General features: G+C 40.5%; 1 protein-coding gene across 2 annotated transcripts; it reads left to right on the top strand.

Moving 5' to 3' along the window:
- Window positions 1-20174: 20174 nt before the first annotated feature.
- On the top strand, window positions 20175-60581 carry PIWIL4 (piwi like RNA-mediated gene silencing 4; the record flags this gene model as incomplete). 2 transcript variants are annotated; one of them, XM_082845211.1, is made up of 20 exons in its annotated part: window positions 20175-20234; window positions 21468-21546; window positions 23816-23947; window positions 26936-27150; window positions 31596-31717; window positions 34093-34173; window positions 36236-36433; window positions 38422-38533; window positions 42785-42908; window positions 43986-44103; window positions 44630-44741; window positions 47206-47390; window positions 49202-49274; window positions 52840-53040; window positions 54081-54184; window positions 55901-55971; window positions 57337-57490; window positions 59373-59498; window positions 59605-59752; window positions 60465-60581. In XM_082845211.1, 20 exons carry the CDS (start codon window positions 20175-20177, stop codon window positions 60579-60581), a joined length of 2532 nt encoding a protein of 843 aa, XP_082701337.1. The 2 variants fall into 2 exon arrangements, with proteins under 2 accessions (XP_082701337.1, XP_082701336.1); XM_082845210.1 differs by having other exon boundaries at window positions 20175-20261.
- Between the last annotated feature and the right edge of the window lie 11508 nt (window positions 60582-72089).

The following is a 72089-nucleotide window of genomic DNA, read 5'->3' as shown; positions in this document are numbered from 1 at the left end:
AGACAAATAGCTGGTTCCAATTAGTCATGGTTTTTATCACCCCTTCCAGGGCGGCTAGGCCAATCTAGGATCTCAATTGGTGCCTGGGACTTATTTTTCAATACTGCGAATGATATAACCTTGTCTAATTCATACTTATCTTTAACAGAGATACCTGTTTGGTTGTTAAAACCCTATTAAAGCATAGGGAGGGGAGTGACATCAGCATCACAGGGTTTGACTATTTCCCTTCTTCTCTCCCTTTTGATTTACAACTAATGGGGCATCTATAACTGAACAAAAGTGTGTCTGCACGGTAAAGCAGGACACCACCTGCACATCCAAAAGTGGGTAGATAGGACCTCAGAGGGGGCTGCGAATCCAAGAGAGTCGGTAAGCCTGCCCCACCCCACTTACCACGATTAGGAAAATGGGAGCCTGGAGAGTGCAAAGCTGGGCAGACACCACAGGAGACAGAGAATTTGTGGAGGTCCAGCCTGCCTGATGGGAGAAACTAGCATGCTATCAGAGTGGGAAAGGGATGAGTTTGGAGGCAGAGGAGAGGGAGGACATGGCCAAGGCAGCCCCCTTCCTGAGGGTGACACTGCAACACACTGGACAACTGAGCAGTTGCAGCGGCTACCTCTCCAGCAGAGGAGATGGAAAGCAAAAGTGGTGAGTGACAGACTGCTCTGCTACCCTGGTTGCAGCTGGAGGGACCCATTTCTCTCCAGCAGCACCCAGATTTCTGAGGAGGGACCTCTGTGACTTGGGGGAGGGAGAGGAAAGAGGAAGGAGGCAGACAAGAATACCAAAGGGCATTGAAGGAACACATTTCCTGTTGTATGCTTGGGACCTTCAGCTGGTTGTCAACTATGGAGCTCTGGGAGTCCTCCACTCAAGGATCCCCCTGTGAGGGCTATGGACACCCCCAAAGCCCCAGATGCTAAGCCCACACCTCTCCCCAGTCTGCTGCCAGCTCCTTGTGTGTGCCCTTGACTGCAGCCCTGAGAAACAGCTCCAGTAGGAGAAATCAAAAACTTCAGCAACTTCGCCACCTTCTGGAATACAAAAGAAAGGTTTCTAATTGTCAGCCTATTGAACTGTAAAAACCAAAGTAAATAAATACTTAACTAAGGACGGAGTCCGCTACTTCAAGTGTGAAAGCAGAAGTGCATATTATCAAACACTATGAAAAATAAAGGAAATATGATTTCACAAAAAGAAAATGATAATTCTCCAGCAACCAAATTCAAAGGCACAGAACATTGCTTTCTAAATGATAAAGAAATTATGAATAAATTCATAATTTATGAAGAAATTCAACCAGCTACAAGAAAACTCAGGCAATTCAATGAACCCAGGAATAAAATCATTGATCAGGAGTTCTTTATCTAAGATATTGAAATTATAAAAAAGAACCAAACAGGGATCTTGGAGCTGAAGAATTCAATGCATGAGATAAAGGATGCATTAGAGACCATAGGCAACAGGGCAGATCAGATGGAAGAAAGAATAAGTGCCTTGGAGGATAGGAATTTAGAAATAATTCAGTCACAAGAGGCTAAGACTTTTAAAAGGTGAAGAAGATCTACAAGTTATAAAATTTAATTGGAAAGACAAATATAAGAATAGTTAGTATACCAGAAGGAGAAGAGAGGAAGAAGGGTGCAGAAAGTTTATTTAGAGATGAGAATTTTCCAAACCTGGGGAAGGAAATGGAAATACAAGTCCATGAAGTTCATAGAACACCCTATTATCGCAATGTAAAAAGACCTTTTCCAAGACACGTTATAATGAAACTGTCAAAAATTAATTATAGAGAATGAATCTTAAAGGCAGCCTTGGAAGAAAAGAAAGCAACCTACAAAGGATCCCCTATTAGACTATCAGTGGATTTCTCAGAAGAAACTCTCCTGAGGCCAGGAGAGAGTGGAATGACATGTTCATAGTGTTGAAAGAGAAAAGTTGCCAACTAAGAATACTTTATCTGGCAAAGTTGTCCTTCATATATGAAGAAGAAGAAAGGTTTTCCCAGACAAACAAAAGCTGAGGGAGCTCACCACCACTAGACCTGCCTCACAAGAAATGCTGAAATGTGTCCTTCTGGCTGAAATGAAAAGATGATAATTAGTGACATAAAAACCTAGGAAAGTACCCAATACTCTGGTAAAGGTGAAAAATAAAAAGTCAAAATTAGAAAATTGTAACTATATTAGAATGGTGTTTTCATCACTTTATTATAGTAAAAGGTTAAAGGAGCAGAGCATTAAAAATAACTATAGTTACCATAATTTGTTAATTAAATCACAGTATAAAAGGAGGTAAATTGTGGCATAAAAATATAAAGGGAGAGGAATAAAAGGGTGGAATTTTATAGGAGAATGAAGATAAGTTACTGTCAGCATAAAATGGACTACTTTATCTATGAGGTTTTTTTTTGTAATCCTCATGGTGACCACAAAGCTAAAATCTAGAATAAAGTCACAAAACATAAAAAGAGGGAAGTCTGAGCACATAACCATAGAAAAGCACCAATTTACACAGGTAGATAGAAACAGAGGGAAGAAAGGAACAATAGAGATACAAAATAACCAGAAGGCAAATGATAAGATGGCAGTAGTAAGGCCTTATATATCAATAATCACTCTGAAGGTGAATGGGTTGAATTCACCAATCAAAAGGCACAGAGTGGCTGGATGGATTAAAAACAAAACAAAACAACCCCCCCCCCAAAAAAAACAAGACCCAACTATATGCTGCTTACAGGAGACTCATTTCAGCTCTAAAAACACATATAGGCCCAAAGTGAAGAGATGGAAGATATTCCATGTAAGTGGAAACCAAAAGAAAGCAGGGGTAGCCATATTTATGTCAGACAAAGTAGAGTTTAAGCCTAAAATGACAACAAGAGACAAAGAAGATCATTATAATATGATAAAGGGTCAAACTTCAAGAAGATATAACAATCGTAAATATTATATATGCACCCAATATAAAAGCACCAAAATATATTAAGCAAATACTAACAGATCTAAAGGGATAAATAGACAACAATACAATAAGAGTAGGACATTTCAATACCCCACTGTCAGCAATAGATAGATCATCCAGACAGAAAATCAACAAGGAAATGTTGGAATTGAAACATACTTTGGAGCAAATGGACTTAGATATATAGAGAACAACTTTATATTGTTGTTCTATTTATAATATAGTGTGTATTCTGAATACACATTCTTCTCAAGAGCACATGGAACATTCTACAAGATAGATCATATGATAGGACACAAAGCAAATCTGGGCAAATTTAAGATTGAAATCATACCAACTATCTTTTTTGACAACAATGGTATGAAACCAGACATCATCAACAAAAGGAAGGCTGGAAAATCTACAAATACGTGGAAACTAAACAACACACTTGAATAACCAATGGGTCAAAGAAGAAATCAAAAAGGAAATAAAAATTATCTCAAAAGAAATGAAAATAGAAATACAACATAGCAAAACTTATGGGATGCAGCAAATGCAGTTCTGAGAGGAAAGTTAATAGCAATAAATGCATATATTAAGACATTAGAAATACCTCAAATAAACAACCTAACTTTACACCTGAAGGAACTAGAAAAAAACACAAATTAAGCTCAAATTTAGCAGAAGGAAGGAAATAATAAATATCAGAGTGAAGATAAATGAAGTAAAGGTCAGAAAAGCAGTAGAAAGGACCAACAAAAGTAAGAGCTGGTTTTTCAAAAAGATAAACAAAATTGACCAACCTTTAGCTAGACTGACTAAAAAAAGAGAGAAAACTCAAATAAAATTAGAAATGAAAAAGGAGACATTACAACTGATACTACAGAAATACATAGGATCAAAAGAGACTACTAAGAACAATTATAAGTCAACAAATTAGATAACCTGGAAGAAATGGATAAATTTCTAGAAATACACAGCTTACCAAGACTGAATCAGGAAGAAAAAGAAAATCTGAACATATTCTATAACTAGTAACAAGATTCAATCAATAATGAAAATCTCCCAACAGAGAAAACCAGGGCCAGAGGGCTTCCCTGGAAAATTCTACCAAATATTTAAAGAAGAATTAATACCAATCCTTCTCAAACTCTTCTATAAAATTGAGAAGAAGGGAACATTTCCAAACTCATTCTATGAGGCCAGCATTACCCTGATTCCAAAGCCAGATAAGGAAACCACAAGAAAAAAAATCTGTAGACCAAAATCCCTGACCAATATAAATGCAAAATTTTTCAAAACAATATTAGCAAACTAAATTCAAGACACATTAAAAGGATTATGCACCATGACCAAGAGGAATTTATCCCTGGGATGGTTCAACATATGCAAATCGATAAATGTAACACATCACATTAATAAAAGGAAAGATAAAAATCACATGAGCATCTCAATAGATGCAGAAAAAACATTTGATAAAATATTTACAACATCCTTTCATGACAAAAAACCTTAACAAATTGGGTATAGAAGGAACATACCTCAATATAATAAAGGCCATATATGACAAATCCACAGCTAACACTACACTCAATGAAAAAAATTGAAAGCCTTTCCTCTAAGATCAGGAGCAAGACAAGGATGCCCATTCTCACCATTCTTATTCAATATAGTACTGGAAGTCCTAGCTAGAGCTATTAGGTAAGACAAAGAAATAAAATACAGCTAAATCAGAAAATAAGAAATAAAATTATCACTATTTGCAGATGATATGATTTTTACATAGAAAATTCCAAAGACAACAAAAAAATGGTTGGAACTGAAATCAACAATTTCGGTAAAGTTGAAGAATACAAAATCAACATACAGAAATCAGTTGCATTTCCATACACAAATGATGAAACATCTGAAAAAGAAATCAAATTATCCCATTTATAATTACAATCAAAAATAATAAAATACTTAGGAATAAGTTTAACCAAGGAAGGGAAAGACGTATACAACAAAATCTACAAGACTTTGCTGAAAGAAATTGAAGAAGCCACAAATGGAAAAACATCCTCTGTTCATGGATCAGAAGAATTAATATTGTTAAAATGTTTATACTGCCCAAAGCCATTTATAGATCCAACACAATCCCTATCAAAATACCAATGGCATTTATCACAGAAATAGAAAAAGTAACCCTAAAATTGGTATGGAACCACAAAAGACCTCAAATAGCAAGAGCACTCCAGAGGAAAAGAACAAAGCCAGAGGTATCACACTTCCTGATTTCAAACAATACTATGTGTGAAGCCATAGTAATAAAAACTGTGTGGTACTGGTACAAAAACATATGTGACTACATCAAGCTTAAGATCTCTGCACAGCAAAAGAAACAATTAACAAAATGAAAACGCACCCATGGGAGAAGATTTTTGCAAATCGTATTTGGATAAGGGGTTAACATCCAAAATATATAAAGAAACCATACAACTCAATAACAAAAAAGCAAACAATCTGATTGAAAAATGGGCAGAAGAACTAAATAGACATTTTTCCAAAGAAGACAAGCAAATAGCCAATGAGTACATGAGAAGAGGCTCAACACCACAAATCATGAGGGAAATGCAAATCAAAACCACAGTGAGATATCACTTCACACTTGTTAGAATGGCTATCATCAAGAAGACAAGAGATAACAGTTGGTGAAGATGTGGAGAAAAGGGAATGCTTGTATGCTGTTGGTGGAAATGTAAATTGGTTCAACCACTATGAAAAACAATATGGAGGTTACTCAAAAAATTAAAAATAGATCTGCCATATAATCAAGCAATCCCATTTCTGAGTATATACTCAAAGGAGATGAAAACAGGATATCAAGGAGATACATGCATTCCCATGTTTCTTGCAAAATTATTTACAGTAGCTAAGATATGGAAACAACCTAACTGCCCATCAATGGATGGATAGATAAAGAAGATGTGGCATATGTATACAATGGAATATTATTCAGCCTTGAGAAAGGAGGACATCCTGCCATTTGCAAAAACATGGATGGGCCTTGAGCACATTATGCTAAGCAAGATAAGTCAGACAGAGAAAGACAAGTACCATATGACATCACATACATAGAATCCATAAAAGGTCAGACCCATAAAAACAAAGATGAAAATGGTGGTTATCATGGTAAGGGGATTGAAGAATAGGATAGATGGTGTTTAAGGGTACAAACTTATAACAAGTAGTAAATAGCCAGAGAGATATAATGTACAGTATAGTGAATATAGACAATAATATTGCATTATAATCATCAAACTTGCTAAAAGACTAGAACTTAAGCATTCCAACTAGTAAAAAGAAACAATAATTGTGTAATGTGATAGAAGTGCTAATTATCATTACAATGACAATCATATTACAATATACAAGTGTATCAAATTAACATGTTGTACACCTTAAATATGCACAATGTTACATATCAAATATATTTCAATAAAAATATATTAAAACCACAAAAGCAAAGAAAGAATGGAAGACAAAAGTAGGAACAAAGAATAAGTACAATGAAAACAGTAATGAATATGGTAGATATTAATCCAACTATGTTAATAATCACTTTGAACATCAATGGGCTAAAGCATCAACTAAAAACAGAGATGGTCAGAGAAGATCAAAAAATGAGATCCAACTATATATATATATATATATATATATATATATATACTGTCTACAAGAAACCCATTTTAAATATAAAGACACATATAGATTAAAAGTTAATTGGGTGGAGAAAATTATACCATGCTAACATTAATTAAAAGAAAGCAAGAGTAACTGTACTAATTTAAGACAAAGCAGACTTTAAAGCAAGGAAAGTTATCAGGGAGAAAGCAGGGCGTTATGTAACAATAAAAGGTTCAGTTCTCCAAGAAGACACAGCAAGCCTTAATGTGTATGCACCTAATAACAGACCATTAAATTACATAAGGCAAAAACTGATAGAACTGCAGGGAGAAATAAAGGAATCCACTTTCATAGTTAGAGACTTCAACATCCATCTCTCAAAAATGGACAGATAGCAGGTTGAAAATCATAAGGACATAGTTGAACTCAATAACACTATCAATCAACTGTATATAATCGACATCTATGGACTACTTCATACAATAACAGGAAAATGAAAATACAACTTATCAAGATTGCAGGATACAGTGAAAGCAGTGCTGGAGGGAAATCTATAGCATTGAATGCATATATTAGAAAAGGAGTAAGATGTAAAATCAATCATTTAAATTTCCACCTAAGGAAACTAGAAAAAGAATAGCAAATTATATCCAAAATAAGCAGAAGAAAAGAAATTAGAGCAGAAATCAATGAAATTGAAAGCAGGAAATCAATAGAGAAAATCAACAAAACCAAAAAGTTTCCATAATTAAATAAAATAAGCGGACATACCTGCATTCACACAGAGGGGACTACTGCAAAGGAAATCTGACCCGGAAGACCTGCGTCTACCCTTGGCTGTTGATCTTGGTTATGGGATCCACCTTCATCCACCTTCTGCACACTTCTGGTGGGGATTGGGAGCCAGGGGCCATCCATAACCCTCCTGATGTAGTGCCTGAGTAGGCCTCCACATCAAATCACTCAACTTGGCAAATGCATATGGACGTGACAGCAGGGCTGCCTTATGCATTAGATGCAGTAGGCACAGTGTCTAAGGCCCACAGTACTTTGTGGGGGGGGGGGGCACAAGAAAATGTTTGATTTCTTTTAAATTAGAAAAGGAAACAATTTTTTTGTTCCAAGAAAATGTTCTAATATATAATATTAATATATTCATCTTTATATCATCTAACTTATAAGATATAATTTTTAATATTTTTAACTGAAAAAGGAGCCCACCAAGTGAAGGTGCTTATGACCAAGGAAAGTCAAGATGGCAGCCTGCAGTCATTGGGGTGAGTTTTCTTGCTGAAGATGGATGGATTTTCCCATGGAATGAGTGCTTGGATGAGGAAGGTGTAAAGGTAATGGCTAGAGAACTAGGGGAGAAACTAGGAAAGAGAGAAGCTCTCCACTGTAAACATTTTTCTTTTGTTTTATCTTGTACATGTGTGTAAATAATCGTAAATCCTTCCTGGAGCACAATGGGACCACACACAGATAAACAGAAACACCTCTGCAGCATGGAATATTTAGTGCTTGTAAGTTCATGTCTCCAGAAGGAGTTAATTGACCTTTAGAGCATTTACTATAGAGCAGGAGGCAGATAAAATGTTTTGGGATGATTTCCTTCACAATGGCTAAGCAGTTAACATGGATAATGGGAATTTTTCTTTCTCTCGATATTTTAATAACGTATTTCTTACAATTTGTTGAGAGAGAGAAAAAGAGAGACTGTTCACGTCACAGATAAAAGAAGACTGAGGCATAACAACAAAATGCAATGTATTATCCTGTCCTAACTGTATTTTGGACATGAAAAAATGTTTTAAAGGACATTTGGGGACAGTTGTCAAAAGTAACTATTGACTGTAGGTTAGACAACAGTGTTTTATCCACGTTAAATTTTGTAACTGGATTGAGCTTATATGAGAAATGGAAGATATTCTTTTTCTTTTGCTCCAAAAGACATTTATTTTTCTATCACATTTCAATAATAGCTTGGTTGTGAAAGTACAAAAATGAAGTTCTTTTCTTTCAAAACAATATCTATTGTTTTCTTGCATTCAAGTTACTGTTACAAAATCTGATGTTACTTTTACACTTACTTTTTTTTTAAAAAAATAGGGGTATGGTTGCTTTAAAATGTTGTGCTAGTTTCTTCTGTACTACGAAGTGAATCAGCTATATGTATACATATATCCCCTCCTTCTTGGATCTCCCTTCCATCCCCTCATCCCACCCATCTAGGTCACCACAGAGCACCGAGCTGAGCTCCCTGTACTATACAGCAGGTTCCCGCTAGTTATCTGTTTTACACATGGATGTGTATATATGTCAATCCCAATCTCCCAATTAATCCCACTCCCCCTCTTCTCCCCACCTGTCTATTCTCTACGTCTGCGTCTCTATTCCTACCCTGCAAATAGGTTCATCTGTACCATTTTTCTAGATTCCACATATATGTGTTAATATATGATATTTGTTTTTTTCTTTCTGACTTAACTTCACTCTGTATGACAGGCCCATCCATGTCTCTATGATCCAGTTTCATTCCCTTTTATGTCTGAGTAATATTCCATTGTATATATGTACCACCTCTTCCTTATATATTCATCTGTCGATGGACATTTATGTTGCTTCCGTGTCCTGGCTATGTAAACAGTGCTACAATGAACATTGGGGGTGCACGTGTCTTTTTGAATTATGGTTTTCTCTGAGTATGTGCCCAGTAGTGGGATTGCTGGATCATATGGTAGTTCTACTTTTAGATTTTTAAGGAACCTCCATACTGTTCTCCATAGCGACTGTATCTATTTACATTCCCACCAACAGTGCAAGAGGGTTCCCTTTTCTCCACACCCTCTCCAGAATTTATTGTTTGTAGATATTTTGATGATGGCCATTCTGACCAGTGTGAGGTGATACCTCATTGTAGTTTTGATTTGCATTTCTCTAAGGATTAGTGATGTTGAGCATCCTTTCATGTATTTGTTGGCAATCTGTATATCTTCTTTGGAGAAATGTCTATTTAGGTCTTCTGCCCATTTTTGGATTGGGTTGTTTGTTTTTTTGATATTGAGCTGCATGAGCTGTTTGTATATTTTGGAGATTAATCCCTTGTCAGTTGCTTCATTTGCAAATATTTTCTCTTCATTTGCAAGTATTTCTGGTGGCATCTTTAGGATTCTCTATGTATAGTATCATGTCATCTGCAAACAATGACAGTTTTCCTTCTTCTTTTCCAATTTGTATTCCTTTTATTTCTTTTTGTTCTCTGCCGTGGCTAGGACTTCCAAAACTATGTTGACTAATAGTGGTGAGAGTGGGCATCCTTGTCTTGTTTCTGATCTTAGAGGAAATGCTTTCAGTTTTTCATCACTGAGAATGATGTTTGCTGTGGGTTTGTCGTATATGGCCTTAATTATGTTGAGGTAGGTTCCCTCTATGCCCACTTTCTGGAGAGTTTTTTTTCATAAATGGGTGTTGAATTTTGTCAAAAGCTTTATCTGAATCTATTGAGATGATTGTATGGTTTCTATTCTTTAATTTGTTAATATGGTGTATCACATTGATAGATTTGCATATATTGAAGAATTTTTGCATCTCTGGGATAAATCCCACTTGATCATGGTGTATGATCCTTTTAATGTGCTGTTGGATTCTCTTTGCTAGTATTTTGTTGAGGATTTTTGCATCTATGTTCTTCAGTGATATTGGTCTGTAATTTTCTTTTTTGTGTGCTATCTTTGTCTGGTTTTGGTATCAGGGTGATGGTGGCCTAGTAGAATGAGCTTGGGAGTGTTCCTTCCTCTGCAATTTTTTGGAAGAGTTTAAGAAGGATAGGTGTTAGCTGTTCTCTAAATGTTTGACAGAATTCACCTGCAAAGCCATCTGGTCCTGGACTTTTGTTTGTTGGAAGATTTTTAATCACAGTTTCAATTCCATTACTTGTGATTGGTCTGTTTATATTTTCTATTTCTTCCTGGTTCAGTCTTGGAAGGTTGTACCTTTCTAAGAAGTTTTCCATATCTTCCAGGTTATCCACTTTATTGGCATATAATTGCTTGTAGTAGTCTCTTATGATCCTTTGTATTTCTGTGGTATACACTGTAATTTCTTTTTCATTTCTAATATTATTGATTTGAATCCTCTCCCTTTTTTTCTTGATGAGTCTGGCTAAAGGCTTATCAATTTTGTTTATCTTCTCAAAGAACCAGCTTTTAGTTTCATTGATTTTTGCTATTGTTTTCTTCATTTCTATTTCATTTATTTCTGCTCTGATTTTTATGATTTCTTTCCCTCTACTAACTTTGGGTTTTGTTTGTTCTTCTTTCTCTAGTTGCTTTAGGTGTAAGGTTTGGCTGTTTGAGATTTTTCTTATTTCTGGAGGTAGAATTGAACTGCTATAAACTTCCCTCTTAGGACTGCTTTTGCTGCATCCCATAGGTTTTCAGTTGTTGTGTTTTAATTGGCATTAGTTTCTATGTATTCTTTTATTTCTTCTTTGATTTCCTCAGTGATCTCTTGGTTATTTATTAGAATAGTATTTAGCCTCAATGTGTTTGTGTTTTTTACAGTTCTTTTCCTGTAATTTATTTCTAATCTTACAGTGTTGTGGTCAGAAAAGATGTTTGATATGATTTCAATTTTCTTAAATTTACCAAGGCTTGATTTGTGACCCAAGATGTGATCTATCCTGGAGAATGTTCTGTATGCACTTGAGAAGAAAGTGTATTCTGCTGCTTTTCAATGGACTGTCCTGTAAATATCAGTTAAGACTCTGTGGTCTATTGTGTCATTTCAGGCTTGTGTTTCCTTATTTATTCTCTGTCTGGATTATCTGTCCATTGGTATAAGTGGTGTGTTAAAGTCCCACACTATTATTGTGTTCCTGTCAATTTCCCCTTTTATGGCTGGTAGCATTTGCCTTATATATTGAGGTGCTCCTATGTTGGATACATAAATATTTATTATTGTTATGTCTTCTTCTTGTATCAATCCCTTGATCATTATGTAGTGTCCTTCCTTGTCTCTTATAACAGTTTTTTTTTTTTTTTTTTTTTTTTTTTTTGCGGTACGCGGGTCTCTCACTGTTGTGGCCTCTCCCGTTGCGGAGCACAGGATCCGGATGTGCAGGATCAGCGGCCATGGCTCAGGGGCCCAGCCACCCCGCGGCATGTGGGATCTTCCCGGACCAGGGCATGAACCCGTGTCCCCTGCATCGGCAGGTGGACTCCCAACCACTGCACCACCAGGGAAGCCCTATAACAGTCTTTATTTTAAAGTCTATTTTGTCTGATATGAGTATTGTTCCTCCAGCTTCCTTTTGATTTCCATTTTCATGGAATATCTTTTTCCATCCCCTCACTTTCAGTCTGTATGTGTCTCTAGGTCTGAAGTGGACAGCATATATATGGGTCTTGTTTTTGTATCCATTCAGCCAGTCTGTGTCTTTTGATTGGAGCATTTAATCCATTTACATTTAAGGTAATTATTGATATGTATGTTTCTATTACCATTTTCTTTATTTTTTTGGGTTTGTTTTTGTAGGTCTTTTTCTTCTCTTGTGTTTCCCACCTAGAGAAGTTTCTTCAGCATTTGTGGTAAAGCTGGTTTGGTGGTGCTGAATTCTCTTAGCTTTTGCTTGTCTGTAAAGCTTTTGATTTCTCTGTCAAATGTGAAAGAGATCCTTTCTGGGTTGAGTAATCTTGATTGCAGGTATTTCCCTTTCATTACTTTAAATATATCCTGCCACTCCCTTGTGGCCTGCAGAGTTTCTGCTAAAAAATCAGCTGATAACCTTATAGGGATTCCCTTGTATGTTATTTTTTGCTTTTCCCTTGCTGCTTTTAATATTTTTTTCTTTGAGTTTAATTTTTGTTAGTTTGATTAGTATGTGTCTTGGCGTGTTTCTCCTTGGGCTTATCCTGTATCAGACTCTCTGTGCTTCCTGGACTTGGGTGACTATTTCCTTTCCCATGTTAGGGAAGTTTTCAACTATAATCTCTTCAAATATTTTCTTAGACTAGACTGTTCCCCTGTCTCTTCTTCTTCTGGGATCTCCATAATTTGAATGTCAGTGTATTTAATGTTGTCTTGGAGGTCTCTGAGACTGTCCTCACTTCTTTTCATTCTTTCTTCTTTATTCTGCTCCTCGGCAGTTATTTCCACCATTCTATCTTCCAGCTTATTTATTCATTCTTCTGTCTCAGTTATTTGCTATTGATTCCTTCTATTGTATTTTTCATTGCAGTTACTGTGCTGTTCATCCCTGTTTCTTTAGTGCTTCTAGGTCCTTGTTAAACATTTCTTGTATTTTCTCAATCCGTGCCTCCATTCTGTTTCTGAAATTTTGGATCATCTTTTCTATCATTACTCTGAATTCTTTGTCAGGTAGGTTGCCTATTTCCTCTTCATTTATTTGGTCTTGTAAGTTTTTACCTTGCTCCTTTGTCTGTAGCATAATTTTGGTCATCTCATTTTTTTTTTTTTTGATGGGTGGGGCTGTGTTCCTGTCTTGCTGGTTGTTTGGCCTGAGGCGTCCAGCACTGGAGTTTGTAGGCAGTTGCGTGGAGCCAGGTCTTGGTGCTGAGATGAGGACCTCCAGGAGACCTCACCCAATTAATATTCCCTGGGACCTGAAGTTCTCTGTTAGTCCAGAGGTTTGGGACTTGCTGCGCCCACCACAGGTGCTCAATCTCGACCCCTGGCCTGGAAACCAAGACTCTTCAAGCCATGCAGCATGGCAGAAAAAAACAAAAACAAAAAAAGCAACAGGGGTTTCCCTGGTGGTGCAGTGTTTAAGAATCCACCTGCTAATGCAGGGACACGGGTTCAAGCCCTGGTCCAGCAAGATCCCACATGCCACAGAGCAACTAAGTCCATGTGCCACAACTACTGAGTCTGTGCTCTAGAGCTCGTGAGCCACAACTACTGAGTCCACGTGCCACAACTACTGAAGCCTGCTCACCTTGAGCCCGTGCTCTGCACCAAGAAGCCACTGCAATGAGAAGCCCATGCACCGCAATGAAGAGTAGCCCCTGCTCGACGCAACTAAAGAAAGCCCATGTGCAGCAACGAAGACCCAGTGCAGCCAAAACATAAATAAATAAATACATAAATAAATAATTAGAAATAGTGCCATTAATTTAAAAAAAGCGATAAACAGAAAAGATCAGAACAATAATGAAGAATAAAAAATAAAATAAAATTAGAAAAATAAATATTAGAAAAAATAACAATAAAAATGAAACAGCAGGGTGGGATAGGGAGGGAGACGCAAGAGGGAAGAGATATGGGAACATATGTATATATATATAACTGATTCATTTTGTTGTAAAGCAGAAACTAACACACCATTGCAAAGCAATTATACTCCAATAAAGATGTTAAAAAAAATGAAACAGCAACAACAAAACAAAACCAAAAAATAAATAAGGAAAATAAAATAAAGAAAATTTTAAAATAAAAATAAATAAATAAAATTTAAAAATAAAAGAAAAAAAATTTTTTATTAAAAAAATAAAAAATTCCCTGGTGCTCGTCTATCTGTGTCCTTGACCCCATGGTGAGCTACAGCTTACCCCCGCCTCCCCAGTAGTCCTCCAAGACCTCTAGGTAGGTCTCTGGACCCGCTTGTCAGCCCCACCTCTGCCTGTGTTCCTCTTGCCAGTGCCTGTCCCTTGAGCTGGCCCAGAGCACACATGTCTGAGTAGGCCAGCTGGGGTGCAGGCTTCCACAGGTGCACCCACAGGGGCCGGCACAGCCAGAGGAGGCCTTGGAGGGGGGTGGAACTCAGAGGCTTTGGCAGAGGTGGGTCTCAGGCCTGGGACCACACAGCTGGAAGAGGCTTTGATGCGGGTGGGGGTGGGGCTCAGGCCCGGGACCTGCTTGGCTGGAAGAGGCTTTGTCGGGGTGGCACTCAGGCTGTTGGGAACCCTGCCGCCCATGGAGGCCTTGTGAGGGGCGGTACTCAGTTCCACTGGGATCCATGTGGCTGGAAGAGACCCCGGCTGGGGCAGGGTTCAGGCCTGGGAGCTGTGTGGCTGGAGGGGGCCCTGGGGGTGGGGTTTCAGGCCCAAGACAGCAGCTGGCTTGCCAGGGCCAAAGCGGGTGGCTGAGATGCTGGCTGCATGTCCCTCAGATCCCCTGAAAGTCCCTCTCCATCCCGGCTGATCCCCTCGCTGTGGGATTCCCTCCAAGCGTGGGAACCTCTGCCCTCCTCCAGCCCCCCTCAAGGGTGCTGGTCCCACTCTGCCTACACTTTTCTTCCTCCCCACGTACTATCTGGTCGTGTGGGGATCCCTCCTGTCCCCTTAGGTGTCCAAGGTCTCCCGCCACTGCCTAGTAGGTGCCCTAGTTGTGAGGAGATGCAAACTCTGCGTCCTCCTACCCTGCCATCTTTCGGAAGATATTGTTATTCTTAACAAATGCACACTAAAATATTAGGGGGTCAAAGGGTATTATGTGTACACCTTTTCTGTAAATGGGTCATGTGTATATATGTGTGTGTGTGTGTGTGTGTGTGTGTGTACACGAAGAGAAAATAATAAAGCATATATGTCAGAATATTAACCTGTGAATCTTGGTGAAAGGTTCTTTATGCTGGTCTTGCAAATTTCTTGCAAATTAAATGTGATATATTTCAAAATAAAAAGTTAAAAAATGAGACTGTTCAAAATTAATCCAGTAAGTATTGCTGAAATAAGGTCCAAAGAAGACAACACACTGATGCACTAATTTCACAGGTTCAACCATCTACACCTGTGCCTGGGAAATTAGTTTTGTACTAGCAGGAGCCACAGATAAACCACTGAACCAATAAATTAGCTGATCTGAACATGTCTGCACTTATAAGTTGTCATTATTTAGTGTTTTCCTAATAAAAATCATTAAAAAAAATTAAGGTACAACCACAGGACTGAATAACTGAAAAACTGATTTTACAGCTGACTTGGAGGATGAGTTTAGGTAAATATTTTAATTTATTTTTCATCATTGATAAAATTCAAATACCCATGCTTAGGTCCACAGTGGGCATGAAATATGTTTTAAGTGAGTGAATACTATATTCTCTTACTGAACTAGACTAGCCTAGCTTCCCTCCAAACAGAACCTGAGATAGGGGCTTGCATGCTGGTAGTTTATTTTGGGAAGTGATTGCAAGAAATAGTAGAGAGGGAGTGGGAAGAGTGAAAGAGAGAAGGATGATGTCAACTCAAGAATGCATTACCGGGGCTTCCCTGGTGGTGCAGTGGTTGAGAGTTCGCCTGCCGATGCAGGGGACACGGGTTCGTGCCCCGGTCCGGGAAGATCCCACATGCCACGGAGCGGCTGGGCCCGTGAGCCATGGCCGCTGAGCCTGCACGTCCGGAGCCTGTGCTCCGCATCGGGAGAGGCCACAACAGTGAGAGGCCCGCGTATCACAAAAAAAAAAAAAAAAAAAAAAAAAAATGCATTACCGAGGTGATCACCACTGAGACATCTGATACTTGATCCCACTCAGACCCTCTGTGAAGCCATAGAATGCACCACAAAACAGTTTGCCCAATGAATGGAGGAGGGAGTATTTATCCACCATCTTCCACGCCACATTGGCTAAGCATTGCCCCATGATATGTCAACTCCTTCGCACTTCTAGGTTTGCTCATGTGTCGGAATGGCTAAGTGGGTTCCTCTGGGCATGTATCCTGCAGCAGCAGAGATGCCTCAGGACAGAAGCGAGAGAGGTATGGTGCAGCTGAGGTTACGCTGTGTGCAGATGATCGCCACAGAAACAGCTGGAGTTAAAAGGTGGGCAGAGGAGAATGTGAAGGATGGCACAAGACAAGAGTTGTCTGTGCCTAGAACATCATGGCCAGTATGTGTACGTGAAGGGATCTGACACAAATACGAAACATGGCAAAAACTGTAGTAAGTGAATTTTTGTAAAATGTGTCCATCACACATTCTTAAGATAAAAATGTCAAAGCAGGCAGTTAGCTAGATATGAGCAGAGAAAGGGGATATGAGCCAAATGTCAGGAACCCACACATCTTGTAAACAACGGGGGTCCTTGGGGAGGCAAAGAAGAGCAGGAATCTCCGGACTGACAGGGAACCACACATTTTGGGGTGATAAATGTCCGGGAGGCAGACGAAGGAAGGTGAGAAAAGGTGGGAAAATCTCTGGCTTCCAAATGTAACCTTTTGCTCATTATGCTCTCATTACAATAAAATCAGCCTTGCAGATAAGAAGTACCCATTGAGCACCTCCACCATGATGCTTCCGATCAAGACTAAATAAGGACAAAAATCCCTTCCCATCTCAGGAAGGTGGAGCTGAGATAAAAATCAGGGAATATGACTCCCAAAACCTTCCCTCCCCAATGAATATTTCACCTCTTCTCTTCTACACCCCACATAACCAGCTTGCCAAAGAAACTCAGGTCAGCTACTCACCTGAGTTTGCCTGCTCTCCCCTTGAGAGTATACTATCACCTAAATAAATCCTCACTTTGCTTTCTTGACCTCCCTGTATCATCTCTGAATTCTTTCTGCCATGAGACAAGAATGTACCCTCTGGTATTGCTAATAACTAATTATCCAATTTTTATTACATGCCAAACACTACACTAAGTGTCATTATTATTATTTCATTTAACCCTTGAAACAAGCCTGAGAGGTAGCCATATCAAAGTGGTTCTTAATCTGGGGTAATTTGCCCTCCAGGAGACATTTGGCAGTATCTACAGACATTTTTGGTTCTCACAAGGAGAAGAGATACTGGTGTCTAGTGAGTAGAGGTCAAGATTACTGCTAAACATCCTATAATGTATAGGACAGACCCCCTCAAATAGCAAATTATCAGGCCCAAAATGTGAATAGTGCCAACGTTGAGAAATCCTGGCATAACTTTATCCCCATTTTACAGTTGAAGAAACTGAGGCTAAATGAAATTAAGTACATTTTCTTGAGTCAGAAAGCTAGTAGGTGATGGAGTTGGGATGTAAATTCTAGTCTGTCTGACCCTAAAGCCCATGTATGCTTGTAACCATGCCATACATTCCCTATTACAGGCAATACATAAGTGCCTTTAAAAATCATATGTGCAGGGCACAGTGTGAATGATTTTTATGTCACATATAGTAATTATAACAGGGAGTTGAAAATGCAGTTAACGATTGGAAATAACTGATATTTCTGATTTCATAATGAGTTAGTATTTGGAAAATTGAAAGGATTTGACTGTTTGAAGTTGCCTACATGTGTTCTCAGCATTTCTCATCACTCTTAGTGTTCTCACATCAGTACAAGTCAAATTTACCAGGAGGTGGTCAATTTGGAAAACATGAGGTAAAGATTATTTTTATATTCAGAAACAAAGCACAGATTTTCAAAAGTAGATTCCTTGTCCAGATTCTGTTTTCCACCTGCCCTACTTTTTAGCATGCAGTTTATGATCATTCAGAACTGTCAGACTCATTCGTTTTCAAAGAAATGTGTTATTCATTAGAGTGGCTTCACTGAGCCAAGTCCAAGACTGGCCATCTCTGTCCAAGGCCATCATACCTCTTACACTTGACAGCCCTCAGGGATAATGATTTCCCAAGACAACTGAATAAAAGAGTATTCTGATGGGAAATAAATAGAAAGAAGAGCATGGCATTTTATACAGCACTGGGGCTTTTTTCTATAGTACAGGCTGTATCTAAAGTCAGGCAGATCACCTTTTTGGAGGGAGATGAATAAGAGATGAGGGGATATGATGTGGGCTTTAAGGTAGATAGACCAGAGTTGGAATCCCAGCTCTGCCACACAAACTGTAGTACCTTGGGTGAGTCACTTAAGTGACTCAAGAATTTCAGCTATCACAGTCACTTTCAACATTGTACAGGAAAACTTGATCAACATGATAAGACAAGAAAAAGAAATAAGAATAAAAGGGATGAGATAAAATTACTATTATTTGTAGATGATATAATCATCTACATGCAAACTCAATGAAATCAAAGGACAAGCTATATGAACTAAGGAGTTCAGCAAATTTGATAAACAGTATCAACTTACAAAAATCAATATCATGTATCTATATTAATAATAACCAATTAGAAAATATGATGAAAACAAGATATACTTCAAAATACTAATAAAACTATAAATTTCTATCAATTAAACAATACACAAGACTTTTATGAAAAAATTAAACTCTATTAAAGGACATAAAGAGAAACTTGAATAAATGAAGAACTATAACACTGTAAGAGAGGCAGTTCTTTCCAAACTAATTTATATATTCCATACAATGCCAATTAGAAATTAAGGAGTTTTAAAGAAACTTGACAAACTTATTTTAAAAATTTATATGGAAGAATACAGTTGGCAAAAAATAAATGAATTGAAAAAATCAAAGAATAAAGACTTGCCCCACCAGATTTTAGGAGTAATATAAAGAAATAGCAATTACAAGTGGTAAAGTACTGGTGCAGAGCAGATACAGATACATAGAATAGAACTAGAAAGCACAAAATTAGATCTAGGTATATATGAGAATTTGTGATTTGCTGGTCGTGGCTGCACAAACCATTACATAAATTTTAATAGATGACATTCGGGGAAAACGGCTCACTATAGGGAGATAAAGTTAGATCCCTACCTCACATTCTACATATCATATAAATATATATATATATAAATATAAATAAACTCGAAGGATACAAGATAGCTAATGTGAATAGTAAACTTATAAAGTTAATAAAAGCAAATGTCATATAACATCCTTGTAAATTTAGGGCAGGGAAAATTTTCTTTCAAGAAAACCCCAAAAAGCACAAACCATAAAATTAAAAATTAGTAGATTTGACTCCATCAAAATTGACTTTTGATTAGATAAAGAACTTCAAAGTTAAAATTAATAATTCATAAATAGGGAGTAGATATTTTCTATGTTAAGAAAAAAAATTCTTCCAAATCACAAGAAAAACATGAGAAATCCAATTTAAAACAGCAACGGATATAAACAGACAATTCACAGAACAACAACAACAAAAACGCCACAGCTATCACATATATGAAGAGGTGGTTACCCTTTTGTGTTTTCTTTGGCATTCATGCACATTTTAAAATAAATGCTCCCCATCCCCCAGTAGGTGAGTCAGATATTTCCCAGAAACAACATTTACATGACATATTCAAAGACATCTAGAAGCCAGGAGTAGAAGTGAGCAGATAATACAGACAAACGGTAACAGTGTGATGCAACCTTATATACACATATGATGGGCAAAAACTGGAAAGCTGGATAATTCCAAATATGTTGGGGGCTGTGGATGAAAAGAGAAGTCTGGCCGCAGCCCTCACACCGCCTCCCGCCCACGTGCTCCCCCCCCCCCCCCCGCCCCTACCACGGGACCTGGTGGGCTGTGCGCTTGGCTCCACCCACTCGTGCGCCTCGGCTGCCATTCCAGCCCAGGACCCAGAGAGCCACTACTTCCACCGCTTCTGTCGCAGCCTTGTCATCTGGGTACCGGTGACAAAATACCCTCGTTGAGACTTGGCTTCCTTTGAAGTCACTCTGGGCGCATCTGGAACATGAGCGGCCGGGCCCGAGCGAGGGCGCGAGGCATGGCCTTCAGCCCCAGCGCCGCGGAGGTGGGGCGCATCCAGGCCTCACCGTTGGTGGGTAGAAAGCTTAGCAGCTGGCATTGTCTCGCTCACTCCTACCTCTATTTCCTTCGTGGACACCGCCTTCCTCGGCAGATATCTCTTCCTCGCTGCTACGAAGTAGTGGCTTATCTTCTCTTTCAACTTTGAGTCCTTCCAGGGTTTCTCACATTTTTTTTTTCCCTGTTGGGGAGCTTATCTGAGTAAGATATTAATATAGATATTTCGGTCAGTGAAAAGGGTTGAAAATGGGAGGCAAGTATATCATTAAGTTTTAATTACTTCATTCGTTTGTAAGTCTCCTCGTGAAAATGGCTGTCCCTTCAAAGGTACCATTAGGTGGTATATAATCTAATATGATCTGTCTCGCTAATGTATATATAAAAAGAAATAATCTCAGACACAAATGAAGTTTAGAATCAACCACTGTTTCTTGAGCAACCACTGCGCATAGGGCTCCTTATTAGACTTAGACAACTGGGTTGAATTGAGTGGCAAACCAGCAATTTTTGAGTGATGTTACATTTAGTATTTGGAGCAATACTTAGCAAAAACTCAGTATTTGGAGCAATATCTTAGACCGGAAGTGTTCAAGTGAGTAGTCTATGCCTTTACTCTCATAGAGAGGTCTTCTCTTGGTATCATCCATTTTTTTTTAGCAGGCTGATTGATACCTTCTTGAACAGAGAAGTAATTACCCTGAAGAGAAAATATTAATGGTTCCCTTCACCTGTTTTGTGAACTTTTGGAGCAGTTTATTCAGGAGAGTCATCATCTGAGCTGGTGGCCCAGATCCTCTGGGCTCAGTTTATTTTCTTGCTACAAATATGTTCACACCAGAGGCCCCATGTCTGAAGGCTACAGGAGCATGAGGTCTGCGATCACCTGTACCACCTTCCAGAGGAGCTCTGATGAGCTCCTCGGGTGCAAGGATCACACCTCTGCCTCTTTCCACCTCCAGGGGCTAAGGGCTGTATCTGGCTCACAGTTGGCACTGAAATCAAAGATTGATAAATGGGGAAGACCGTAGCTTGTCCTTATCTTTTTTCTGAAATGGGCAATCTTTTCTCCTCTCTCAAGCGTCTTACCTGCCAACATTTTGTTTTCCTAGCTCACGGTAATCCAATGACATAGGACGTGATACCATTCTCATCTTGTGATAAAGTTTTGATTTATGACTTAACATCTTAAATCTGACCAAATATTTTTTCCCCATTTTAGCCTGTGTCTGTTGCTCTTAGTGACAGTGAAGCATCTTCTAGCAGTGACCACGTGGGAACCAGCAGGATTTCACAGAAATGTAAGTGCAGCTCTGTCTGTTCCATGCAGTTCCGTCCCATCTGAATGGAATAGGAGTGACTCTACTAAGCCTTTCAGCAGCAGACTCACTTCTTGAGCATCTTATCTTCCTTTTTTGAAGGATCCCCCTGTGTTTGTTGTGTTTCTTTGGGACTTCCAAACACAGAATCTGCCACTGAATTTCCTGATGGTGCTTAGCAGTTGGGAACCCCCAGATATTAGAAAACCAGTTTTTCTGCTTCTGTCTGTTTACTGAATAATTTTGAAAACGTATTTTTAAATTCTTTGTGACACATAAATGCCAATACCATTGCCTTGCAGGGATGGTAGTAACCTCACATGCCTGTTGCCCCTTCTCTCTTCTTCCTTCCCCGCCCACGGTAGACCTCACCGTTCGGTGGTGGCTCTCTTACCTGCAAATCCAGGTTTGGCCTCAAGATACTTGTCAACGTGCTAGTCCAAGTAGCCCCTACCACACAGTATAATTTGGCATGCCCGATGCACTAATTTGCTAGGGCTGCCATGACAAAATACCACAGACTGGGTGGCTTAAACAGTAGAAATGTCCTATAATTCCAGCCCTACTGCCACCATTCAAGTGTTATTCCAACTTTTCTTTGGGAATTTCCTTCGCATCTGCTGTGCCTTCTTGTGACTAGCAAGTGATGGAAACTCTTTATCCTTTGAAGGTAGACTGATTTTTTTTTTATTTTTAAAAATTGTGGTAAAATAGGTATAATATAAAGTTGACCATTTTAACAGTGTTTAAGTGTACAGTCCAGTGGCCTTGAGGACATTCACATTGCTGTGCAGCCATCACCACCATCCGTCTCTAGAACAGTTTTTCATCTTACAAAATTGAAACTCTGTACCCATTCAACAAGAATCCTCATGTGCCCCTCCCACCCCCAGACTCTGGGAACTACCGTTCTATGGTAGATTGAATTTTTAGAAACCATCAAACATCTTTTGAAACCAAGAGCAGTAAATGATATGGATAATCTAGTGAGAATAATCAAATTTTTAAAAAATTAAATAAATTTTGTGATTTTCCTGGGAGACTCCAACTCCACTGAGAAGGGTATGGACAGCAGTTTTGGGCAAGTGGGTAGTGCCATTTGGGGTAGTTGCATACAGTGACTGTATCAAAGGACAGTGGTCAAGTCAGTGTCCTAGAGGTTTGTCATACTATTAGCCACATTACTTTGTAGTAATAATTCTGTAATATAAAATTTATATTGTCACATTTCAAAGTGCCAAAGTTGTATCCGAAAAATTAGCATCTTTTTGTACTCATTTAAAAAAGAAAATAGTCATCAGGAAACAGATTTTAATTTCCCATTTTCTAGAACCTAACAGTAAGTGACACGTCCCAAGGTGACGTGCTGACTTTCATTCTCAGGGGAATGATCTAGCATAAACACTGATGGCAGTGTATGGGCATTTCTCTTCTTGTGATTGAGAAGGGGGAAAGGTTCAGCCCCAATCTGTACAGAAGTTGATGTGGCCAGTCTTAGTCTGTAATTCTTTGGGTGTTACACAAGAGCTACAGGAGGGAGACCAGCCCTCCGTAAATGGGTGTGGAGTGGGATATAGGGAGGTAGAGCTTTCTCCTTAGCCAAGAGGAGAATCAGGTAAGCCCCAAATGTTATGAGGTAGGACTAACTCAGAGTCTGTTATTTCTAACAAAACACGCCATGCTTCCTTCACAGTTTTCAATTTTCAGGCTGCAGACTTCTGTATAGTCATGACTGTTTTCAGCGATGTGGGCCAGTTTTATTAAAAGCTACAAAAATCTGAGCTTTGGTTCTAGATGCATCTTTTTTCCTGGCTGTGCCAAGCGGCATGCGGGATCTTAGTTCCCTGACCAGGCATTGAACCTGGTGCCCTTGACAGTGAGAGCTCAGAGTCCTAACCACTGGACTGCCAGGGAATTCCCTCTAGATGCTTTTTTTTTTTTTTTTTTTTGCGGTACGCGGGCCTCTCACTGTTGTGGCCTCTCCCGTTGCGGAGCACAGGCTCCAGACGCGCAGGCTCAGCGGCCATGGCTCACGGGCCCAGCTGCTCCGCGGCATGTGGGATCTTCCCAGACCGGGGCACGAACCCATGTGCCCTGCATCGGCAGGCGGACTCTCAACCACTGCACCACCAGGGAAGCCCTAGATGCAGTTTTGATATGATAGTTGTAAATGATATCACTAGCATGAAATGTTATTGATGTATATAACATTAATAATATATAACATTTTGGTGTTCTCTTCATATTTTAGGTGAAGGTGGTCTATCTTCTGGTGATGCTGGATGTACCTTCAAGGAAAGAGTTGGGAAAATCAGACGAGAGATGATGGATTTGAGTGTCTGTACCAGAGAGAAATTGGCCCATGTGAGAGACTGCAAAAGAGGTACCCAGTCTTCATGTTACTTATTTTTAAATTTTTATTTATTTATTTTTTTGGCCATGCCATGCTGCTTGTGGGATCTTAGTTCCCCGACCAGGGATTGAACCCAGACCCCCTGCAGTGGAAGCAGAGAGTCCTAAGCACTGGACTGCCAGAGAATTTCTTACTTTTTTTTAGTGTTACCAAATTTTGCTTAAGAAATTTTAATTTAATAAAATAAACAAGTTCATATATTGACTTAAAAGATATGTATTGAACATCTGCTATATTCAAGCATTATCTAGGCACTAGTTGTTTTAGCCTTAATTCTCTCTTTCATTAATAGGAAGAGTAACATTTTCTCCAGAACTACATTTCACTTGTTGAAAACCTTTTCTCCTTACACCTGAGGTAGGGGTCAGCAAAGATGCTTTGTCTCTTTCCCAACCTTTTTCCTATATGGGGAATAACCTTTCTGGACTTCAGGTCTAAAAAGAAAAATGTAGCCTCTTTGGGGAATTCTTTAGGCAGATTCTGGGCTCACCCCTGAAATTTAACCTAGGATTGCATGTGTATTTTCAGGAAAAGTAGGCCTATTGTTTTCATAGGATTCTCAAAAGGCTTTGTAACTCCCTCTAAACGTTAAGACTCACTGATGCAGATCAGTCTTTTTCAAACTCTTTCAAACCATGCAGCAAAAATAAGTACATAAATTGTTCTCCAGTATACACACACTACACAAACGCAACTGAAACAAAGTTTCATGAAACAATGCTTGCCCTTCCTATGGGCAGCACACTCCGATCCATTCTATTGTATTCTAGTCTTTCTATGAAACATGACGGTTCACCTCACTTACTTTCATAACTGCAGCACTAATTAATGGGTCATGATTACAGTTGGAACACACTGTTGTAAGTGGTCTTAAAGGGTATTGCCAGCTCTGATATTCTAGATGACTTCTCTTTGTCCATTAATATGAGCAGCTAAAATATGTTGCCATGTCCTCTGGGAGAACAAAAAAAAAAACCCTTTTCTTTAATTAAAATAGCACAAAGATTCCTTGTTCCTACTGGATATTTGCACGTCAATGAAAAAAATATTGCCTACCTTATCAGTACACAAAAGATGTTGCAGCCATGAAGCCGCTGCAGCCGCTCCCACGGTGAGCCCTGAGGGAACTCAGGATGGAGACAAACGGGGCGCCGGCTGCCAAGTCTTCAGTCACTGCAGCCACCCTCCAATGATGCCCCCTAAGGAGACTCAGGGTGGGAAAGAACAGGATACTGGCCCCAGATAGCTGAGGTGCAGATCAAAGGAATGATTTCAGTGAGCCCTGACTTTTGCATCTTCCCAAACATAGAAAAGCGCTAAATTCATTAACTCGAGACATATGGTTTTCCTTAATTAAAAGTAATCTTATGATGTTCCGGTCTTTGTTGCAAAAACTCCTATATATCCTGGCTCTTCCCTTACCTCTTGGGAGCAGTCCCTCAGAACTGAGCTGCTGCGTCCTGGGCTTAAGCCCTCAGTTTTGTCCGCTGAATAAAACGTAACTCTTACCTTTTAGGTTGTGCATTATTTCTCAGTAGATACACAGGTCAAAACTGAGGGAATACTACGTAAGGTATACATGATACTTTTTCTTCCTCACCACCTCAGGGCTCATGTTTCCACCTCCTCCACCAGAGAGGCAAATAGTGGCTATTTGATAATTCTTTCCTATAAGACCAACACTGGATGATTCCCTCCAAGGAGAGGTGAGAAGTACTTCCTTTGTGCCCTCCTAGAGTCTGTCCTGGATGGAGTTTATGCCATCCTGGGCACTGACCAGCGACATCGTGGCCATCTCTGAATTTGTCCTGTAGATTTCGAAGAGGTGAATAAAAATTCTGTAGGGGATGGAATTCCTGGAAGCCCACATGGCCTCCCTGTGCCTGCAAAAAAACAGAAGCCCAGAGCCCTGTCTGTTCTCACACAGGGAAGATGTAAAATTTCTTCTTCCATCCCCAGTTGCCCCCTTATCTCTGGGGGGCCTTCGCTGGGACCTACAGAGCCATCTAATCACTGAATGAAGTGATTTCAGAATTTTCCGAAGTATGGTGAACTTTTGATTATCTGGATTTCCGAGAGGATGGGGGTTGTATTCATGATAAAAACTGGAGAGTTTCTTTATAATCTGAGAGCACCATAATTCCAGAGTAGCATCTGAAACTGTTACTGAACTAAACTTGGGTCCCTTCCCCCTTCCTCAATGCTGACATTGGGCTGTGGTGAAGGAAAGTGCAGCGTTTATTGTGCGGCGCTGTACGAGGAGTCTAGGACGGCTAGTGCTCAAAAAGCCCAAACTTCCCGAAGGGTTTCAGCAAAGCATGTTTAAAGGCAAAGTGAAAGAGGGGCGCCCCAGGGTCTGTGATCAGCTCCTGCACAATTCTCTGGTTGGTTGATGGTGAGGTAACGGGTTAATATTATCAATCCTTTGCTGCCAGTAGCTCTGGAGGGAGCTAATGGTCATCAAGTAGTTAATTTCTTCCATTTGGTAGGGGTTTTAGCATCTGTAAAACAATTCAGGAAATGTACACTAGATACTATTACCTACATACTTCAGCAAGGAGCTAAAGCAGAGAATACGGGGGAGGCCCCATGGGGTCCTGCTTGGTTACAAAATGCTTACTTGATCGATTTGAGAATCAGCTGGAAGGCGAGCTTTGGAAGGAGTCCTAGGGTAGTTGAATTCAGATGTTTCTTTTCTCCCCAAAACAAGAATGTCAGTGTCTGCTCTCAGGTTCTTATGAGGCCTGCCTTACACAGGATCCTTTTGCTTGCAGGGCTCCAAAGGTTATCAGGCAGCTGGTTACTAGAGCTTACCTTGTGTCACTGAACAAGAATCCTTGCTTTCTAGCAACGATTATGCATATGCAAATAAATTTTTTGAATGCTGTGATTAATATGAACACGATGGGTTTTTTTTGTTTTTTTGGTTAAAACATGTTTTTTCTTTGTTTTCTTCAGGTTCCAGTGGAATACCTGTGAAGCTGGTCACAAATCTTTTTAATTTAGACCTGCCCGAGGACTGGCAGCTATACCAGTATCATGTGACATACAGTCCAGATATAGAATCTAGAAGGCTGAGAATTGCTCTGCTTTATAGTCACACGGAACTTTCCAACAAAGCAAAAGCATTTGATGGTGTCATCCTTTTTCTCTCCCAAAAACTAGAAGAAAAGGTATGGTATTTTTAATTTTTCAATACACACATGTGTGCATATATTTATACTCCTTCATGTAGATTTTAGAGGTTAGCCGATTTTCATGACAGTTGGAATGAGTATGTCACTCACTCCTTTTCTCTTTCCTATTCCCATGCCTGAGAGCGAAAGACTTCTTAATTAAGACCTCATCAGGATTGATTTCTTAATTAAGAAGCTGATGGTCTGGCATTTAAAAAAGAAGAGCTGTAATACAAACACTGCTTTTTCAACTACTTTTTTAAAGGCAAAGTGTCCTTGAAATAGGAATCCTTTTCAACTTTTCCCAAATAGGCAAGAGTTTAAGTAACAGGGACTTCCCTGGTGGTCCAGTGGTTAAGACTCCGAGCCCCCAACGCAGGGGGCATGGGTTTGATCCCTGGTTGGAGAATCCCACATGCTGCAGGGTGTGGCCAAAAAAAAAAAGTTTAAAAAACACCATTTAGCCTATGGCCTAAGAGCTTTAAATTTACTCTACATTTTTTTTGCTCCTGCACATTGTGTCCACGTGTCCAAAGAACTTTACATCAATCCTGATTCTAAAAGTGTCATTTCTTTCATGATTTGTTCCATCATATGAAATAGGAGTTATTTATGTCAATCTTAAGGATATTTTTAATGGTTATGACCATTGGATATGGCAATTGCAAGATTCATAGCCCTTTATTTTATTTTATTTTTTACGCCTTCCACATTTTTAGCCCTAAAATCAAGGTATTGTTATTGAGGTTTTTATCATATGCTTTGTTCTAAAGCAGTATGAAAATTGTGAGAAAGAACTGGTTTCTGTATGAAAAATTAAAACAGAGTATTGGATTAAAACTTGACGCTTCTATCCCTTGGAAAGCTTAATCTTTTTTTTTTTTTAAGTTCAGCATTTTGAACACCGAGAGCATAAATGTAAATTTATAGATTCCATGTGTATCTTTGTTAATTTCCTCAAGAAGTATGTTTCTGAGCACTCTTGGAACCTTTTTCCTTTTATGAGACTGTGAGGTTTATAGGAGCTCCTTGAGTGTTTATTTCATCTGAATATGGAGTTTAAAAACTCTACCATATGATTAAATTTAAGGACTTGGAAAATCTGGATCTGTAAATTTAGAAACATTTTTATTCGTCATGAGTCCTTATTGATCCCTCAATATTTTGTTCTATGACTAGATGTTGATAGCATGCTAATATGGCCTCTCATACTTAAATGATATATTTCAAGGGCATTCCTATCATTAAAGGTCTTGTTCTTCTAAATGCATTTGTAGTAACAGTTTGGAAGTTTGGATATATTAAAATCATATGGCCCCCTTGAATAGTCCAGCTTTCTTCAATTTTACCTAAGGAAAATGGAGGAATTTTACTCTACAGATGCTAGGAATAAGTTAATATTACTCATTTCTTATTCAAAGTGAGCATGTAGTATACGCCACACATCTTCTTATTGTTGGGCATGGAGTCTAATGAGGATGCAGGGAGTAAATAGATGGTGAAAACGTGGTGTGACAGATCAGACCTGTTGCTTCTGTCTTCCAGACACAGGGGATACTAGATTTAGACAGAAGAGTGTCGTCTTAATTTCATCAACATATGACCTGCCACCTAATGACAGTAAAAATGAGATAGTAAAAAGAAACTGTCCTAATAAAGGTTGCTAGTCTCATCTTTTTCTTCTGGTCTTAACACTGACTCAGGCTTAATCCTGTGCTCCCATCCATCCCCTACACACTTTATAGGATGCTTATTTTCATGGAAAGAGCCCCTCCACTGATTCACTCATTGCACCCCCAAATAGTGCAGTTCTAGAAGTCCTGTTCTGCTGCCTCCTGGCCTTCCACTGTCTTTCAGACCCCATCTGTGCATCTGTGGCCACGACCCAGGTTGCTGTCACCTGTCACATCTATTTGCCACTCTCATGCATTCCTTCTGCACTTATAAAGAGCCTACTGTGTGCCAGGCAGGGTGCTGGCACCTTGGAGGAAACCAGGATAAATAGAACAAGGTTCTTGTTGTCAGAAACATTTCAATTTAGTACTGAAGTTATTTACAAATAAATTCAGTGCAAGATAGAATGACATAAGCGGCATAATAATAATTAGTGGTTTTGTTATGCTAGCATTTATCGAGCATTTACGAGGCGTTAGGTGCTCTGCTTGGTTGTTCTCTGGATTAGCCCCAGCACAGCTCTCTTGAGATGAGCAGATCTGTGTTTTATGTCCCACCTACCACTGGATTACATTTGATGAGCACTTACTCTGCCAGGCTGCTGTATGCATGAACTCATTTAATCCTCTCATCACCCCTGGAGCCTTAGAGAGGTTAAGTGTCTTACCCAAGGTCTTCAGAAAGAGGTGATGAAAGGAAAGGTTATTCCCAGCAGGACACTTCAGTGGGAATGGTCATTAATTTATCTCCTGGGCAGGATTTGAATTAATGAAGGGGGAGATGGGGAGGACCAGAGGAGCAAAGGCACAAAGATGGGAAGTGAAGGGCATAGTTTAGAAACTTCTGGTTGTTCAGGCTTAGCTGGGAAGGCTTGCAAGTTGTGGCTCCAAAGGTAGGGAGAACGTTGAATGTCCTGCTGAGGAACAAGAACTGTCCTCCGTGGACCACTGAAGCCTTTGAGAGAGAGTTTCCATAGAGCTGTGTTACATTTCAGTGACTCTGATCACATCCTATTGAATGGCTGACAGAACAAAGTGGGACGATTAATAAAGTGCCGCTGGAATAATCTGGGCAGGCTGTCGAAAGAACTCGAACAAGGTACAAAGCACTGCTACGGATAGGGATAAGATCCATGAATTATCCCATTTAATCTTCGTTATCCTGGTCTCACTCCCACGTTAGAGATGGGAAAAGGTCTTAAAGAGTTGCAGTAACTTGCTCCGCATCATACAGGCTGCAAGAGGCAGAGAACCAGGGTCTGTGCAACTCCACGTCACGTGCTCTTGGGCTCGGTGGTAAATATTGGTATTGGAACAGCTGAAATGGAGTAGAGAAACTGCTGGTGTAGAAGGGCGAAGACTTGCCAACCCGTTAGATAAGTGGATGGAGAGGAGGAAGTGAAAGCGCACTCTGAGAGTGAGGGTGTGTGATGCAGAACAGGCGGGAAGCGAGGAGGAGTGGTGTTTGGTGGGGGAAGTGCAGGGGGTGCTGCCGATTTTGCTCTTTCCTGGCTGTTACGAATGGGATTCCTGAATAACGCTCTGAGTGGGGACCGTCTGCTGCCAGCCACTCATCCCTGCATACTTTGTTGGCTTACGCCTTTGTTCTGAGATCCTGGCAGCAGTCTGAGGGCCGCTCCCCCATCTCCTGCGCATTAGACTTCTGGACGTTGATAAGCTCTTCCTGCAACTCGCCACCTCTGACTTCTCTACAGTTTTATCTGAAGCAAGAAACGCCTCAGTGAAATATTTCATCCCCTGTGAAAGGACACATTTCTCTTTGTTTCCCTGAAGTGAACTATCCCTGCCCTACATTCTTGGTTCAACCTAAAAGCCATTAAAACGACACTTTCACCATGGAAAGTAGGGGTAAAATACATAAATGCCTGCTAATAAACTGACCTCTTGTAATTCCTTACCCTTCTGAAAAACCCTTGATCATAGATTTTTACTGACTGACTGGTCGTTTTTTATTCCAGAAATCTATCCTGAGCCCTCCCTGATCTGAAGAGCTTTAAATTTAGTTAGGCATCTGGTATAAAGACCTATTCATGCGTTCATTCTAATTGTTAGAACGTTGTTGCAGATTATAGGAACCCTAGGGATTTCTCTAGACCTTACAAAAGTTAATAAAATCAGATTTCGTATCTGTTTAAACTTCCACCATTTTCTCCTCTCTCTTTCCACATTTATGTTTCACTCTCGTCTGTTCCCTATCCTTTGCTTTTTTCTTCTCTGTTCCTCTGTTTTTTTGAATGAACTTTTGAGAGGCTTCCCTCTGAAATCCATGAACCCAGGATGGGCAGGAAAGCTCATTAGTAGGCTTCTGGGCATCCGTGAACGTCTGAAAATGGATACATTATATACATTGCTGCTATATATACCTGTGTGACATTTTCTTTGGAGAATGTCTGTAACTTTGATCAGACTCTCAAAGTAGGTTGTGACCTGTCTTCCCACCCCCACTCCCCAAAAAGGTCAAGAACCGCTGCTCTGGATTCTCTTTGGATTGAATGTTTGAACCCCGAGGCCGGTTTTGATTCTCTATTAAGAAGTTCGAGAGGAAAGAGATGTGTTGCTTTTCTGGTATTAGCAAACTACAGCGAAAAAAACCTTCCGAACGTAACGTAATCGTTAGATTATTACATTACTGACACCTGCAGTTTTGTTTTTGTTAATGCCTATTAAGTTGGGACGGCTTTAGCATATCCACATTCTGTGCACTTGCGGATAATCCGTAGAGTGCATTTTAAGTACTTCTTTTTTCAGGTCATGGAATTGTCAAGTGAAACTCGAAGAGGCGAGACTGTAAAGATGACTATCACTCTGACGAGGGAGCTGCCGGCAAGTTCTCCCGTGTGCATGCAGGTCTTCAGTATCATCTTCAAGAAGTAAAGTGCCTTAAATGTGAATCTAATGTAGGCTCATGATGCCTGTCATGGTAGAGCCTGGGTATTAAAAGTATTAACCATTTTGTAGGCAGTGTGCCAGTAGCAGTGTCATCTTTAGGGAAATTTTCCACATCCTTTCATGTACTTGTGCAATAATACACACCACAGTCCATCACGGCCTCAGACTGGCACCTCTGTTACTATCCAGTATCATCTGTGTCGAGACAAAGGACTCGAGGGTTGTGATGTCTCAGTGGCTGCAGGGCAGGTGCCTCTTCCCTTTTCTTCTTTTTCCGTACCCACTCCCAGCCTCCACCGCCAGACTTCAAAGATGCGTGTGTCTGGGTGAGTAAACGGAAGGATTGTTTTTTCTCCTGGCTGATTGATTTTAGGTGTGAAAGGCCATCAGCATCTGCTTTCTGCTGTCACTTGCCTCTCAGCCCCCTTTCCTTCCCCATGTGTCCCTGGGGGCAGAAGGAAGGTTGTCACCAAGCTTCTCAGTGTTCTTCAAACTGACCTGAGGATCACTTGCTTCCGTGTCATCTTGGATGTTGGGTGGGACTCGACAAAATGCAGATTCCCTAGCGCCTCGCTGGACCTAGTGAATAGAATTTCATGAGCGGGGCCTGAAAATCCACATTTTTAGCAAGCTTCCCGGATGACACGTGGGAGCACGAAAGCTTGAGAACCACCGTTTTCCCTGCTACGGGTGTGGATCACTAGCAGGATGTGTTAAGAACCTAAGATTTGAGCCCTTCACTCAACAGTGGCCTCTGGACAGGATGAGGACGGGGCGTTTGGGGTTTTGCTGAGTAGGGCACGTAAAGGAACTTTCATCACACAGATAACGTTGCTTTCTGATTCTAGTCAGACATCTTGCCAATCATCTTTAGATCATATCTGGGCCTCAGCTCAGCACTGTAAAATGCCCTTCAGCAGCCAGTCTTGCATGTGCCCCCCTGAGAGGGGACTATTTTAAGTCAGCTGACGTTTGCAAGGTGCTTTGCAGTGACAAAGCTCTTTGTGTGGTGTTAGAGCTTCCTTGATCCTTACTCGAGGGCTCTGAGGCAGGTGTGATTAAAATCCCCATTTTACAGATGAGGGGACTGAGGCTCAGATGCCATTGGACAGCCAAAAATCATGCAGTTGGAACCCCTGTTTTCGGACTTGAAACTCTCCTGTTTCCCCCATGCATGGGGCAGCCTCAGATCAGTGATGTGTCACGTTACAAAGGTGACCAGGATTAGTTGCTGAAGAGGCAACCTTGTCATTTGGTAGCACTGGGAAGCCTGAGTAGCCTCATCAGCAACAGCCTCCTTGGGAATGTAAATTGGTGCAGCCACTATGGAGACAGTATGGAGGTTCCTTAAAACACTAAAAATAGAATTACCATATGACCCAGCAGTTCTACTCCTGATATGTGGAGAAAACTCTAATTCGAAAAGAGACATGCACCCCAATGTTCATAGAAGCACTATTTATAATAGCCAAGACATGGAAGCAACCTAAATGTCCATCGAGAGATGAATGGATAAAGATGTGGTACATGTATAAAATGGAGTACTACTCAGCCGTAAAAAAGAATGAAATAATGCCATCTGCAGCAATATGGATGGACCTAGAGACGATCATACTCAGTGAAGTAAGCCAGGCAGAGAGAGACAAATATCATACGATGTTGCTTATATGTGGAATCTAAAAAAATGATACAAGTGAACTTATTTACAAGACAGAAATAGACCCACAGACATAGGAAACAAATTTATGGTTACCAAAGGGGATGCGGGGGGGAGAGATAAATTAGGAGTTTGGGATTAACATATACACACTACGATACGTAAAATAAACAACAAGGACCTACTGTATGGCACAGGGAACTATATTCAATATCTTGTAATAACCTATAATAGAAAAGAATCTGAAAAAGAATATATATAACTGAATCGCTTTGTTGTACACCTGAAACTAACACAACATTGTAAATTAACTATACAAAAAATAAGAAAGAAAAAGAAGGGGAACAGCCTCCTCATCTCAAAATAAGAAAGAGGCCAGAAGAGCCTGTGGACATGGCTTTTCTCACCTCATCCACACCAACCAGAATGTTACAGTCACAGTCATAACTGGAAAGTGACCACCTCCTTATTGCAGTTAAACCCAGAGAGATAGAACTAATTTCAATTGTGTCATTCCCAAACATGAAGTGGTAGTTCTTGTATATACACTCATATGATTATTTAGCAGCTAAACCTTCCAGTATTATAACAATAAGAGTTCTGGACTTTTCTACTATTTTTCTTTCAGCATGCGTACAAACTTGGAAGTATACTGTTATCAACGGTTGTTTAACAGATTTTAAAAATATATACTTGCAGGATCTTAAAAAAGTTGTCCATGTACCAGATTGGACGGAACTTCTATAAGCCTTCGGAGCCAGTGGAAATTCCCCAGCACAAGTAGGTTTATTTATGTGTTCTGTTACTCTGAAATTGTTATAATGTGAACAGCATAATTTATGATGCAATATTATACCATTATGCCTCCTATGAGAGATTCTGTGGTATGAAAAATAATGGATTTTTAAAATTTTCAAGTTCTTTATAGCATGGTGAATGTCAAAAGCTAGCAGCCTGTTTTCTTATATTAGTGTGCTAGGTCATTATCATAAATCCTAGAAGGAATTCAGAAACTGAGTTTTCTGTGTATGACAAGTCGTAATGAGAGCAGAATAAGCTCTATTATGTTATACCACATAGCTGGGGCTCTGTTTTCTTGCTGACAGAATGTTAACACAGCCAGGGTGGTTGATTGGAAATTATTGGGTAAGCAGATGTCAGACACACAAGCCGGCTAAGCTGCCCTGGTGAACTGTTAGGAACACTCGCAGAGTTTTTACCCTAAACTGGGAGGTAGATGCGGCAGGGAATGTGATCGGCTGTGTCTTGAACTGGTTGTTACTCAGCTCTCCAAAATAAGTAGCTGTGCCAAAGACAGAGGCAGCCAGTAACCCAAAGACAGACACGAAACAAATGGAGAAGTTCGGACGGTCCCTGCCTTACAATATTTCGATTTACAATATTTCGACTTTATGATGATGTGCGAGCCATGCACATTCAGTAGAAACCATACCTCAAATTGTGAACTTTGACCTTTCCCCGGGCTAGCGGATGTGGAGATGATACTCGCTGATGAGGTTGGGCGGCGGCAGCCACGGCTCCCGGGCAGCCACCCGATCAGGAGGGTAAACGACCGACACACTTACAACCACGATGGACCCGCACAATCATTCTCTTTTTCACGTTCAGTACAGTACCCAATAAATGACATGAGATATTCAACACTTTCTTATAAAATAGGCTTTGTGTTTGATAATTTTGCCCAACTGTCAGCTAATGTAAGTGTTCTGAGCACGTTTAAGTTGGCTAGGCTATGATGTTTGGTAGGTTAGGTGTATTAAACGCATTTTCTACTGAGGATATTTTCAGCTTATGGTGGGTTTATCAAGATGAAAACCCATCATAAGTTGAGGGAGATCTGTACAGAAAAGATAGAAAGTGGAGGCAGGGAGTTTGGCTTCTGCTGGGTAGAGGAAAAGGGCAGGGTTTCTGTATGTTAATTCAGTGTGTCAGAGTGGTCTGTCTAAAGCATCCTATTCATCCACCCCCGTCACTTATCTCTCCACCTGGATTAGAAATCCTCATGGGCCCAGTGTTGTGCTGAGCTAGAGCTGGTCCTAGTGCATATGCTTGTCCTGAAAACTGGCATGAGTATCACAGCAAATGAAGTCCACAAAGTATAAACTGAAATGGTTTTTAAAAAATATTTGTCTATTCTTTCATGCCATTTCCATAACGTTTTCTTATTTAAGACTTCAGACTATGATATTCACAAATGTGGAAAGGGGATGTAGCCACTGCTCCAGTTTTCCTTGTATGTCTGTACGTGATATCACTTAGATTATTTCTTAATCTCATTATTAAGTGTAGTCATTGTCTTCACCATTGAGCCAGTGTGCTTTTCTGAACCTAGATGTTTTCATGCTGGGATGGATCCCCCCATAAACATTTTAATCCTATAGCTGTACTCTCAACCAGAGGCGATTTTGCTCCCCAGGGGGACATTTGGCAATGTCTGGAGATATTTTTGGTGGTCACAGTTTGGGGGGCTGATACTGGCATCTAGTGGGTGGAGGCCAGGGGTATTGCTAAACATCCTGCAATGCACGTGAGAGCCCCTGACATTTTCCAGTCCAAATGTCAGTAGTATCAAGGTCAAAACAATGCAGCTCTACAGGAATGTATTTTATCCTAAATATATGTTTAAAGACACTCCAGCTGGAAATAACTGAAGGTGTAAGTCAGCCACTGAAAGAAATCAGATTAAAGAAAAATTGTTTCATGAAATCTAGAGAATTGGAATGTAAAGTCGCCATTTTAAAATGTTTATTGTTTTCCTGATACAATATTTAAAACATTTAAAACAATTTTATTTATTACTATTTATTTATTTATTTTGAAGATTGTCCCTTTGGCCTGGGTTTGCCGTTTCTGTGTCACATTTCGAAAGCAGGCTCCTGTTTTGTGCTGACGTGAGTTATAAGATACTCAGGAATGAGACTGTTCTAGAATTCATGACGGATCTCTGCCACAAAACTGGCATGTCCTGCTTTACCCAGACGTGTGAGAAACAGCTGATTGGGCTCATTGTCATTACAAGGTAAAAGCCTGCATTTAAATAGACTCTTCTCTAGAGAATGCATTATGTATCCCGTGTGGGAACAGGGCACTGGCCTGAGCCCAGACCTGATCAGTCTACTCACCTGTTATAGACCTGACCGTTCTCAATTGTCTAGAGTGCAGGCTTCCTCGAGGGGCATGCTTGGTGCTCCACAGTCTGACCTGGTCCTTCCTGACCTCCTGCTGTACCCTCTCCCCTAACCGCCAGTGGTCTGCATTTTGCTGCTCCAGCCCCTCTGCCTGGTTCCCCCACCCCCATTTCTGCCTTTTAGATTTCTGCTCCCACAAAGTCCAGCTCAAACGTTACTGCTTTTCTGAAGCTTCCACCTTCCACCTGTCCATTCAGTTGGAATTATTCAGTTCCCGCCCCTGTGCTGCTCCCCAAACCCAGTGCTTTTTTTTCTTTCTTTCTCTCTTTTTTTTTTTTGGCCACACCATGCGACTTGTAGGATCTTAGTTCCCTGACCGGGGATTTGAACCCGCGCCCTCGGCAATGGAGGCTCGGAGTCCTAACCACTGGACCGCCAGGCAATTCCCAAAGTCCAGTGTCTGTAAGCCACCTCTTTAGAGCCATTTATTTCATTTTATTACATCACAGTGTAAACAAGCAGGACCCTATGGGGCCTTCCCAGGCAGACCTCTGCCCCATATCCTCCTTTTTAGCTCCTCTCTGAAGGACCCAAAGAACAGTATCTGATGCACATTTCCTTCACCACAACCCAATGTGTCAGTAGACTGGCTGTACTGTGCGTGGGTGAGCAGACCCAAGTTTGATTCAGTAACAACAGGACAGAACATCAGGTCCGTGTCTCATCTCTGCTATAAGATTATGAGGCCGTTAAGGCTGAGACCTTTCCAGTCTCTAGGTTTGTCTGTGTATACATTTGTCATCAATGCACATTTCAACTGAATGGGACATGGGCAGTTAGGTGACTTCGTGAGGACCAAAAAGCCCCGCCTATGCAGCTGCTGGTCCAGGGACACTTCTTTTAGAGGACGCACTAGTCTTCTCCTAGTCTGGCTTGGAATTTCCACTTGAAGTTGTTTTTCTGGGTTACAGAGTAGAGAGGTGGTGCGGATTGAATTCCACGCTGCCCCCTTATTCTCCTGTCATGATCTTCATGGATTAAGTTATCACACTATTTCAAAGTCACCCTGCAAGGTACCCAGAGCCCAGAAGAAACCTGACAAGGAGGTTTCTGTCCCAAGGCTGCGGTGGCATGAGAGAATGTTCCAGGCCACACGGTACCTGATGAAGGGGAGAAAGAGCTTAGAAAGATCTCAGCCGACCTGCTTTGCCCACGGCCAGCCCTAGATGGGAGATGAAGCAGGCTTCCAGAATTGGGTGGTCCATCAGCCTGCTTGGGGTGCTTTTTATCAGAAGCGCTAGTTGGCAGTTCAGAAAATCTTAGTGGCACCAGAAGCTGATGGGAAAGTTTTGAGCCATCCTTCAGCCTTTGAACATTTAAGCATGATTTACCTGAAGTGGCAGTGTATCTCAGTGAGAAAAGCACGTGGTGGTCTAATGACTCTCCCACTGGTAGAGGTCCTCCTGTGAACAGAAGAGTTAATTAATGCTCTTCTCAGATAAGAGCTGATCCTTTTTTTTTTTTTTAAAGTGGCTATTCTTGAGTTATTATCTTTCATAATTTCTGAAATTCTTGAGAATAATACTTTGAATTAAAAGTATAGTGAAGGGCTTCCCTGGTGGCGCAGTGGTTGAGAGTCCGCCAGCCGATGCAGGGGACATGGGTTCGTGTCCCGGTCCAGGAAGATCCCACATGCCGCGGAGTGGCTGGGCCTGTGAGCCATGGCCGCTGGGCCTGCGTGTCCAGAGCCTGTGCTCCGCAACAGGAGAGGCCCATGTACCGCAAAAAAAAAAAAAAAAAAAAAAAAAAAGTATAGTGAAAGAGCCACTTACCTTGTAGGATTTGGGAAAAGAACTTAAAGATTTCTTGTCTTTACCAGATACAATAACAAAACCTATCGCATCGATGACATTGACTGGTCAGTGAAGCCCACGCACACCTTCCAGAAGCGTGATGGCACCGAGATCACCTATGTGGATTACTACAAGCAGGTGGGACTTGTCTTCCTTCATCCTCATCTCCCTTCTGCTTAGCTCAGAAGAGGGTCCCTGTTCCTTTCCAATCCAACAAGTCCCCCAGTCTGTCGGGCTGAGTCTGCCTCTGACATAATTTTCTGACCTGTCCCTTCCCCTCCATCTCCACCGTTCCTGTATCGGCTCAGACCCTCATCCTGTCTCCTGTGGTCCTTCCTGTAGTCTGAGTTACCTCCTTTAAAACATATCTGATAATGTCACTTCCCCGCTTAAAATATTCCCATGGCTCTCTGTTGCTTTAGAAGTCAGATCTAAGCTCCTGGGCAGAATTCCCCAGGTCCTTTATGATCTGGCCACTCCCTGTCTCTTGAGTCTCATCACTTACCATCCCCTGTTTCCTCTTGGGTTCTGCTGTGCCCACCATTCGTGGTTCCTCGAGTCAGTTACCCCCCTGTGCATTTTCACACATGTTGCTTCCTCTTCGTTGACGCCCACTCATAGCCAGCCGGTCACTGAACACCCTTCAGTACTCAGCTCAGCAGTCAGCTCTTAAGGGAGCCCTAGGATGCTCTCCCCCGGGTCCCCTCCCTGCACTTAGCTGCAGACGACTATCACAGAAAGGACACGGATGGTCTGACTCCCCTCCTCAACGCTGAGCTCTTGATTTCTGGATGCCCAGGGTGGCATTTAGTAGGTACTCAAACATTTATTGATCGAATCTCCTGCTGACTCTGGGAGCTTGATTCACAGTGATGACAATTTCCTCATCCCCACCATCCAACTTCAGTTCCTTTCAGAGGTGCCTTCTCTTCAATGTGCAGTCGTATTTCAGTCTCCAAAATCTCACTGTTTTAAAAACAAAACCAGAAAGCAAAAACCCTGCCTTGACCTTTCTATACCTTCAGGAAAAGCGATCTCTTTTTCCTCCTTAGCTCATTTCTTTAGAAGGTTGTCTAAACTAGCTCCAAGCACCTCTTCAGTTCTTCCTTCCTGAAGCCTCAGTAGTCTGGTACCCGGTTCTGCTGCTATGGAAATAGCCCTCCAAGGTCAAATTCAGCTACTGTTCTTATTCGGAGGGGCTTTCGGTGGCTTTGGACACTAGTCACCACTGCCACTGAGCTGAACTCTTCTTCCTTGGCCCCTCCGCACATCCCTGGTGGTTCTCTGCTAGGTTTCAGGTGGTTCTTTCTCAGCCTCTTTTGACATCTTCCTTCTTTATTTCCCCCAGACATTAAATGCTATTATTCACCATGGTCCCCTTGCAGAGGATCTTTGCTTCATATTTTGAGATTGTTCAAATATGGTATTTTTGCCTTGCCCTCATTCCTAAATTATATCCTCATCTCCGTTTCAGACCGTATTTGCATGAATATCCTGCAGGCATCTCACACTAACATAATTCAAACTGAATTCATTGTCTTTCCCACTTCCCTCTCTCCTTGGGAATTCTGCCTCTCAGGAAGACGTTTTGGTCCTTCCTCATCTTTACCGTCACCTCCTCGTTCAGTTGTGTAAGCGCTGAATCGTCCACACAGAGCTTTTAGTCCAGTTCCTGCAGGTGATGAGCACTTCCTTTCTTCAACTGTAGCATCACACAGTTTGACCTCATCTCTCACGGCACTCCCACCATGCACCCCATGCTGCCATCACCCCAGTCTACTTGCTGTCACTTAGCCTTCGCTCATGTTCAAGAGACATTGGCATAAAGCCTCACTGTACCTTTCCTCTTCAAGGTCAAATGTCATCTCGTTAGTGAAGTCCTCTCTGACTTTGCTCCCTCTCACACTCACAGAAGAGCTAGCTGTTCTCTTCCCTGAGCACTTGTAGAACATTCCACATTGCTTCCAGAACACGTCTTCCTTACAGAACACGGATGGCATTTGACATTTGGCAAAGCGTCTTGTGCAGAAAATGTGCTCCATGAGTGTTCGTTTATCAGACAACACAAAGTTTGTTAAACATTTTTTTTTCTGCACAGTTAAATTCATTTTTCTTTGATGTATTTTAGGACCCGTGACATTTTGAAAAGGGAATCATGATAAAATCCCACTCACTTTCCTGTGTAATGAGTTGTGGTTCACTGCATATATATTAGGGAGAAAAAGAAAATGGTGCCAATTTCTAGAATGTCCTCCTCTCTGTCCTAGGAAAGGAATGCTAAATTATTATGCAGTCAACTTTCAAAGTGGAAGACATCTTGATACTGACCTTTATATTTCTCTATTTTATCTTATCATGAAAAATATTTTCAAACGCTAAGAAAATTGGGGCACAGGAGAGAGTAAAGTTCAGCTGATGACACAGCTTAGTGGGTAGAATTCCTGGCCATGTTCCAGGTAAATGGAATATCCTCTTCCTGGAACATGTCCCAGTTTTGCTTGAGCTGTTCCTGGAACTTGTAATACTCCCACGTTTTCTTCAAGGTTCTCTCTTGGATTCTACTTCCTTCACGAAGCCTTCCCTGATTTACCAGCCAGAAATTGTTTTCACTACCACCCTGTTCCCTACTCCTTGCGAGGGACCCAGTCCTGAGTGGTGTAACAAGCAGAGGTTCCCAGGTCTTAAGGGATGAATCCTGGCTGTGCTAATGTACAGTTATGGGACCTTGGGAAAGTTACTTAATTTCTGATGCTGTTTCCTCATCAGTGAAGGGGATGATGATAGTATTTGACTCATCGTGGTTAAGATTAAAGGAGGAAATGAATTAATTTACCAAACAGAAATAGACTCACAAACATAGAAAACAAACTTACAGTCACCAAAGGGGAAAGGGTGGGGGATAAATGAGGAGTTTGGGATTAACAGATACACATTACTATATATAAAATAGATAAACAACAAGGACCTATTGTATAGCACAGGGAACTATACTCAATATCTTGTAGCAACCTGTAATGGAAAAGAATCTGAAAGAGAATACATACGTGTGTGTGTGTGTGTGTGTGTGTATAACTATCACTTTGCTGTACACCAGAAACTAACACACCATTGTAAATCAGCTACACTTCAATTAAAAAAAAAACATAGTACACATCCATTAAAAAAAGACTAAATGAGGGAAAATATAAGTGCTTAGCATATATTATTTGTGCTACTGGTCTACTTTGCTTTGTAGATAATGTAGTTATGTGTAAACGTAGGAACTGTGCCTCTTTTATCTTTGTATCCCCCGCTGTTCCTGGAATATAGCAAGCACGAGATGTGACTTAATGAAGTCACATATGAAAACTCTCTGTGAAGCCTTCTCCAAGCTTTTCAGCCATAGCATTGTTGCAATTATCACATTTCCTGAATTGTTTTTAAAGACTTAAAGTCCTAATTGAATAGAGAAGCACTCACTGCTAGCTTCCTTAATTATAATTAGTGATGTCAGTGTCATATAGTCGCCAGGCAGTTGGTAAATTATAATTCCAGTTGTTCTGTCATCAGTATTGAGTAAATTATACTGGGAATGAGTGTTCATTGGAAACTTTGCCGTTGGAAGGTAAATGAACTCGTGGCAAGGTGAGAATGTTGAAATTCAAGTTTACAAAGGGAAAGGGGGTGGGGTAGGAACTAATGATTGCTGAGGACTCATTATAAACCAGACACCACGCTAGTGGTTTACGTGGGACACCTCTGAGCTACCGTTTTCCTCATGTCATAGATGAGGAAAGGTAAGTAACTTCCCCAGTGTCACAGTCTACGTACGTATTGATAGAAGAGCTGGGGATCAGATTTACATTTGTTGGAGTTCAAAGCTGTTTCCCTATAAATCATACTATCCTAGGAATGAAGGACAGTCGTGCCCTTTTGGGAAATCTGAGATTGACTCAATATAACCCTTGCCTCCAACTTGTGTATAGGTATTTTCAAAATGAGCACAGGTGCTTAGAACCAGTTAGTTATACATGGGGCAGTCTGCCTCAGTCTCCAACGGTGGAAATGCTGCAGTGGGGTCATGGCATTATGGATGGAGCTAGCTGAAGGCTATTCTGTCTCTGGATGAAACTCAGAAGAGAGCAAGGAAATGAATGAAAAAAACCCAACAGTATTGCATTATAAAAGATAATAAAATCATGAAACTGACCCTGAGATATAAGAGATAGGTCCTAGGAAGGAAGTAGAAATGAGTACGTAACCATACGGATTAGTAGGAACTTTTTTTCCTCTATTGAATGGATTTGCTTATCTATTCATTTGGGGATTACCTTGCTGCTCATAAGCAAGGATGCTCGTTTTACAGTGTTTCCATATTAACTTTTCCCTCATTAATCTTGCATCCTACAGCAATATGATATTACCTTATCTGACCTAAACCAGCCAGTGCTCGTTAGTCTGTTGAAAAGCAAGAGAAGTGATGACGCTGAGGTTCGGATGGCCCACCTGATCCCTGAACTCTGCTTTCTGACAGGTGATGTTGATGTTTTATACTCTGTCAGGCTCTCAGTCACAGATTCCTGATACTTTGCGGTGGGTAGAGCCTCCTTAAGTTAGCTGAGTGCTGGAGCACTAATTTAACCCATGGAGGATGAGCCTTAAGTTATTTATTTCATCACAGAGGAAATGGAAGGGTGGAGTGCTCTTCGGAAATTGCTCAGCACGGTGAAAGCTATCTATTTCCTTTATCTCGTGTATTCTGTTTGTTAATTTGATGTTAAAATGGTCCCCAGATGTTTTCCTAAAACCAAGCTGTTCTTCCGCATTTTTTGAACTTCACTAGGCTAAGAAGCCACGTGATTTAATTTTCTTCAGGTATATTCTTTGAGTGGTGCCAAAATGCTCCTTATTTTCTTTTTGCGTAAGCGTCAAGGTAATCTTCGCTCTCTAGTAGAAGCTGAATAACTGTCTCAGGTGCTTTTAATCATGCTCGTCTGATTACCAGGGTGAGACTAAGAGTGGACTTTCTACTTTTTACACTTTGTATTGCTCGGATCAGTTATCATGTGTATGTACTTCTTCGTGATTAGAAAAGTTAACAAGGACATCATCCCTGCAGGGAGGGATGCCCATTCTTAGTGGTACTAGGACATCCCAGGTCTGCACAGTCCCCATGGTGGCCTCTAGCCACACGTGGACACTGAGCACTTGACACATGACTAGTGCGACTGAGGGACTGGCTGGGGAAGTGCTGTACGTGTCAAATACAGACTGGATGCCTGAGACGTAGTATGAAAAGAAAAGGGAAACTACCTCATTGACAGATTTTTCATATTGGCTGCATGTTGAAATGATAATATTTTGGAGATATTGAGTTAAATAATATATACTATTTGAATAATTGCATCTGTTTCTTCTTGGCTTTTTTTTAATGTGGCTACTATAGGAAATTTTAGATGACCCGTGGCTTGCACTGCTGTCAGATGGTGCTATCCAGACGGTGAATCTGATTCAGTTTAAGTGAAAACTTTTATTACCCTGTGCCTGAGACGGGCTGGGGTTACATCAAGGACTGTCCAGTTTTCACTTTGTTTTCATTCACGTTGAATAGGGCTGCCTGGCGAGGCAACATCTGATTTCCGGCTGATGAAGGCTGTGGCTGAAGAAACGCGCCTCAGTCCTTTGGGAAGGCAGCAGCGCCTGGCCAGGCTCGCAGATGATATCCAGAGGTACAGGGACATCTCCACATCCAGACGCTTCACAGTATCTCTTTAGTGATACGTTTGTTATCAGCAATGATATCTCACCTTTATTGAGCACTTAACATGTACCAGGCAGTGTGGTAGCACTGTCCATGTATTGTCATGTTTAATTTTTACATCAGCCCTGTGAAGTAGTCAATTAGTCCTACCTTTTGCCAATAAGGAAACCACAGCTTTAAAAGATTTCAGAGTTTGCTCAAGGTCACATGTTATTAAATGTCAGCACTCGGAGTAGAAGTCTGGTCTGTCTGGCTCAAAGTCCCATTTTGCTAACCAGTGAGCCACACTGGGAGCCTTTCCATCCCTGCGTGTCCCCCATGGGTGCAGTCTTCCTATAATTCTCTTGAGCAGGGAAAACAATGGTGAGTAGAAATAGAAGTCAGGAGCCCTAAAAAAATCAGTCTGAATAATTAAGTTGTAATTTTATCTCTAATGATTAAAATTCTTTAGAAAGTAAGCCCTTTAATGATTTAAAACTCAACTCTATCAACAGAAACAAGGATGCTCGTTTTGAGCTGGAGACCTGGGGCCTGCATTTTGGATGCCAGATGTCTCTGACTGGCCGGGTTGTGCCTTCAGAAAATATAATAATACAAGACCACACAGTAAGTGCAGTGATTTTATTTTCATTTAAAAGTATTTTCTTGAATGTGTGTCAGTTTGATCATATGCCAGAATGACTAGTGGGCTTAGAATATTCATTTGGTTTTTCCATGGCCATGTCCCTGCCTTTCCTTTGTTCTAAACCTCCAGGTCCCTCTGTTTTCCTTTTTAATCCGAGTGTACTTTTGAAAGGCTTCGCGGCACCCAGCGGACATAATTTAGGTCAGTCACTGTGATGTGGTGTCACATTTAAAGATGAGTTAGAAAATGGTGTTTCAAGCCATTGCAATCAAAACATGCCAACCTATTATTTTGTGTTGTACACAAAATAATCACTTTTGTGTACATCTTACATCACTTAAAAAAAAATCTATGGTACCTGAGAAAATTCTTTTAACTGCTGAAGATTAATTCCAATAGACCATATTTCCTGGTACCTCAGGGGTTTTTTTTTCCCCAGAGTAAAATGCTGCTCAGTTGGCATAAACGTGAAGAAGTTTGCACAGAGCCCATCCCAGCCACGGCATTTGGGCGGAGAGGCACTCTGAAACCTGCAGAGACAAATCATTGCTTCTTGGGGGCTTCCATTTAAAAATGAACCTATTTTATGCAAAAATTGCACATTCTCTTTCTACTTTTCCCCTCTGTTTTGCCCATTTTTAAAGCCAATTACATTTCATTTTTAAAGGCACTCTCCTTGCCTTTATTTGATATAAGTAAGCCAACATGCCAAAACTAACGACTGAGCAAGCGAATGGTTTTTTGTCGGCAGAATGGAGATTGTTGTCATCATTTCTTTTTGATAATCTATCCAAGCAACCGAAACCCTTATTGGAGAAGCTGAAGAAAAACTACTTGAAAAGCAGAACAAAACAAAACTTTGTCAAGTCCTAAAATGTAGACCCCCATTAAGATCTTGTTCAGGAGTCAGTAAAGAGAAGCTCAGTTTCAGTTCCACACGTGAAGTGAGATGGGAGATATTTAAAATGGTCTGTCTCATCATCTCCAGGTCGAGTCATACTTGTCAGAGATTTGTTTGCATTTTTTGGCCTGGAAACAGGTCTCCATAGGAGAAGGGGCACTAAGGTGGAGAACCCGCCCCCTAGAGGCGATGGTGGGTGGGCTAGAGGTGGCTGTGTCCTCGACTTCTCAGCTGATCCTGCTTTCTGGAAATTGGGTTGGAGGAACTGAGTACACTAAAGGTTCACAGGCTTCAGAGTGGCCCGTGGCCATTTGTCCTGGGCCCCCTGCCGGCCCATAACGGGTAGGAGTGTAGGTGAGAGAGCTGTGGCTCTCTTCACACTGGTTGTAAAGGGAAGGAACGAATCCTAGCTCCAGCCAGAAGCCTTTATGGAGGCCTAGCCCTTCCCCTTCATTCTCAGGCTAAGGTTGCTTCCTGAAGTTGAGTCCCTGCCTGGCCACCGTGAGATTGGCTGGGGCCTGGAAGTCAGAGTGCTTGCTGGAAAGGGCCCTGGTTGCAAAGACAAAAGCAGTATTCTAAACCTTCAGTGCCACCAACTGGCTCCATCACCCTTTTCAGCCATGTCTTTGGAACCTGTAAAACAAGGGAATTGGAATGCTTCTTAAACGGTAATGTGCAGATGAATCACTGGGGAACTTGTTAACATGCAGATTCTGATTCAGTGGGTCTGGGATTGGGCCCAGGACTCTGCATTTCTAACGAGCTCTCGGGAGATAGCCATGCTGCTACAAGGCAACACTTTCAGTAGCAAGAGATTAGATTGCAGTGTTTTTTTAAATTCTAACAGTGACTCTTCCTGGTTTACCACACCAAGAACATTTCCATTTGATTCCAGTCCATGGATATAAACAGAAGGCTAGGGACCAGTCTGAAGTCTCCCCTCTTCAAGGCAGGGAGCTTGTTTTTCCTGGTCATCTGGGGAACCTTCCAAAGAATGAGAAAGGAGCTTGTGTCCTGGCCTCAACTTTGCTCCTAGACGTATCTACTCTTGGCATAATGTATAGTCTTTAATTGTAGGGTTTGTTAGTTTCAGTATGATGACCTGCATTGTGTCAGTCATCAGCATTTTCTATTTGAGATATCTAGGTACCTAAAGCAAGGAGACCAAACTGGACAGCCAGTAGCCTGGCTTTTACATTCATAGTAAAGGTCGTAGACTTTTAGAGCTGGAAGGGAACCTAGAGATTTGAACCAGGCACCTTTCCTTGCCCACAGCAGAGCCCCGTGAAGTAAAGGGACTTGCCAAGGATCTGCAGGCAAGGAACGGCTAACCTGGGATGATGCTGCGGTACGTCCACTCCCAGGAAGCACATGCGTTGTGTTCAGATGTGCAGTGCTTGTATCTGTGTTTTAAGTCTGAGAATAGCAGACTGTACTAAATAGTTCTGTTATGACAAATACGAACTATTTCCACACTGTCTTTTTTATTTAATTGTTCTCTGAGTAAATTTGTTCAACCCTTTCACAATCATTATTTTTCTCAGTGTCAACCTGTGTCTGCAGCTGACTGGTCCAAGGATATGCGAACTTGCAAGATTTTAAGTGCGCAGTCTTTGAATAAATGGTTGGTTATGTGTAGCAACAGAGCTGAACGTGTGACGGAGAGCTTTTTGAACTGCTTGAGAAGAGTTGGAAGGCCCATAGGATTTAATGTGAACCACCCCAAAATGTGAGAAGATGCAGAAAATCATCCCAACTTTTTTCACATATTAATTTGGTTTGGTTAAAAGATAGGAGATGATGGCTGATATAGCTACAAAAGTGTTTTTTTTTTTTAATGTCAGTAAAGTTTCCTAACGTAGAATGCCAAGCAGTTATAAGTAGATAGATTTGGCAATGATTAAATTTTTATCCACTTGAAATGTATTTTATGTTGGTCTTTATAAAACTTTATTTTCATAGTTCTTCCTAGGCAGTACTCTCATTAGCTCAGCGTCTTTCCAGTACTAGTTGGGGTATAAATCCTTAATAAATCCATATAGTGCCTCCTCAGTTTCTTTTCTTAATTCTTCCATATCACTTACTTATAAAACTGAACAGCAAACAGGATATTAACAAATAAATGTTGCATTTCCTGCTATGCTATTTGCATGGGATGAGGTAAATATGATGCTTTCAATTTAATAAGGGATCCATTCACATACAGCCACGCTCAAAGTCGAATATTGTTTTGCTTTAGAAAAGCCGTAAAGTTGGTCATACCTTACTTCATTGAGCTCGCTATGCATAAAAAAGAGCAACAGATACTTCTTTTTCTTTGTTGTAGTGGAGGTGCAAATGTCCTAAATTGGCAGGGTGGGAAGTTATTCTTTAAACACATGGTTACTAATTAATTACATCAGCAGCATAAGCATTGTTGAAAACCATAGCTGTTCCCAAAGTCTCATTTTACACTGTAGTATAGAATTCTTCTCTTATCAAATCTGTTAACAAATCGCCTGGTTTGAGTTTCACCTGCTCTAATTTCTCTTAACCCATGAGGTAATAAGGCAGGAAAAGATTCATGAAAGAAGCCACAGTCCCGGAACCTGGGCTGGCATCATAGGCTCTTTCTCACCCAAATTCCAACAAGCCCATGCCCATGTTTGGTCCTTGGCCTGTTTTATTTGAAAGCTCATATTTTAGCCCATCCTTTTTTTTCCCTATGAAGTATCCATTTACTTACTAGATTTATATGTGTAGGTTTTCTTCCATCTGAAACAACGTTGCTGGCCACTCCTGTTAGAACCCGCAAGCGGCAGACAGTGGTCCTGCCACCTGCTGGTCAACTTTCAAAAGGCCACTGGGTATTGGGAAAGTCCCATTATATTTACATATGAGAGGCTGAACCTATGTCAAGAAAACAGATCTAAAAATTCTTCTCCGTGGCCATTTTTTTCTGTAGCATCTGGCCCCTAATATAATGTAACCACAGAACTGATAATTGATAAGTATTGATACTTGTCCACTGATTGATTGATTATGGCTAAATATTTCAGGCTCCACACAGTGTGCCATTAAGGAAAAAAGGAAGGTTTTAGTATGAATCATACAGATTAACTGAACATCTTGATCTCATTAACCTAATGATTTTTATTTTAAAGTTCCCAGGGAGATTCAGAATTAGAGAATTGTTAATCCCAGTTTAACTTGAACTCTGTTTCAGTCATTTGATATTGCGACTTGTGTTTCAGAAGTTCACTTTCAACTCCATTTTGAACAACAGAATTGTTCAAATAGCATCTGTAGGGACTCTATACAATGGAGAAAATTTCATTTTTCACCAAACTATTTTTTAAGTTAATAAAAATGGTAATGAAATGTTGCTGGTGTATCACGTATGGGAGAAGCAAGTTTAGACTCAAAAGCTTTCACTTTAATGATTTTTTCCTTAAATTATAGTCTGTTATAAAAATCAACTAATATTATTTTTAGTTCTATATGATTATGTGCTACTAAGAAGGGAACTATGCATTTTCAAAATTAATTTTTTTTCTGTAGCATAAAAGTACAAGAAAATCCAGCTGCATTTCTTCACGCTATACAGAAATATGTTGATCCTGAGGTTCAGTTGGTAAGTATAGGATAATTCTTGAGGTATAATTTTAATTTTTTCTTCATATCTAATAGCCTTGAAAGAAGGAATTTGAACATGTTCTCCCATGATCTGTTTGCAAATTGCTGTGCATTTCCCCAAGCACCCAAGAAAGTATTTATCTTGATATTTTAATCAATATTTTGTTTTCCTTTCATGTTTCTAATATTAATTTTTAAATACTTTTTGTTACTCCTGTATCAGCCTCTTGGATGTCTACATATTTTCCAACTTACTGGGAGGATCATCTTTTACTCAAGATTTAAGATAAATTGACTCCCATCTTATCCCATAAGTGTTGGGGCACCCTGTGTTCTCCCCATTGTTTCAGGAGATTCTTGGAAGGTTTAAGTGTTTCCATGTCACCTATGGCCCCATGTCCCTGCCTCCTCTGAATTCTTGCCCGCTTTCATGGGTGCCTTTTCCTCCTGCATTGCATCACCCTGAGGGACACCCACAATTGCTTCATTTCCCAAAGTATTGTGTGTGTGTGTGCGTGTGGTATGTGTGTGTGTGTTGGTGTATGTGTGTGTCCTGTGTGTGTGTGATGTATCTGACTTTGCTGAGCGTTTGGGGCCAAGGCATGGTTATATCACATGTCAACATTCCAGACAAGTTAAAATTGACATCCCTTTCTTAAAAAATCTCTTAATCATTCCTATTTCTTGGAAATGTTCTCTCAGTCTCCCACAGTACTGCAGTGCTTTTCTGTCCCATCTCCTGTCTGACCCCCCTAGCTCATTCATCCCAACTCGCAACTTTCCTATTCATAGTGCATGCAAAGCAGCTTAGCTATCTCTTTGTTTCCACAAAAAATGGCCCCTAAGGATGTTATAATACAGGAAGTTATCATCCTAAGAGCATTTATTTTTCACTTTAAAAAGTAAAATCAAGCTAACAGAAAAGTTGCAGGAATAGTACAAAGAACTGTAATATACTATTCACCCAGATTCCCCAATTTTTGACATTTTATTTATGATTTTCTATCATTTTCCACCTCCCTCCCTCCCTCCCTCCCTTCCTATCTATCCTATTTTTTTCCTGAACCATCTGATTGTAAGTTACAGGAGTGATGCCCATTACCTTTTAAAAAATACATTTGCACACATTTCGTACAAACAAGACCACTCTCCTATGGAACCATAGAACAATCATCAAAATCAGGGAGCGGTACAACTAGCTAATCCACAGACTCCACTCATATTTCCCCATTTGTCCCCCAAATGTCTTCTCTGTTAAAAGGATCTAATATGTTGCCCTTAGTTTCCCTGTCTCTTTCATCTCTCCTTCAGTCTGTAGCAGTTCCCTAGTATTCCCTTGACTTTGATGACCTTCCAGTTTTGAAGAGCATAAAGCAGTTATTTTATATAATGTCCCTCAATTTGGGTTTGTCTAATGTTTCCTTAGGATTAAATTCAGGTTATGCACTTTTGGCAGGAGTATCACAGCAATGATTCTGTGTTCTTACTGCATCTTACCAGGGGGGACTCCATTGATTGAGATGGTTTCTGTCAATTTTCTCCATTGTAAAGTTACACTTTTTCTCTTTGTAATTAATCAGGTTTTTTTCTTTATTTTTTTGGTAGGGAGATACTTTGAGACTATGAAAATATCCTGTTCTTCATCAGACTTTTCCTACTAGTTTTAGAATCCATTGATAATTCTTGTCTGAACCCATTACTACTCTGATGGTGGCCACATGGTGGCTTTCTAATTTTGTACTTCCTTCTATAATTATTAGTTGGCATTATAAGGAAGAGCTTTCTCTTCTTCCCATTTGTTTGTTTGTTCACTTATTTACATCAGTATGGATTCATGGATTCCTATTTTATTTACCAGCTTATAGTCTATCACTACTGTTATTTATTTCTATATCCAAATTGTCCTTGGTTTTGCCAGTGGGAGCCCCATTCAAGCTGACTTGTGTGTCTTTTTGACACCTTCCCAACTTTCTTGGAACAATTCCTTACTGTCTGGCACAATAAGACATTCCAGGTTAATCTAAGTTTTGCTGTCGAACTCTAGAATCATATGTTTTCCCAATGAGCCCTGATTCCTTTTGGTAGAGAACAGTATTTAGAAACCAAGATCTGGGCACTGGGTGTGTTTATTTGCTACTGGGGTGTCACTGCCCCTAGGCTTTCCCAATGGGCAAAGCTAAGAAATATGTATATGTATGTGTGTGCATATATATATATATACACACTTGCATCCATTTTATTACTATATGTAGTTATGTATATATTAAAATATTTTATTAAAATTTTAAAGATTAAAAACGTGTTCACGCCTCCAGTTGCAACCCAGTGCCACAGGAAAGTGTTCCCCCTTTCCATATTTGTACCTTATCTCTCTAATAGTGAGAAACATGGCCCTTATTATTCTCCGCATACTCACTTCTTTATCCGTGGTGTGTAACCAGTCTCACTTGACTCCCACCTTCTTTTGGTCCTGGTCCCCATTGGGCTATTCCTTGTTCTTCCACCTACCTTGCTTAGCCCCAGACTCATGGGATGGAAGGCAGGAAACCCCCCTAAGAGAATTTTGCTGATAATTTAAAAATATTTTTCCCAACTTTATATAATTAAGTGTAAATAATTTTAGCCCTTGACATTATGATAATGAACGGTCCTATAGGTGAAAAAAATCACGTTGTTTTCTGTTAATTATGACAGTGCCTATCTTTTCTGTAATTTGGGTGTTTTGAAAGTAGAGAATAAAACATAGGAAGGAGATGGAGTTAGGCCAGGAGAGGTCCTTCTGTGAGGGAAGTACTTGATGGGAAGTAGAGGCAGTGAGAGAGAAGGGTGGAATTTAAAAATACCAGAGCACCTGAAGCTTCTTTTTCCTTATTTTCCCTCCCCGCACACCTTACACTCAAGTCCATGTTAACAAAAGATGTGTTGTTGCTTCTTCCTTTTATTTTGCCTGTCCAGCGCTTAATGGGAAAAAGACCACAATTTAAGCTAATTCTCCACTTTGCTTATCTGTGGATGAAGTTGGGGAGGAGGCAGTGGGGATGATAGCTGGAGAGCTACAGGGAAGGATCACTGCAGTAAGGGAGGCAGCTGGAGGAAGAGCTGGGATGGAAGGGAATTTGAGGAGACTGGCAGAATCAGATTGGCAGAGAAGCAAGGAGGAAGGAAGAGCCAAGGGAAGTGGTAGGGTTGGAGGGAGGCTTTGCAGAGTGGATGGCTGATGAGAAGGCATTTCAAATGGCTTAGATTCATTGCTCTTTAAAGGCCATTTAAGAGAAGGACTGTAGGGGCAATTCCCTGGTGGTCCAGTGGTTAAGACTTGCTGCTTTCACTGCCGTGGCCCATGCTCAATCCCTGGTCAGGGAACTAAGATACTGCAAGCTGTGTGGTGTGGCCAAACAAAAAAAATCATAAAAAAGAGAAGAACTGTGGGGATGTTAATGTTTGCTTCTTGGGAACTTAAGGGCAAAAGATGTTTGCATCCATATATTCGTGTTTTTTTAAAGCTTCCTCTGAACATAAGTAAATGAACTTTCTTTTCTTCTGTTTTTTTTTTTGACTTTCAGGTAATGTGTATTCTGCCTTCTAATCAGAATAGCTATTATGATTCCATTAAAAAATATTTGAGCTCCGACTGCCCAGTCCCCAGCCAGTGTGTGCTTGCTCAGACGTTGAATAAACAGGGAATGTTGATGAGCGTCGCCACCAGGATTGCCTTGCAGATGACCTGTAAACTCGGAGGCGAGCTGTGGGCTGTGGAGATCCCTGTGAGGAACCGTCACTCTTTTTCTTTTAGTCATCAATCTATCTATTAATGAATTTTAAAAATTAAATCAAAGTGGGAGGAGATCTTTTCACGTGATCCTAGAAATACTTGCTTTGTTTGTTGGGTTGGTGGGTTGTATGTTTGTCTGCTCTGGGCTCCGTTACACCAGCCACTGGGAGGGTATCCAGAAGGTGAGGCGTGGCCCCTGTTCTCATGGAGCTTCGGTTAAGCTAACAACAGAATCTCTCGTGAAAGAGAATCTAGTTTGGCATCGACTTGAGGCACTTGATTTGGAGCCTCCCAGCCGTGGTTTAAAATCTGTGCTCCATGGCCTCTGCCTTTACCTGCTTTCAGCAGGGTGATACTTTGCAGAGTAGCCTTGAACCCTGGATGGGACGCCCCCACTAGAGCTTGGGGAACCGGCAGAGCCTGTGATACAAACCTCCAAGTCGTGTTGGGAACTGAGAAAATCTTCTCCTCTTTCCTGAACTATGGCCACCATGGGAGGAAGTGAGGAGGGTGAGGAATGAGGGAATGTTGCCTATTCCCTTAACCAGGATGTACAAGGTTACCCCCAGCTGCCCCTCCTGGAGGACATAGACAAGTGAGGATTCCTTAGAGAGCTGAAGAATGGGGAATGGAATTTCCCTTCAGATTCCTTCAGCCTCGAGACAGGGGAGAAATGGACGGGCCACTTTACCAGGATCTCTTGAGCCACTGATGGCCCTTGCCCACCCCCATAAAGGATGGTGGCCATTTTCTATTACAATGAGTCTCTTAAGCAAAGTATGTACTATATTGTTCCCTCCATCTTTTTGCTTTTTGTTTTTCTTTGAAGCAGGTTCTTATTATTCCCTTCATCTTTAAGTTTCTCTGGTTTCTGGTTTAATAATCTGCCTCATCTCGACCTTGATCTCCCTGGCACATAGCTTAACTTAAATAATTCAATAACTAGGGACAGTCTTTTAAAAACTTCATAACACATCATTGCTTGGGAAAACACCTCATTCCATTAAATCATGAAAAATTTTAATTTTACAGTTAAAGTCCCTGATGGTGGTTGGTATTGATGTCTGTAAAGATGCATTCAACCAGGGAATGGTGGTGGTTGGATTTGTGGCCAGTATTAACCCCAGAATCACCAGGTACTTTTAAAATTACCCTAACATATTCTTCAGTTATTTAGACTATTACTTGTGGTTTAACTAAAGACTTTACAGAAAGGAATAGTTTGTATTCTTCACTCATTTTTAAAATATGGACACTTATGGTCATAAATTATACTTACATCTATAAATGTGATGGATAATATTGGGGTAAAATGTAGTTCATTAAAAAACTATTTTTATACATACATTAGGACAAGCTATTGCTCGTATGCAAATCATATTCCCCAAATGATGGCCTTGTAGAAATTCTTGTGCATTTGTTTTCTGAACACCTGCACTGTATTGGGCTCCATACTAGGAAGTTTACATACACGATGTCAAGCAGTTGAGAATCAGATTGCCTGGATTTATATCCTGATCTGTCACTTACCTATTACGGTAAATGCTCAAGACATGCTTGCTGTTATTGTTGTTTTTAATGCTCGCAGAAACTTGATGTGGTAGTTGTTTACACAGCTATCAAAAACATAGGCAAGGGGCTTCCCTGGTGGCGCAGTGGTTGAGAGTCCGCCTGCCGATGCAGGGGACACGGGTTCGTGCCCCGGTCCGGGAAGATCCCACATGCCGCGGAGCGGCTGGACCCGTGAGCCATGGCCGCTGAGCCTGTGCGTCCGGAGCCTGTGCTCCGCAACGGAGAGGCCACAGCAGTGAGAGGCCCGCGTACCGCCAAAAAAAAAACAACAAAAAAAAACATAGGCAAGGATGAGGGATAACACATTAAGCATTGACTCATAGTACATGTTAAATTGTAGTTCTTAGAAGTGTTTCAATATTCGTAACTAAACAATGTGTTTTGAGGCTGTTTTGAACCATGTTTTCTTCCTAGAATTAAGCTATGTGATTTACTCCTCTAAATTGTGATCAGATATATATTGGGGATTGTGGGAGACAGGAAAAGCAGTAATGTAACTGCGTGCCCCTGACTTCAGCCCAGGTTGTATGAGATCCCTGTTCTGTATGTCACTTCCTTAATCAAGCACATAAGGGACTTCCGGCTTGTTAGCAGCATTTCTAATTGCATCATTATTATTGCACAGATTTAGAGAACTGGAATAATGTGGACACATATATACCACTAAGTCATGATCTTCATTTTCCAAGTGCTTTTAAGCAAGAGAACTTGCTTCTGAAATCTAAATAAGTTAATCATGTTAAGATTTCAATTCCCAAAAGCTTACCTATAGAAATGAAGTTTATGCTTGAGAAATCTTTGAATATTTTTAAAGTAGATCTGCTAAACTAATAAATTCCCTTATAATAATAATGTAGTGGCCTCTATTTATCAATGCTTATTATGTACCAAGTGCTGTGCTAAGTACTTTACATATATTATCTAGTTTAATTTTTACAGCCATATGAGGTACTAACTACCTTACTATCTTCCAAATTTCCTTGGCACAAATGAGGAAACTGAGGCTTAGGTTCACATAAAAAAGTCACATAGCTGGTGAGTATACCAGCCAGGATTTGAACCCAGAGACGTCTGATGCTAGCACTGTGCTTTAGTTTCTCGTATCAATAAATTTTATTTGGCGGGGGGCAGTGAGGGAGAGCATTTTAATATAATTGTAATCATACAGTGTATATAAAATTATGAACATTAATTTACTTATGTCTATTTCTTAATACTAATGCATGCTTAGAATAGGAATTTTGAAACTGAACTTTACTTTTGTTCTTTGCTTACTTTAGATGGTTCTCCCGCTGTATGCTTCAGAGAACAACGGCTGATGTTGCAGATTGCTTAAAAGTTTTCATGACTGGTACTGAAAGTGTAACAATGGGGGTGGGCTCCAAGCACTGTTCTTTCAGACCCCAAATTCATAAGCCTCTAGCAGACCAGACAGGTGGAAACAGACTTCTCAAGCCTGCCTGAGTTGACTGCCACCCAGTAGGAGACCCTGAAGTTGTGGCCTGACTCAAGCTAACAGACAGGCTCTGTCGAATTTACATTTGTGTCTGTGTGTGATAAACTAAAAGCCCGGAGGAAAAAAAGTTTGCAGCTGCTGGTGGCTCTTGCAAGCAGTTTGAAGGTCAGGATAAACCTACCCTGGAGGAGCAAGGATTATGACAGACCAGCATTAGGTCTAGAAATAGGAGAGAAGCTTTTGGGACTGGGATGGGGATGCTGACACATCAAGTGTGGCGTGGCAGGAGAAGATGGGAAAGGCAGCAGATGGGGAGGGTGCCCTCCTTACAATGGGATGCAGTAGAAAGAGGGGGTCTGGGGTTCCCATGCCCTTTCCAACCCTGGTCTGAATCTGGCTTGGTCATTCCCTAGCATTGTGACCTGTGCAAATCACTCCCTGATTTGCATCGTCCCAACTATAAACTTTGGGGGGTCATAAATATTTGTTTCCAAAAAAGGTGAATTTGATGACATATTTTGGTCGTGGGCTTACATATACGGTCATCTTCTATCAAACAAATGAATTTCCTGGGCAATAAACTCTCCTAAAACAATGGTGCCGTATATGCATGAAAAGAAATATTTTATCATATTACTTTCCCCTCACTTCAAAACCTTAGTAGCAGTTATGAAAAGCTCCTGTTGGGCAGGAGTCACTGTCTGGTCTCTGCTCTTCAGGCAATTTCTTAGAGCGAGGGGACATTTTTCAGAGTTCATATTGTCAGCGAGAGTGATGGGTGAATCCACGTGAAGAGATGCTTTTAGAGGAACAGCCAAATCGTTTCCTTATGTTTTCATATTTATGCTTATTAGAGAAGAAATTTACATAAAATTATCCAGTCTGTCCTTATTGAGAGGATTTATAGATTTAAAGAAACTAAATTAGTATTAATATGGGTTTGGCAAATTTGTATGTCTATTGCATGAATTAAATTTTAATTTATTGCTTAAATATTAAAATTTTACTAAAGAGATATGCTAAGTTTGAGAATACATTATGCCGTAGAAACCATAATGATTCCTTAAATAGCAGAGTTGCAGGAATGTTCTGGAAAGGTATCCATTTTTATATTATTGCAAATACAACCCAAATTAGGTATTACCCTGTCTTATCATGGTCTGAACTAGCAAGCTATTTAAATGTTGAAATATATGGGAATGTTATTCTTTGTTGGCTTCAAGCAAGTCATTCTTTTCTTACTAACACCAAATCCTGCAGGGGCACTGAACAGATGGTACAAGCATAACCAGGGTTTGCCAGGACGGATAATTGTGTACCGTGACGGTGTAGGGGATGGTCAGCTAAGAACACTCATTGAATATGAAGTTCCACAGCTACTGAGCAGTGTGACAGAAGCAAGTTCAAATACCAGGTATCAAATTAGTATCCTTCCCCCACTTCCAGTTCTAGCGTATTCATCGCAACTATTAAAATTACTATATGCCAGCATCTCTTTTTTTTTTCCATGCAGTTAAGTTTCACTGCATTTCTGCATTATGCAAGTACAACCAACCCTAGATTGGAGGGTAGTTGGGATGGTATTACGTAAATAGTCTGGGTGGTATGAGCTTTTGGGGGCCCTGGGTCGGGGCACCAGAAGAAGGCAGGAATCCTCCAGGGTGCCTGACCCTGAGATTCAGCAGGAAGCCTGCAGAGCTGCTGGCAGGTGAAGATGCTTCACACCTATTAACATGCTAGGGAAAAAAACAAGCTGTGGTTTCAAATTTGAGGCCTAAATCAACACACAGGGCAAAAGCCTCTGACCTGCAGGCACTGATGTGCAGCTCAGGTCTGCAGAAGGTGCTGAGGGTGGTGTGTGTGCTGTGAAAGCTGGGCTACATATGAAAATCAGACCATGCTAAACACCAAGTACCTTGCTCTGCTGTCACACTTCTAGATTCAATGTCTTGGTATATTTTCCTCCATGACTGTGTCAAGTGTTAAGTGCAAGAAAAATGTTAGAACTAGAACATGGAGGAGGATGACGATCTTAAATTGGCTTCTTAAAATCCTCAGAAAGCAGCTTATTCTGTTGTGCATAGAGCTTGGTCTGTAGGGTTACACCGTCATCACCACCGTCAACCAAAGTGTCGCAGCCACGAACCCCAAAGGAGCTGAGCCTTGACCTCATTAGTAACCATCAGGAAGGAGGGAGAGAATCATAGTTTGGAGGCAGAACCACCTTTAGCTGTATCCAAAATATCAGAGCCAAAATTTCTCATTCCCCACTGACCTTGGGTTAGATTTTATTAAGAATCACCTCCATGCAATTTGGGGATCACAGGAGTAAATTTAGCAGCTGATGGTGCTAAGGAGTTAGTTCTCCTGCACTATAACATCAACTTTTAAAAAGTTTCAAGATTGAAAACATTAATAATATATTTTTAAAATAATTAAAACACTTAGGGCTTTCTTGGTGGCGCAGTGGTTGAGGGTCCGCCTGCCGATGCAGGGGACACGTGTTCGTGCCCCGGTCCGGGAAGATCCCACATGCCGCAGAGCGGCTGGGCCCCTGAGCCATGGCCGCTGAGCCTGCGCGTCCAGAGCCTTTGCTCCGCAACGGGAGAGGCCACAACAGTGAGAGGTTCGCGTACCGCCAAAAAAAAAAAAAAAATTAAAACACTTAAAGTGAAATTTCAGTGACCCTTGCATCCTAGAGGTTTCTTCCATGATGGGTGAATATTTGGATTTGGATTTTACCAAATACTGACTTAACACTTGGTCATTTAGCATTTGGGCCATATGTGTATGTGGACCGTCCATCGATCCTCCCAGGTGCGTGTTTTGCAGGATTCAGAAGCGTTGATTTGAAGAGTGAGAGGAACTTCTGGTTCTTCCTTTGCTATTCAGAAATTGAGAAGAGTGAAGGTGAAAATAGAGATGATTGCTAATGGGAAGAAAATCTTGTCTCCACGGATAATTCTGAAAAATCTTTCTTTAGAAGTGCTGATTGTAGTTCATTGTCCTGTGAACCATTCTCCCCTGTCCCGCTTCAGTGATATAAATTGGTCAAATGACTGAGCATACCACGCTTTTGCAACAAATGAAGATAATCCTTGATTTAAAAAATTGTTTGTGTCTCTGGGGGAGGGGAGATTGGGGGTAATTTTTCTTTGTTTTGCAATGTTTCGCTGATCAATTTATTTCATTTTAAGATTACCAAAAATATATATATAAATAAATAGAAAGTTGCATGGCTTGGTTTAGTTCTCTCCATATTTATTTATTTATTATTTTGCCTCTCTTGTTCCAAGCCCCAAACTGTCAGTGATCGTGGTCAGGAAGAAGTGCATGCCACGATTCTTGATGGAAACAGGCCGAACTCTGCAGAACCCACCTCTTGGCACCATCGTGGATTCAGTAGCAACGCGGCCTGAATGGCAAGTCTGTTAGAAAATCCGTTTTTAACAAAGCTTTGACTGTGTGTGGTCAGGTTCGGTCCTGTTCTGCGAGCTTTCTTTCTCACAGTCCTTCTTTTCCCCTCAGGTATGACTTTTACTTGATCAGCCGGGTTGCCTGTCGGGGAACCCTTAATCCCACCTACTATAATGTCATTTATGATGACAACGGCCTGAAGCCCGACCACATGCAGAGACTCACATTCAAACTGTGCCACCTCTACTACAACTGGCCAGTAAGTGACAGCTGTTTATTTAGGTACAGAGTGGTACTCGAGGTGCCTACCAGGGAATTGTCACCCGATTCACCGTGGTGTCCCAACCCCTGGCACAATGCCTGATTTTCCACAAAGGAGGGATGAATGAATGAATGAATGACTTCTTAAGTCCACAGTGGATGAAACCCAGTCTATCATAGGCATAAAATAGCAGTAACTCTATAATGCATTAGCGTTGATAATTTTTCCAGAAGACTTTATTATATACATTTTCTTATGCCAGCCTGGGAGGAAGTCAGGGTATTGTTATTTCCAAGTTACAGATGAGGCAATTGAAGACAACTCAGATGTTGTGTCTGGTGGGAAAGTAACAGGCTTGGCTCTGTTCTGTATTCCTATACGTTAGGCCCAGAGCTGCCCACCAAGTCCAAAGTCAAGATTTGCTCTGAGCCCCTTGGACCATCAAGTTGTAGGAAACTTAGATCAGCCCTAAGCATGTGGCTCGCAGGTCCCAGCACCGGGAAGCCAGACTGGCCCTCTCTGCTCTCTCATCTTGCTAAGTGAATTTAAGTTCCCAGGAGAAAGGGTGCCCTTTGTTGATTGAGTTTGGTTCCAATTGACTTACATTCTATCGTGTATAAAACTAGTGGATGAAAAAACTCAGGAAAAAAATATCACTTTGAAGAGGAAGTTATCCTCTTAATCATTACCAATACTTTTTCCTCCTCAGGGCCTAATCAGTGTTCCAGCCCCGTGTCAGTATGCACACAAGCTGACCTTTCTGGTGGCACAAAGCACTCATAAAGAACCAAGTTTGGAATTAGCCAATTCTCTCTTCTACCTGTGATGACATGAACCACGGGCATCCCTAGCGGAGGTTTCTGAGGAGTCGTTGGTATACTTCGTACAAATCTGCCGTGAGCTCGAGGCTGTGACTGGGGGAAGGATATTCAGTTTAGTTTTAACTTACGGAAAAGAAAAAAACCCCAAATAACTGAATCTGAAATGGTTCAAAAGAAATGTATGTTGTTTTATTTTAAAGGTTACTTGCTTGAAGTGAATGCTCATTGTGGTGTACGGAATTAAAATGTACTATCATCTGAAAGTAATACTACAAAGCTAAATAGCTTCTAAGAAAATAAATGTTTGCATGATGTTTTGATGGTAGGCAAACGGGGTCTACTTTCTACACTAAAATTTGCAGAAGTTTTCTTAAATTATGTTACAGAGCGTTTTGTTGAGTGGTTTAAATAGTTGTTAGAAAATAAAGAACATTCAGAGCATCACATGTGTGTTTACTGTTATTCAGATTTCAGTTGGCATTTCACGTGAATTTCATTATTTAAGGGTTTTCAGCAAAGACTCTTACCCAGTAGACCACTTCACCATCACTCTTTGAGTTATATTTCTAAAAATGAATATTTCACTTATTCTCTCTTTTTGAAAATTGAAGTATAGTTAATTTACAATGTTGTGTTAGTTTCAAGTGTACAGCAAAGTGATTCAGTGATATATATATGTATATATATATATATTCTTTTTCAGATTTCATTTGTTCTCTTAGGGATTTTTATTTCTCTTAGGGAATTTTATTCCACTTAGTAGCAGCTGCTCTCATTGATGACCTTGCTTCCTACTGCACAGAAAAGACAGACGCCATGAGGAGAGAACTTGCACAGGCTACCATCCCATCTACCCACCTAAGGGCATCTCTGTGCATAGACCCTGCCCCTCGCCTCATTATCATAAATAAACTGTGTCTGCGCTCCTGTGGAAGGCCCTCCACTGGTGTACTAAATCCCGTTCCCTCTGCTCTATCAAGAACACTGCTTTAGCAATCCTTCCCTCTCCCTTCTGCATCATCAATTTCCCTCTCGCACTGGATTATTCCCATCAGCATTGTAAATCTACTCTTATTTCTTCCATATTAAAACAGAAACATTTGCCCTCCAGATCCCACCCCATTTCTTTGCTCCTCTTTACAGAAAAATGAACCCAATTCCATACTCCACTCAGAATTTCACCGCAACCACGAGAGCAAAATTGCTTTTGTCAAGGTGGCCAGTGACCTCCGTTTTATTAAATCCAATGGTCAATTCTCAGTCCTCACCTTCCCTGACCTGTCACAGCATTCGACCCAGTTGATCATTTCCTCCATCTTGAGACACTCCACGTGGCCTCTAGGATAACACTCTCCTGGTTTCTCTCCTGTTGCATCCATCACTCATTCTCAGTTTCCGTTGCTGGTTTCTCCTCATCTTCTATCCCTTTCACAAGACTGCCCCAGGGATGAGAATATTTCGATGCAGGAAAGTTCAGAGTTCCAGATTCTTCTCCCAGGGGAGAGAGTGTGTGAAAGGCTGCGGTGAAGTGGGAAGCAGAGAGCAGAAGGTTCTCTCTGAGGGATGAGGGGAAGCAGACACCAACGCAGAGATCATTTAAGAGAGCACAGTCTTTTCCTGTTTGAGAGTTTTGTCCGGGCCGGGCAAAAATGCACCCACCATGGGTCCACTCCAGTAATAGTAACAATAACCTTTTGTAGGGTATAAGGGTGGAGGGGGGGTTAATACATTGCAGGCACAGTGCTAAGCACTTTACATACACATTTACTCTTCACAACAACTATATGAATTAGGCATTATAATGACCATTTTACAGGTGGTAAAACTGAGCCATGTGGCTAACCAAAGTTTATAAAATTAATAATTGTGGAGCTAGAACTTGTCCTCAGGTGTGTTTGACTCCAGAGCCTGAGAGGTGAACCACAAGACTCTACTGCCTTAATAAAAGATTAAAAAAAAAACTTCTCCCAGAGTTCTTAGATGAGGGAGTGCCTTATATGCTTTAAAGTTGGCCTTGAATAGCAAGTCTTAGAGGCAAGGCACTGTATAAATCCAGAGTGGTTGTGTTTTTGTGTTGACGATGTGGTTTTCTTCCTTCCAAGTACAAGGTTGATGTAAAGCGCCACCAGCTAACAGCCGGCTTGTATAAACCTACATGCAGCACATTGATGAGACAAGCCACAGGCCTGTAGAGTTCTTCATCCTTTTACCTATTAAGCACTGTCCAAGGTAGCGGCTCTTTACCATTTTAACCCACCAGGGGGCACACAAGGACTGTCGTATAGGCCGAGCCCCCTGCCTTTGCCTGGTCCATGTGGTACAACAGATTGTGGAAGAATAGCCAACCCCAAGTGAGCTGCCAGAGGGCAGCATAGATTAGGAAACTCTTCATTTGAGCTCTGGTTCCAACTCTTTTAGCTTTGGGATGTGATTGGGATGTGATAACTTCTCCTCTATGAGACTGTTACCCAATTTGCAATATGAGAAGGGGTTGGAGTAGACCAGTAGCGCTCAACCATGGAAACATTAGAACTTCCTATATTTAAAAGCTTTGTAAAAAAACATTGGCACCTGGGCCCACTTCCAGAAATAATGATTTTATTGGTCTGAGGTGAAGTCTGATCATCAGGTGATGTTGACGGTTAGCCAGGGTTGAGGACTACTGGTCTAGGGCAGTAGTCCTGGGTTTGAATCCCAGAACCACCACTTACCAGCTGTATGACCTTGGGCAAGTGACTTAACGTCTCTGAGCCTCAACGTATCTACCTGTAAAGACACCTAACAGTGTTCACATTGTAGAAATGTGTAGAAATGTCCAGTCTACGGTATCTGGGTTTAAACAAGAGGGCCATGTTATTATACTTCATGAGACATGAAGTGACATAATTTATTAGTCAGCAAATACAGGTCCATGTAATGTGCCAGGTACTATGCTAGGTTCTGAATTCTACAATCTTGCTTAAAGGAAAGCTTAATGTTTTCTCTAGATACAAGCAGTCTACCAGTTGCTGTTTTAGGGAGTGAGTTTTTTGGTTTTGCTTTTATTTGGGGGTTGGAAAGCAGGCTCTGGAAGAGCCTTTCCATTTCCATGGCAGCCATGAAGGGCACTAATCACACCTCCTGCAACTGGCTGACAGCCTCCAGATGCTACGCTCAGGGTCCACTGCAGTGGTGATGTTGAGAGCAGGCTCACCCCAGGCTGCTCCTTGCCACTGACTGGGCCCAGCAGAGGTGCTAGATTTGGGCCATTTCTACCCAACATGGGACTCCACTATTGGGCAGTCCTCTTTGACTTGACCAAGGCTTTCTCAGAACTGCCCTGTAGTCTGGGGCTCTTCCTACCAACCCACTTCCCTTCCCCCTCTCCTTTCATGGATGTCAGACTGGCATCTTGGTCTGTATGCTCTCCCTACTTAACTACCCCCTCTCACTTTCGTCCTTCACAGGCTTTTCTCTCAATAAATCTCTGAAAAGTCTAATTCTGCCTTGGTGTCTGTTTCTTGAGGGACTCAAACTGACACAACTTCCTTAACCACTGAGTCATTTTTAAGTTTTTAATAAAAATGAGCTGATTCGTAGTCTTAGGAATCCCCATTGACCACAACCTGAAATTTAAAAGAAAACTATTTATCTTGAGATATCATATGTTTAAAATATTGGATTTCAAGTTAGCCACTTCCCATAGGACAGTTTACTCTTAACTCTTCCTAACACACTTCAACATCTCAGACATGAAATGCCTGCTTCTGAGAAGTGCTGTCAAAGCCTGAGTTTTGTTGCTCAGGTAAATTTGTACTTTTCACTTTCAACTTGACCCATTACCCCCCGGCCAAGATAATCCAACAGTCCTGATGGGAAAGATGAGAAAAGGATTTGTTTTGAAGGGGGAGAGAGTGAGGATGACTGAAGAATTTAAGACGGAATCCAGTTCCTTCCAATTTACTGAGAAAGTTTTAAAAAATCCTTAATTAATTTTAAATTTATAAAAATAATAGACTCTTGGGCTTCCCTGGTGGCGCAGTGGTTGAGAGTCCGCCTGCCGATGCAGGGGACACGGGTTCGTGCCCCGGTCCGGGAAGATCCCACATGCCGCGGAGCGGCTGGGCCCGTGAGCCATGGCCGCTGAGCCTGCGCGTCCGGAGCCTGTGCTCTGCAACGGGAGAGGCCACAACAGTGAGAGGCCCGCGTACCACAAAAAAAAAAAAAAAAAAAAATAGACTTTCATTATGGAATATTTGGAATGTACAAAAACATATAATGAGGTGGAAAAAAAGTCACCAATACACCTACTACCCAGAAGTACATACTGTCAACATTCTGATATATACTTTTCATCTAGTCCTTTAGCTATACCCTACATATAGTTTTATATACTTAATTTTTCACATATGATTATAACATGTTTTTTGTATTTTGTTAAAAATTTGGTAAGCGTAAATTTTAATGATTGAATAATATTTTATTGTACAGATGTAACAATTTCCCCTCTCTTTTTAAAAATTTATTTTCTTGAAATATAGCTGAGTTACAATGTGTTAATTTCTGCTGTACAGCAAAGTGATATATATATATATATATACATATTCTTTTTCAGGATATTGAATATAGTTCCCTGTGCTGTACACTAAGACCTTGTTGTTTATCCATTCTACACATAATAGTTTGCATCTGCTAACCCCAAACTCCCAGCCCATCCTTCCTCCATTCCACTGCATATTTCGCTCTTTATTGTAACTCTAGGTTGTTTCGAATTTTCCCTTACTATAAAAAGATGGCGTAATTTTTCTTCACAGTATTTTGTGTTGGTTCCTTGGGTTAGATTCTTAAAAGTGAAATTAATAAATCAAAAAGAATACTTTTTAGGTGCTTGGTATATATTGCAAATTTTTTCCCCAAAATGTCGTATCTTAGGCTCTCACAGCTAACAAGTTTTGTATATTCTCATTAGAAGCAAAATATGTTGTTAATATGGTAGATGTCAGATAGTTTGTTTTTATTTATATATATTTGATTACTGGCAAAGGAAAACAATTTGAAAATGTGTATTAGCCATTTATATATATATATATATATATTTTGAATTTTATTTATTTTTTTATAGAGCAGGTTCTTATTAGTCATCCATTTTATGCACATCAGTGTATACATGTCAATCCCAATCTCCCAGTTCATCACATCACCCCCACCCCCACCCCCACAGCTTTTGCCCCTTTGTGTCCATACGTTTGTTCTCCACATCAGTGTCTCAATTTCTGTCCTGCAAACCGATTCATCTGTACCATTTTTCTAGGTTCCACATATATGCGTTAATATACGATATTTGTTTTTCTCTTTCTGACTTACTTTACTCTGTATGAGTGTCTCTAGATCCATCCACGTCTCTACAAACGACCCAATTTCGTTTCTTTATATGGCTGAGTAATATTCCATTGTATATATATACCACATCTTCTTTATCCATTCATCTGTCGAAGGGCATTTAGGTTGTTTCCAAGACCTGACTATTGTAAATGGTGCTGCAGTGAACATTGGGGTCATGTGTCTTTTTGAACTATGGTTTTCTCTAGGTATATGCCCAGTAGTGGGATTGTGGGTCATATGGTAATTATATTTTTTAGTTTTTTAAGGAAACTCCGTCCTGTTCTCCATAGTGGCTGTATCAATTTACACTCCCACCAACAGTGCAAGAGGGTTCCCTTTTCTCCACACCCTCTCCAGCATTTGTTGTTTGTAGAGTTTCTGATGATGCCCATTCTAACGGGTGTGAGGTGATACCTTCTTGTAGTTTTGATTTGCATTTCTCTAACCATTAGTAATGTTGAGCAGCTTTTCATGTGCTTCTTGGCCATCTGTATGTCTTCTTGGGAGAAATGTCTATTTAGGTCTTCTGCCATTTTTGGATTGGGTTGTTTGTTTTTTTAATATTGATCTGCATGAACTGTTTATATATTTTGGAGATTAATCCTTTGTTGATTCATTTGCAAATATTTTCTCCCATTCTGAGGATTGTCTTTTTGTCTTGTTTATGGTTTCCTTTGCTGTGCAAAAGGTTTGAAGTTTCATTAGGTCCCATTTGTTTATTTTTGTTTTTATTTCCATTACTCTAGGAGGTGGATCAAAAAAGATCTTGCTGTGATTTATGTCAAAGAGTGTTCTTCCAATGTTTTCCTCTAAGAGTTTTATAGTGTCCTGTCTTACATTTAGGTCTCTAATCCATTTTGAGTTTATTTTTGTGTATGGTGTTAGGGAGTGTTCTAATTTCATTCTTTTACATGTAGCTGTCCAGTTTTCCCAGCACCACTTATTGAAGACACTGTCTTCTCTCCATTGTATATCCTTGCCTCCTTTGTCATAGATTAGTTGACCATAGGTGTGTGGGTTTATCTCTGGGCTTTCTATCTTGTTCCATTGATCTGTGTTTCTGTTTTTGTGCCAGTACCATATTGTCTTGATTACTGTAGCTTTGTAGTATAGTCTGAAGTCAGTTAGTCTGATTCCAGCTCTGTTTTTTTTCCCGCAAGACTGCTTTGACGATTCAGGGTCTTTTGTGTCTGCATAAAAATTTTTTGTTCTAGTTCTGTAAAAAATGCCATTTTTGTTCTAGTTCTGTAAAAAATGCATAAAAATTTTTTGTTCTAGTTCTGTAAAAAATGCCATTGGTAATTTGGTAGGGATTGCATTCAATCTGTAGATTGCTTTGGATAGTATAGTCATTTTCACAGTATTGATTCCTCCAATCCAAGAACATGGTATATCTCTCAATCTGTTGGTATCATCTTTAATTTTTTTAATCAGTGTCTTACAGTTTTCTGCATACGGGTCTTTTGTCTCCCTAGGTAGGTTTATTCCTAGTTATTTTATTCTTTTTGTTGCAACGGTAAATTGGAGTGTTTCGTTAATTTCTCTTTCAGATTTTTCATCATTAGTATATAGGAATGCAAGAGATTTCTGTGCATTAATTTTGTATCCTGCAACTTTACCAAATTCATTGATAGCTCTAGTACTTTTCTGGTGGCATCTTTAGGATTCCTTATGTATTGTATCATGTCATCTGCAAACAGTAACAGTTTTACTTCTTTTCCAATTTGTATTCCTTTTATTTCTTTTTCTTCTCTGATTGCCATGGCTAGGACTTCCAAAACTATCTTGAATAATAGTGGTGAGAGTGGATATCCTTGTCTTGTTCCTGATCTTTGAGGAAATACTTTCAGTTTTTCACCATTGTGAATGATGTTTGCTGTGGGTTTGTTGTATATGGCCTTTATTATGTTGAGGTAGGTTCCCTGTATGCCCACTTTCTGGAGAGTTTCTATCATAAATGGGTGTTGAATTTTGTCAAAAGCTTTTTCTGCATCTAATCAGATGATCATATGGTGTTTCTTCTTTAATTTGTTAATATGGTGTATCACATTGATTGATTTGCGTATACTGAAGAATCCTTACATCCCTGGGATAAATCCCACTTGATCATGGTGTATGAACCTTTTAATGTGTTGTTGGATTCTGTTTGCTAGTATTTTGTTGAGGATTTTTGCATCTATATTTATCTGTGATATTGGTCTGTAACTTTCTTTTTTTGTAGTATATTTGTCTTTTTTTGGTATCAGGGTGATGGTGGCCTCATAGAATGAGTTTGGGAGTGTTCCTTCCTCCTTAAATTTTTGGAATGTTTGAGAAGGGTAGGTGTTAGTGCTTCTCTAAACGTTCAATAGAATTCACCTTTGAAGCCATCTGGTCCTGGACTTTTGTTTGTTGGAAGATTTTTAATCACAGTTTCAATTTCATTACTTGTGATTGGTCTGTTCATATTATCTATTTCTTCCTGGTTCAGTCTTGGAAGGTTATACCTTTCTAAGAATTTGTCCATTTCTTCCAAGTTTTCCATTTTATTGGCATAGAGTTGCTTGTAGTAGTCTCTTAGGATGCTTTGTATTTCTGCAGTGTCTGTTGTAACTTCTCCTTTTCCATTTCTAATTTTATTGATTTGAGTCCTCGCCCTCTTTTTCTTGATGAGTCTAGCTAATGGTTTATCAGTTTTGTTTATCTTCTCAAAGAACAAGCTTTCAGTTTTATTGATCTTTGCTATTGTTTTCTTTCTTTCTATTTTATTTATGTCTGCTCTGATCTTTATGATTTCTTTCCTTCTGCTAAATTTGGGTTTTGTTTGTTCTTCTATCTCTAGTTCCTTTAGATTTAAGGTTATATTGTTTATTTGAGATTTTTCTTGTTTCTTGAGGTAGGCTTGTATAGCTATAAACTTCCCTCTTAGAACTGCTTTTGCTGCATCCCATAGGTTTCGGATCGTCGTGTTTTCATTGTCATTTGTCTCTAGGTATTTTTTGAGTTCTTCAGTGATCTATTGGTTATTTAGTAACGTATTGTTTAGCCTCCGTGTGTTTGTGATTTTTATGTTTTGTTCCCTGTAATTGATTTCTAATCTCCTAGCATTGTGGTCAGAAAAGATGCTTGATATGATTTCAGTTTTCTTAAATTTACTGAGGCTTGATTTGTGACCCAAGATGTGATCTATCCTGGAGGATGTTCCGTGCACACTTGAGAAGAAAGTGTAGTCTGCTGTTTTTGGATGGAATGTCCTTTAAATATCAATTAAATCTATCTGGTCAATTGTGTCATTTTAAGCTTGAGTTTCCTTATAAATTTTCAGTTTGGTAGATCTGTCCATTGGTGTAAGTGAGGTGTTAAAGTCCTGTACTATTATTGTGTTACTGTCGATTTCCTCTTTTATAGCTGTTGGCAGTTGCCTTATGTATTGAGGTGCTCCTATGTTGGGTGCATATATATTCATAATTGTTATATCTTCTTCTTGGACTTATCCCTTGATCATTATTAGTGTCCTTCCTTGTCTCTTGTAACATTCTTTATTTTAAATCTATATTATCTGATATGAGTATTGCTACTTCAGCTTTCTTTTGATTTCCATTTGCATGGAATATCTTTTTCCATCCCCTCATTTTCAGTCTGTATGTGTCCCTAGGTCTGAAGTGGGTCTTTTGTGGACAGCATATATATTGGTCTTATTTTGGTATCCATTCAGCGAGCCTGTGTCTTTTGGTTGGAGCATTCAATCCATTCACGTTTAAGGTAATTATTGATATGTATGTTCGTATGACCATTTTCTTAATTGTTTTGGGTTTGTTTTTGTAGGTCCTTTTCTTCTCTTGTGTTTCCTACTTAGAGAAGTTCCTTTAGCATTTGTTTTAGAGCTGGTTTGGTGGTGCTGAATTCCCTAGCTTTTGCTTGTCTGTAAAGCTTTTGATTTCTCCATCGAATCTGAATGAGATCCTTGCTGGGTAGAGTAATCTTGGTTGTAGGTCTTCCCTTTCATCACTTTAAGTATATCATGCCACTCCCTTCTGGCTTGTAGAGTTTCTGCTGAGAAATCAGCTGTTAACCTTATGGGCATTCCCTTATATATTATTTGTCATTTTTCCCTTGCTGCTTTCAATAATTTTTCTTTGTCTTTTATTTTTTCCAATTTGATTACTATGTGTCTCAGCATGTTTCTCCTTGGGTTTATCCTATATGTGACTCTGCACTTCCTGGACTTGGGTGGCTATTTCCTTTCCCATGTTAGGGACATTTTTGACTATAATCTCTTCAGATATTTTCTTGGGTCCTTTCTCTCTCTCATCTCCTTCTGGGACCCCTACAATGCAAATGTTGTGGCCTTTCATGTTGTCCCAGAGGTGTCTTAGGCTGTCTTCATTTCTTTTCATTCTTTTTTCTTTATTCTGTTCCATGGCAGTGAATTCCAGCGTTCTGTCTTCCAGGTCACTTATCCATTCTTCTGCACAGTTATTCTGCTATTGATTCCTTCTAGTGTAGTTTTCATTTCAGTTATTGTATTGTTCATCTCCATTTGTTTGTTTTTTAATTCTTCTAGGTTTTTGTTAAACATTTCTTGCATCTTCTCTTTCTTTGCCTCCATTCTTTTTCCGAGGTCCTCGATCATCTTCACTATCATTATTCTGAATTCTTTTTCTGGAAGGTTGCCTATCTCCACTTCATTTAGCTGTTTTTCTGGGGTTTTATCTTGTTCCTTCATCTGGTACATAGCCCTCTGCCTTTTCATCTTGTCTATCTTTCTGTAAATGTGGTTTTTGTTCCACAGGATTGGAAGCTTCAGGATTGTAGTTCTTCTTGCTTCTGCTGTCTGCCCTCTGGTGGATGAGGCTGTCTAAGAGGCTTCTGCAAGTTTTCTGATGGAAGGGACTGGCGGTGGGTGGAGCTGGCTGTTTCTCTGGTGGACAGAGGGCAGTAAAACTTTAATCCACTTGACTGCTGATGAATGGGGCTTGTTCCCTCCCAGTTGGTTGTTTGGCCTGAGGTGACCCAACACTGGAGCCTTTCTGAGCTCCTTGGTAAGGCTAATGGTGGACTCTGGGAGTGCTGAGACAAAGGATACTTCCCAGAACTTCCACCGCCAGTGTCCCTGTCCTCATGATGAGACACAGCCATCCCCCGCCTCTGCAGGAGACCCTCCAACACCAGCAGGTAGGTCTGGTTCAGTCTCCTATGGGGTCACTGCTCCTTCCCCTGTGTCCCAATGCACACCCTACTTTGTGTGTGCCCTCCAAGAGTGGAGTCTGTTTCCCCTAGTCCTGTCGAAGTCTTGCAATCAAATCCCACTAGATTACAAAGTCTGATTCTCTAGGAATTCCTCCTCCCACTGCTGGACCCCCAGGTTGGGAAGCCGGACACGGGGCTCAGAATCTTCATTGCAGTGGGTGGAATTCTGTTATATAAGTGTTTTCAGTTTGTGGGTCACCCACCCCGCAGTTATGGGATTTGATTTTATTGGGATTGTGTCCCTCCTACCATCACATTGTGGCTTCTCCTTTGTCTTTGGATGTGCGGTATCTTTTTTGGTAAGTTCCAGTGTCTTCCTGTCGATGACTGTTCAGCAGTTAGTTGTGATTCTGGTGTTCTCGCAAGAGAGAGTGAGAGCATGTCCTTCTTGCCATTTGTATTTTTTGTTTGTGTTTTTCTTGACTTCTGTAAGGCTTTTTTTTTTTTTTTTTTTTTGTGGTACGCGGGCCTCTCACTGTCGTGGCCTCTCCCGTTGCGGAGCACAGGCTCTGGACGTGCAGGCTCAGAGGCCATGGCTCATGGGCCCAGCTGCTCCGTGGCATGTGGGATCCTCCCGGACCGGGGCATGAACCCATCTCCCCTGCATCGGCAGGCGGACTCTCAACCACTGCGCCACCAGGGAAGCCCAAAGGCTTTTGTATTTTAAAGATATTAATAATTTGTCATACTTTGGTACCTATGTCTCTAATTTACCATGTGCTTTTAAATTTTGTTTATGTTGTCTTTTCAGCTTTAGAAATTTTAAGTTTATATATTCAAATTATCACTGTTTTCTTTTAATGTTACTAAAGCAGAGTGTGATTTGAAACCTAGAAAATCTATCCCTGTCTAGATATTTGACAAATATGACCTTTTCTTGGTTTTTATTTCCTTTCCTATAGTCCTGTGCATCCATCTATATT

This window comes from Leucopleurus acutus (assembly GCF_964270905.1).
Source record: "Leucopleurus acutus genome assembly, chromosome: 8".
Lineage (NCBI taxonomy): Eukaryota > Metazoa > Chordata > Mammalia > Artiodactyla > Delphinidae > Leucopleurus > Leucopleurus acutus.
The sequence above is the reverse complement of the archived record's forward strand: the minus strand, read 5'-3'. Positions and strand labels throughout refer to the sequence as shown.